Below are 72,089 nucleotides of genomic sequence, written 5' to 3'. Positions count from 1 at the left end.
TTGGATAGGTAGCTATAAAATGTTGACTGACTAATGTGTGCTTTTTCTTCTGGGTACCAACTGCGCTGTTTAAAATGTTTTTCCCTCTTAGGTAGATTTTTCCAAATTAATGATTTTTGGCTAAATTGTTTTTGCATGAAGACCCACATGCTGATGCTAATTTGAGATAGATAGGCTGACAAGGGTGACTTAATGGTGATGGTAGACTGACTGACTTGCATTGCTGAATTAGTCAATGTTAAAGGATTGCTGACTTAAATTGTTGCCTGATTTTCGCTTATCAATAACTGAATGGTAAATTGTTGCTCACGATGCTAATAAAGTTTGATTAAACATTAATATTCAAAATAGGTTTTCTAAAATGTCAATGGTAGCAAAGAGGATGTCCCCTTTAACCCAGAAATGACTTTCCCAGATCCTGGATCCCGGTGGTAAGATTGAGTATGTTCTCGGCGTGTTTTGAAATAGTATGAGAGTAGTAGATTGCGCTTGCACAGGCTTAAGCAAATCGCAGGTAAATTGTGATGTATGTGAGGTAAAGTAGGGAGTCTGCGTACTCCAGTTCAGGGTTAGTAGGAGTGTGCATACTCCAAAGTGTGAGAGTAGGGAAGACATCGAACTTCAAATGTGTGTGGCGCTTTGTGCTCAAAAATTGTCCACGTGGTTGTTGGAGATGTACGGACCCCGCGTGGTCTAAGACTCCGGAGTATATTGACAAGTGTAGGAGACACTTGGTTATATGTTGTAATCTGTCTGGTTTAGTAGGTTGATAGGGTGTGGTCATCAAGTTGGAGTGAATGTTAGACGAATAAAAGAAGCTTTAACTGAGATTTGGTGAGTCCTATGTGCACCTGGACAGACCCATTGATCAGTTAAGAGTAAAGTTTGCGGGTCAAATTTTACTTGCGAATGTGGGGGACTGAGAAAGAGGAATAGCTAAAGAGCCAAAAAGAGCCAATATTGAAAATCCGTAAGGTCCCTGAAGCGATTGTGTCCCTTCCTGTAGTAAACCAGCAGGTTTGTTTTACTTATTATTTGGTGAAGACGCTCGCAATAAATTGCATTAGTTAAGTGAAATTGAGTTGACGAGGACAAGCCGCAAGAGTTTGTCAGCCGCTGTGAGTCAGTGTGACTTCAGTGTGTGCCGCACTGGGATAGGTCGGTTAGTGAGAAGAGCTGCGACCAGATTGGCAGCTGTCCGTGAGAGACAATTGGTTGAGTAGACGAGTGAAGGGAATCTTGGGAGTAAAAGTCATTTTATTTATTGAGTTTGTAGTACACAAAACAGGCAAAATGAGGGTTTTTCAAGGCATTTAAGAGTGCAATGACGGGTGATTCATACATCAAGGCATCAGTGGGGGAACGAACCCCCCCGGAGGATACTCTGGGGCATCTCGTGATGACAGAAAAAGGTATAGCTTTGTGTCTTTGGTTAAAGCAATGGAGTAAATTGACTAAGAATCATAAGGGACATTAGCTTTTCCGGAGCATGGAAAGTTCAGTTTGAGAATTTTGGACCAGTTGCGATTATCATTGTATGACATGAGGCTGTTACCGAGAGTGGCACAGTTTAAGGCTCTAGCAGTTTGGGAGTTAGTGGCCAGACAGTAGCAAGAGCTAAAGTTCAACAGAAGGGTGAAGAAGATAGAAAAATCACTAGCAGAAGCTAGGGATTGGGAGCAAAAAATATGGAGGATGGCAACTATGAAAGAGATTAAGATGTTCCCAGCAATCACAGAAGGTGATGATTCAGACAAAGGGGATAATGCCAAGGAAGAGGAGAGTGAGGAGAAAAAGAAAAGAAAGAAGTCTTATGTGGATGATGATGATTCTGATGTTGAGGATCTCATTACACAGTTGCTGAGAGATAGACCTCCGCCCATGATGACCTATACAGGGGGTCCAGGGACTAATGCTACAGCCCCTCCTGCTACTCCTGGAACATCCCAGGGAGCTGTGGGAGCTGTACAAGCAGAAGGAGGACAGTTACCAGGGGCAGTACAGAGTACACCAGTCGCAGGTACATACACCTTCGGTAACAAGAGTTTATCCAGATGTGCCGGTTTTTGAGACTGTTTCAAATATCGTAGTTCCGAGGGAGCAAGTGCGTCCGAAGCCAATGTTGGTCCAGACTGACCCGACCCCAGCGTTAGTGCTTCCACCACAGACGCAGGGTATGACGAGGTTTGCCCTGTTGACAGGGACTTCGGTGGATCTCACACCAGTTATGAATCAGGCAATGGGAGTGCCACTCACACTGGATGCAGGTGCTAGGGCAGCCCTGGATGCAATATCACTACCGATCACTGTTGGTCCAGCGGTACCTTTATATGCACCGAAGAAAACAGAAGCAGGGGAACAGACTGAGATGTCACAAAGTTTGGTGAGAAAGGGAGTGGGAGATTCAATACACTCAACATCATCTTCAGGACCCTGTCCTAGTGAGCTCACATCTCCTACGGGTTTTAGTCCACTTGTAACACTGGCAGATGCGGTTAACGTCTTCAATGCAAATCAGAGCTTGAGACTCTTGACACCGCAAGCCTTGGGTACAGTGGCACAGCAGCTGCCAGTGACTAATGTGAGTAATATCTCATTACAAGGGTTAACAGCTCAGCATTTAACTAGTTGACTGGATAGTTAAAATCCTTGCAAGGTGCACCAAGGTGGGAAGATCAATTGAACCGAGTGGGGCTAAATATTGAAGCAAATGAATTAGTCGAAGGAACAATGGGTTTGAATGGGTTAGAATCCTACACTGAAGAAGAGCTGAGGTATTTGTGCCCAAGGATTACAAAAGAAGTAGGGAAAATACACCAGAAATTAGCGGAAGTAGCAGAGAAGCCTGAGATTGATCTTGAAATGACAAAACATTTGAGACGAAGTTACAGATTAGATTTTGAGGCAAAAGATTTTGAACACATGAGATCAGCAGGAATGAAAGCACATTTGAGGGACTTGCTGCAGAGTGCGCAAATTTGGGGAGCATTAGAAAAGTGGGACGGCAGATGGGCAAGGAAGAAAGAGAAACGAAAACGAGATTCTCAAGAAGAAACAGAAGGATCAAAGAAAGGGGAATCAGTTAAAATGCTTCCAATGAGAGAGATTCCAGGGGGTCAGTTTGTTCATGCCCCATGGCACAGAAGTGACATATTGTCTTTTACTAACGATTATCCCAGATTGAGAGAGAAGCCAGTTGAATGGTATCAACAGACTGAGAGGCTCGTGAAACTCTCTAAGTGTTTGTGGGAAGACTTGAATCCCTTTTTCGAGATAGTTGTGCCATCCGACTTATGGGTCGAATGTAAGAGGGCAGTAGACTGGCCAACGAGTGAACCTGAAAGGAACAAGATTACAGGCGCACCATCACCTGAGGTCATGAAAAATTATTATAAGGTGATTGAGTTTCTGAAAACTAGGATTTCTCCTAAAAACATTGATTGGCAGAGGATTGATACAACAGTCCAGGAAACTAAGGAGTCAATACATACTTATTATGAAAGGTTGTTAAGGAGTACAGTGGCCAGGAAGTGGTCGAACCAAAAGACATGTTGCATTTTGTGTTTAGATTTGTTGAAGGATTGAGACCTGAAGTAGATTTGATTTGCTGGCAGGCAAAGCCGATTGATGGGGTGCAGCAGTATGCTAAATATTGTAGTGATGAGATTAAATTGAAACAAAAGAAGTTGAAAGAAAAGGCAATGGTGATGCAGATTTAGGCAGCACAATCAGGAGTACAAGGAGCTTTAGTGCCGCCGATTCCGCCGCAACAGAAAGTTGTCATGTTTCAACCTCAAGTGAGAGGTAGAGGACATGGGATGGATACGATGCGTGGGCCAGATCTAAGCACTGTGGTTGTTCAGAATGACATGCAGGGTATTAAAAGGATGTTGCCAAGTCATTTGTGCAGAAACGTGGGACACTAGAAGCGGGAGTGCCCATTGATGGTGCAGGAAGGAATGGTTCAGCAAAGCGATGTCAGTGCAGCTCAAACTGTAAGGGTCCCAAGAATGAGGGGCATAGTTCCGAATGCTCAAAATCGAGGTCAGAATTTCTTGCCTGTACAACAGTTGAAGGTGCCTTGAACACAATTTACTTCCTTAACACCAGTACAGCAGCAGATTTCTATGGTACCTAGACAGCAAATGCACATACCCCAAGCACCGATGGAGCAGCAACAAGTTATGCTTACTCAACAGGTCACAGGTCAGAGACCAGACAATAGTAACAATACAGTACACCAGTTCCAATTTCACAGTGAGGATGAAATAAACGTTGAATGGATGAGTGACAGTTCAGATGAAGGAGCTTGTATTCTTGCTGTGTCCCAGGAAGTAGGTAAGAGAGGGCCTTTTGTGAAGGGAAAAGTAATGGGACATAAGGTCTCGTTCCTGGTGGACACTGGAGCTATGCGCTCCACAGTGAGGAGTGTGGAAGTACCAGATTTACCCCTTTCCGGCAGGACAGTTCAGGTTGTGGGAGTGGAGAATAGGCAGTTAACGAACCCTATCACAGAACTGGTGCAAGTTGAAATCGGAAATTATTTGGGATTGCACAGATTTGTGGTGTGTGATTCAAGTCCTGTGTCTTTGTTAGGCAGAGACTTATTGTGCAAGACTAAATGTTCCATAAATTGCGCAGATGCAGGAATAGAGGTCCAGACAAATAGAGATGACGAGGAGGAACAGGCGTCAGCCATGGTAATTAATAATGCTCACTAAGAATACCCATTGATTGAAATCTTTCCGATGTTCACACTGAAGGAGTTGCATGCAGACCTGCAGGGAACAGTAAAGGAGAAGGTTTGTGATTTGACAGGGAAAGAAGTGGGATTGATCAAAGGAGTGGAACCTATTAAAAACACTTTGAAGCCGAATGTTGAGTTCCCGAAACTTCCACAGTATAACATGGCACAGGATGTGATGATGAAAGTGGCGCAGATAATTGGAGACTTCCTGAAGCAGGGAGTTCTAAGGGAAGTGTTGAGTAGCCCATGTAATTCACCGATAATGGGATTGAAAAATCCTTGTGGGAAGGTACGGGTTGTGCAGGACTTGCGAAAAGTGAATGACATGGTGGTTAAGTGTTGTCCGATTGTGCCCAATCCAGCAGTGATACTGTTTCAGACACCTTGTGAGGCAGAGTTGTTCACGGTGGTTGATTTGTCACAAGCTTTCTTTTCAATGCCGCTTCATGAGGATAGTCAATTATTTTCAGTTTCAAATTCCTAGATAAAGTCTATAGCTGGTGCAGGCTTCCACAAGGGTATACGGAGTCACCATCCTTGTTCAATCAGAATTTGAAGAAGAATTTGGAGTCATTGGAATTACCCTGCCAATTGACTCTTGTGCAGTACATTAATGACTTATTGATTGCCTCCAGTACAAGGGACGAGTGTAAGCATGACTCGATTGCCCTGTTGAATCATTTGGGAGACTTTGGACACAAGGTCTCACCTGCGAAGTTGCAGTATTGCCAGAAGTCTGTCAAATACTTGGGTCATCAAATTGAGAAAGGGCTTAGAAGAATTTCCTGAGAAAGGATTACAATGATTTTGCAGAGAAATCCCCTGACTTCCCAGAAAGACGTGCGCATGTTTTTGGGAATGGTAGGGTACTGTAGACAATGGATTCTGAATTTTGCTGAGATAGCAAAACCCCTACAGCAGCTGACACACAAAGGAGTTACAGATCCATTAGCCTAGATAAGGATCAAATGAGGGCTTTCACTGAATTGAGAGAGAGTTTGTGCAAAGCTCCAGCATTGTGAATGCCTGATTACACAAAGCCTTTCACATTGTTTTGTCATGAACGTGATGCTTGTCCTTTGTCTGTTTTGACACAGGTCCATGGAGGTACTTATCGCCCAGTAGCCTATTTTCAGCTACCTTGGACCCGGTTGCAGCAGCTTTACCAGGTTGTCTGCGAGCAGTAGCCGCAGTTGGTCAAAGTCTTTCCCAATGTGAAGGGGTGGTCATGGGATACCCAGTGACGGTAATGGTACCACATTCTGTTGAACTTTTACTGACAAGGACGAAAACACAACATTTGACGGGGGCAGACTGACAAGGTATGAGACGAGCATATTGGGAGCTTCAAATGTAACTTTGAAAAGATGTACAGTGTTGAATCCAGCAACGTTACTGCCAAGTGATACTGTTGAAGTTGAAAAAGAGGAGGATATAGAACATGATTGACTCGAAGTGACTGAGTTATGTACAAAGCCTAGACCTGATATCAGAGATACTCGATTAGAAGAAAATTGCCAAATTGTCTTTGTTGATGGTTCATGCCTTAGAGATGGAACAGGCACCTTGAGAGTAGGATGTTCTGTATGCACTATTACAGGAACCCTAGAAGCCTCTTGGCTTCCTGGGGTATATTCAGCACAAGTGGCAGAACTGGTGGCTCTTACTAACACTACTTGTTTTGTTTCTACCAGGCTACGAGTGACAATATACACTGATAGTCAGTATGGATTTGGAATTGTTCATGATTTTGGTCAATTGTGGTCGCAAAGAGGTTTCATGACCTCAAGTGGAACCCCAGTACGAAATGGTGACAGGATAAAAGAATTACTGTATGCAGTTCATTTACCTGAAGAGATTGCTGTGGTAAAATGCAGTGCGCATCAAAAAACGCCAGATTACATTTCCTTGGGAAATGGGTATGCAGATCAGGTTGCAAGGTTTTGCGCCCTGAACTGTATATTGTTCAAGGACAAGTGGGAATTGATGCCAGAAGAAGAGACCAGTTGTACACGTTTTGCATTGAAAATAATCGATACTCTAGAAGAATTAAAAACATTGCAAGAAAATGCAGACAAGGAAGAGAAAAAACTGTGGACAAAGCTGAAATGTGTACAAAGACCAGATGAGATCTGGGTATCTGAGGAGGGTCAGATGGTATTGCTGAATTGTCTGTTGACTCAGATGGCTCGGTATTACCACGGTCAGGCACACATCGGAAGGGATGCCATGATTAGGCTGTTCAAGGTTGATTGGTTCAATCCGAAATTTAGACAAGCAACTGAAGCAGTATGTCACAAATGTGTGATCTGTCAGCAACTAAACGTGGGAAAAGGGACAGTGGTAAATCTGAGCCACATTGGAAGAGCAGGAGGACCATTAAGCAGAATGCAATTGGATTCATTGAGATGCCTGCATGTGGTGGACTGAAGTACATCTTGGTGATTGTGTGTGTGTTTAGTCATTGTATTGAAGCATACCCCACCCGCAAAAATGATAGTCTCACAGTTGCAAAGTTACTCCTTAGAGAACTAATACCAAAGTTCGGATTTCCGATCTCTTTAGAATCAGATAGGGGAACGCACTTCAATAATGAACTGATTAAGTTCCTATGTGCAGCACTAACCATTGAACAGAAGCTCCACTGCAGCTATCGTCCAGAGGCGTCAGGACTTGCAGAGCAAATGAATGGTACCCTGAAATCAAGAATTGCCAAAATGTGCGCTGCCACAAATCTGAAATGGCCAGATTAATTGCCTTTAGAGTTGCTGTCAATGTGAAATATACCTGACAGGAAGACAGGATTGTCCCCGCATGAGATTCTTATAGAAAGAGCAATGAGATTGCCAGCAATACCAGCCAATGCTCTTGTCAATATTACAGATGATATGGTGTTGGACTACTGCAAGAGTATAGCTGATGTGGTTCGATCTTTTTCTCAGCAGGTACAAGCCGTTACCCTGCCACCTATCCATGACCCAGGCCACAAGAGCGGGAGATTGGGTCATGATCAAAAAGCATGTGCAAAAAGACTTGCCTAGAGCCACGATGGAGAGGTCCATATGAAGTGGTGCTGACAACTACAACAGCTGTGAAGTGTGCAGGATTGTCTAACTGGATACATGCAAGCCACACAAAGAAAGTGGTGAGCCCTCAGGATCATGAAGAAGTGTTGCTGAGAACGCCAGCTGCTGCAAAACAAATAGTTCTACATGAACCAGAACCGGAGCAGGTTGAGCCAGAAGTAGAACCAGAATTGGCAGAAGAAGGATCGATCACCCCAGTAAGAGAAGAGGGTGTGGGAATTCAAGAGGAAGAACAAGAAATCAATCCATCAGAAGTGACAAGCGATCCATACTTAGGAGGGGTCCTCACAAGAACAAAGAGTGCTGAAACGCAAGGAGACCAAGTGCCAGAGCCTAAGGGGGAAAGAGTTGAGACACCTCAAAGCCAAAGGGATCTGACTCCTCCTGAACCCGTTGCAGGTCCATCAGGAGAAGGCACTTCAGATAAGGTGAAGGAGCAAAGTCCGATCTTGAAGGGATTGTTGAGAGAAAGGGCGAGAAAAGGAGATCACTGGCCTGAGTCTCAAATAGGCAAGAAAAAGGACTTGGTTACAAATGAGACAATAGAGGACCAGAGTGGACATGTGCCGCAACAAGTGATTGGCAAAACGAGTTTATGTCTTTTTGTTTCGATAGAGAAGTCCCGAATCAGTATTTTGATGCAACCTGAACGAGAAAATCAGTAGACTGAGTCATTGAGCAAAAGGAGAAGAAACTGAGTTAAAAGATTTTACCAGAAAAGACACTGATATCCTGATATGACACCCAGAATCCTGGAGATGACCAGCTGCTAACCGATTTTGACAAAGGAAGTAAAGGGGTCTTGTTGTGTGAAGTTGCAGAAAAAAAAAAAAAAAAAGGATATATTTGATTTTTGATTTTTCGTGTTGCATATTAATCAGGAGTTTAAATTCTACTTTCTGATTCTTTACAGATCATGGCTAGATTAGATAACAACACTAGGCACATTAGGTATTGTAGATATTTGAGTGTAGGAATGGTGATTGTGTGTGGAATATTGTTTATAATAATGATTGTGGGAATGTCAATCCATGAGGTGAGAGAAGCTAAGGTTACATCTGTTCTAGAGACTACTACACTAACAGCTATAGAGAAGTTTAAATTGGATGAGCAATATTTGCATGATTATACTAACGCAAAGGGAGAGCTGTCTTCCAACGTCTTTTATTGTTTATTGAGTGAGTATGTGGGAACGATGAATGCAAGGGATTGTCTTGTGTGTACACAAATACCTTCATCTGTGGAAGAAGGGGTCACGTACCATAGTCTACCTCTGACTTACGGTATAACTTGTAGTTTGCTACTAACTTGATTCTATAATCAGGAGTATATTCAATATTTTTATTCGAATTATGATATGGTATTTTCTTTTGTTCCTATAATTAGATATTTGAGTAAGATAGCTAAAGATCATGATATAGTATTAGTTAGAGGATTCTTTGAGCCTACACTGACCTTTGGCACGGCTTATGCGAATTGTAACAATTTGACTTGCTTATTAACACCTATGGAGAAGAACTTTATTGGGCATACTGATGACAGGAGAAAAGCACTAAAAGAAAAACTAGAGAAAGGGTTGGAGAAGAGAATTTACAAGAATGATTATGCTTACACTGCTATTAAAACACAAGGGAAACTAGCTTTAGATGCATTACATGTAGGGAAGCTTTGTATATATAGGCCAAAATCACGCACTGACACTTTATTTGTGGGAACGAGTGAATGTAGGCATGTGTTTCTGTTTCTGAGTAAGTGGACATTTATGCTGAATGGTGCAGACCCTGTGATTCCAGGAATCTATTATATTTGTGGACTTAATGCTTATTACCGTCTTCCTAAGCAATGGTATGGGACATGTTACTTGGGAATAGTGTTTCCTAAGATTTATCAAATAGATGATTTGAAAAAGATACAGAAAATGACTGAGTTACACCAAATGAGACAAAGGAGAGAGACAGCCTCTGCAATAGTAGGGGATATTTTTGGAGCAGTAATTCCTTCTGTAGGAGTTTATATTGAATGCAAATAAGGTACGAACGTTGTCAACTATAGTAGATAATATGTTAACAAATTTTACAGGAGCTATATTTTTACTAAACACTGAATTAGCTGCGGATAGAGCTATGACGGTTCAAAATAGGCTTGCTTTAGACATAATGGGGGTTATTCTAACTTTGGAGGAGTGTTAATCCGTCCCAAAAGTGACGGTAAAGTGACGGATATACCACCAGTCGTATTACGAGTTCCATAGGATATAATGGACTCGTAATACGGCTGGTGGTAAATCCGTCACTTTTCCGTCACTTTTGGGACGGATTAACACCTCCTCCAAAGTTAGAATAACCCCCTCTATTAGGAAAAGACGGAGGAGTCTGTAAAATGATTAATGCAATGCACTGTTGTTCATATATACCTGAAAATGAGAAAGAGATAAAGGATTTGATTACTAATCTAACTAACTTGCAAGTAAGGATTTGAAAGAGCTGAAGGAACCAGGAGTTTGGGAAAAGGTCGGAAATGGATTTGTTACTATAGGCAATTGGTTTAGTCAAATTTGGGGTGGGATACTGTGGAAAATCGTCCATGGAATATTAATTGTGATCATTGCTATACTAGGATTATGGGGGGCATGTAAATTATGGCAGAAAAGTAAACTAAATAGGGCTAAAAATAATCAGAGGAGGGAAGAACAACCCAGAAGAAGAATCTATAGGGAAAATATAGGCAGAAGAGATCAAAATGTAGCTGAAAGTAATTTGTAAATATTTGACAAGGGAAGGGTGTGATGACATATTTAGTCATCAGAGGAGGGACTGTTGGAGCAGATATGCTAATATGAGAATATTCTAATGATTTGCGTATACATACTAATGAGAAATAATGACAAACAAAACTAATAATTGAAAATAATGTGTAATGAGTAAAATGTGCCCACGGGGAGTGGTCACCATGTATGTTAACACGTACTAAAATAATGTAAAATATAAAAATTATGTATTATCATGCCATAATTGATGATATAATCTATGTTTTATGATGCTTCGTATCCTTAACTTAGCCGAACTAGAGGCCTGGTCGGCGCTGGGCCTTGCTTGCTTAACTGTGGAGACGCGATGAGCTGCTGAGGACTGGAACTGGAGAAAAGGACCTTGAACTGTACAGAGTTCAAATGAGCTCTGCTAGAATTTTCTGCAATGTACCAGCGTACAAGAGACGATCAGAACAAATTGATACAATTATGTGTAGAGAAGGCTAAATGTGCTTTCCCAGGACTTGAACAATGGAAGCACTGACTAGAAGACTGTGGGCAACAATTTCTCTACCTGAAGCGCCGCATGATGTTCTCATCGACAGAAGGACCAATCATATTAATGGAACTTGATGCTTGAACCAACGTAAACAAGTGGTAAACAAAACTATAGGTTAGAATCATAACCCCTGATGAGGTTGACCAATTAGCAATTTGTGGGACGGACTGAGAGACCCTGATAAAAAGTCATTACGCGAGAAGAGCGCGGAGAGCGGAGAGGCGAAAGTTGATGACGTCAGGAGACGCTGTCTGAAGTGCTGAAAATTGGGCTTGCTCTCTGTGAGCCTGATTCTTGCTGATGACTGATGACCTGGAGACAAAGACTGACTCGTTGCTGATCTATCTTGAATAGGTAGCTATAAAATGTTGACTGACTAATGTGTGCTTTTTCTTCTTGGTACCAACTGCACTGTTTAAAATGTTTTTCTCTCTTAAGTAGATTTTTCCAAATTAATGATTTTTGGCTAAATTGTTTTTGCATGAAGACCCACATGCTGATGCTAATTTGAGATAGGTAGGCTGACAAGGGTGACTTAATGGTGACAGTAGACTGACTGATTTGCATTGCTGAAATATTCAATGTTAAAGGATTGCTGACTTATATTGTTGCCCGTTTTTCACTTATCAATAACTGAATGGTGAATTGTTGCTAATGATGCTAATAAAGTTTGATTAACCATTAATATTCGAAATAATGGTTTTTGACTAGAATTGTAACTAATAGGGAATAAAAACGCTTAACCTGGTTGAGAGTGATGGTATTTTCTTATCAGAAAAGGTTTTATATGGTGTTACATGTTGATTATGTTTATTGATGTTCCATTGGTTACCGCTTAACTAGGATACTCTATGCGATCTAAAAGATTCATCGACCTATACGCGTCCCCTTGTAAGTTTACTTACTAAGGACAAGGCGCGCTAGCATTAGTATATGTCCTACCTTAACCATACACTGCACCTTGCCCATTGGGCTACCTAGGGCCTACCTAAGGGATGTCTGACATGTAGGAAAAGGGAAGGGTTAGGCCTGGCAAGTGTGTACACTTGCCAAGTCGAATTTACAGTTTAAAACCGCAAACACAGACACTGCAGTGGCAGGTCTGAGACATGATTACAGGGCTACTTATGTGGGTGGCACAACCAGTGCTGCAGGCCCTCTAGTGGCATTTGATTTACAGGCCCTGGCCACCTGTAATGCAATTTACTAGGGACATACCAGTAAATCAAATATGCCAATCATGGATAAACCAATCAACAGTACAATTTACACAGAGCATATGCACTTTAGCACTGGTTAGCAGTGGTAAAGTGCCCAGAGTCCTAAAGCCAACAAACCAGGTCAGGAAAAATAGGAGGAAGGAGGCAAAAAGTTTGGGGACCTGCAAAAAGAGCGTGGTCTAGCAACCACCATGAGGGACGTTGGCACCGGCAGCAGAACCTAAGAAGACATGCCAGTGGCAGTTCTGGCATGCTTGCCACCGTACAGTAAGGTCCCCAGAAAAGTTGAGGTAGGACAAGCAGAAGAAATGCGGGGCAGGGAAGCTTCTGGGTGCTGTAACTGGAGCTTGGAGCACAGGGCACTGCAGAGTGTGTCTTTACACCTGAGGAGTTGGAAACTTTGGTGGTGGGTCATGAACCTGGGTGGGCATTGGGGCAGGGCATCTGGGGAGCCAGTGAAGGCAGGAGGAGGAGAGACAGGGGCAGGCACATGTGAGAGGTGTCAGGCTGTGGGGACTCGCAGGGGGACAACAGTAACAGGAGAAGGAAAGGCACAGAGAGAGCAAAGCTTGGGTTGGAGATGCTGCTGTGGCAATGGCTGGGGCGAGGAGATCAGGGGATTTTGCTGGTGAGGAGCAGTAGAGGAGTTGCAGATTGGATGATAAACAAGAAGGCAAGGCCTCAGCAATAATGAAGGCCATGGTAGAATGGAGTGAGGATGAAGAGGAGTGCCAAGCGTCAGGGAGGGTACTGGAGGTGGAAGGCAATGAGGGAGAGGATGTTTAGAGCACTACAGCAGCGGTGGCAAAACAAATGAAGGTGTATGCCAGGAACAGAGGTGGGAGAGGCACCACCTGCTGTGACAAGAGGAGCACACACAGAAGTGGCAGTGATAGGCATTGCAAGGTCAGAATGGGCAGGGGTTTCCGTAGGAGCTGAAGAAGGAACATCTGTTTTAGGAGGGGGATCATAGGGTTGAAGGGAGCAGGCAGGGCTTAGGAGGAGTCGTGAGTAGTAAGTATGTGTGTTGAGGGGTTACTGAACCAAGACACACCAGGCTTTATTACTTGTGATTGGGTTGCAGGATTCAGCGACGTGAAGAGAGGTTTTGATCCTGGGTGCCCTGGCACCTGACAGCATCGATGGACAGTGACAGGGAGGACTGGGAAGGTCTAAGGCGGTCTCCTCAGGAAAGGGATGGGAAACGTCTATTGTGACCCTCAAGAAGAATCAAATAACAGTCATGGTGGGATGAGAATCCTTTTGATGGTGAGGTGGAAGGTCCCAGTAGACTGCAGAGAGTGGATGATGGGCGTAACAAGTTATTGCTGCTAGATTACAAGAAAGATGAGGCTGAAGAAGGGGAGTTGAGTGAGCAGGACACAGATGAAGTGGTGATGGTAGGTCAATGGTGGATGCAGGTATGGCATGAGGCAGATGGGGGTGCTCAACAACCTACAGTTGGTGTGTTACTGGACTAATTTCAGAGGAAGCAAGTGGAGAAGAGGTGTGGTGGAGTGGTGGAAGGTGGAACACTGGCTGGGCAGCAAGCTTTGTTGAGGGTGACAACTTTGAGGTCAGGAAAGCAGTTGAAGGTCGAGTGGGAGACCTGTTATAGTGGCAAAAGGGAGTTGTGAAAGGCAGTGAGGAGACACAGTGCCAGGGTGGGAGAAATGGTGACTGACCTGTTATGGTCTCTGAAGGAGTGGATGCAGGGAGAGATGGCGCAGGACATAGAAACAAGTTTTGGCCCCCCTAAGGGGGGAATGCCTCCTTTGCATACATTATGCCTGTTGCAGGCATAATGTAGCGCAAAGAGTTACAAAGTGGCGCAATGCATACTTTGCGCTACTTTATAAATTTGGTGCAGCGATTATGGCCTTGTTGGGCCACATTGGCATTCCAAAAAAAAAAGACACTAATATCATGCAAGGAGGCGAACCTCCCACCTGTTGCTGGTGTGCCCATCAGGTTTTCAGTTGCTAGGAATACAGTGGTATTCCTAGGACAGCAGTGAGTGGACAGAGCCTTGCCAGTAGGTTGCTCTAAATCATGCACTCTATTTGAGATGTTTCGCTGTTTTTTGCAGTGGCTTTTCACATTTGCGTCAGGGCACACAACAGTGACACAGGCCCTCATTACAACTTTGGCGGGCGGCAACCACCGCTCGCCAAGTAGTAACCGCTGTGCAGCCGCCAATGCGGCCGCACTCCCGCGGTGGCCATTACGAGATCCCCGCTGGACCGGCGGGCGGAAACCTAGTTTCCGCCTGCCGGCCCAGCGGGGATGTCGGCCACAACACGGGAGCCGGCTTCAAATGGAGCCGGCGGTGTTGCAGCGGTGCGACGGGTGCAGTTGCACCCATCGCGATTTTCACTGTCTGCTAAGCAGACAGTGAAAAGCACCATGGGCACCCAGGGGCCCCGCGACTCCCCTTTCCGCCAGCCTTTTAATGGTGGTTCATACCGCCATGAAAAGGATGGCGGGAGGAGGATTACAACCACTGGGACCAACGTGGCTGTAATTAGCAGGATTGCACTGCCAGCCTGTTGGCGGTGCAATCGTCAGACCGCCAGGGTTGTAATGAGGGCCACAATGCCTAGACAATTTCTCTTTTTTGTTGGAACCCGCCTTCACATACTGCCAGCAGATGTCTGACCGTTATAAGGAGCTCATGGAAGACACAGGAGTGACCTTGGCAGCTGAAAAGACAGTTGGGTCAGGCAGAGTGCTGAACGTCTTGGGTATTGAAATAGAAACGGTGAAAATTGAGGCACGGGAGCGAGAAGTTAAACAAGCATTTGAAAAGCCAATAGGTTTCGCCAATGTGAGATCTGTTGACTTTATCAATGATTTTTTTAGCCATGTTGTAACAGTGATTAGTAGTAAAAGTTGCTAAACTCTAATACCTTTTCACACTACTGAGTAACTGATTAAATATGAGGCGTGTATATCTTTGCAGTGTGCCTTCAGTTCCCACACAGCTCCTATAAAGACTTTATTTGATTCGTTGGCACTTACTGAAACTCTATGCTTTGTGTCTAATTCTCATTCTAAACAGATGCAGTCAGCAAAATAAAGAAGTCATCCGCCTCTGTTGCTGGCAGTTCCACTGCTGAAGAGGAACTTATATAAGTAAACTGGACATGGGTCAGCAAGAGGTGACCCAAAAGCAACTGCCCTTTACACTCCTTCCCTATGCATTTTTTTGGTTTCTCTTTTCCTCTTTGTAAAGACTCTAATTTATTGCTTGAGTGGTGTGCTGAAGCCCAGGGAGGTCCTTGTAACCAAAAGATGCACATAATATAACCCACATAGACCCGAAAAAAATCAATAGGACATGATGCATGCTGGTTAATGGCAAGCAAATCGCTCGTCACCATTTAGTACCTATATTTTATAATTAAGTTAAAGTCATTATTTATTAGGCCGGCCCACTAGGAGAGCCATTATTGAAAAAATGCAGAAGGAATGCGCAGCCATTCCACGCATAAACAAAGAAATAGCTGCCTTCCAGGCACCCAGAGGAGGATGTGGTGTTACGGCCAGAACTGCCGGCTTTTAAACTGGAAAACCAGGTTTGAGTCCCGGTGTGGTCTCGACATCCCGTGATTCTGACACATCACCTTATATCCCCATGGCTAAAAAGTACAAAATGAATCTGATCTTGTGTAATGTAGTGGGTGCTCAAGTCAAGCGCTTCAATCCCTTTGGGCCGAGTTCACCTTATATAAACTGCAAAAATCAAATAAGTATGTCATTACAGCAATAACTATTCATCTTTATTTGGCATTTGGCGTTGGAAGGACGAGAGGCGAGTCAGCTTTGACTGTGTTGGTAAAGTAGACGTACTGTCGATGGAGCCATAGTCCTTCAGTGGATCTGCTCAGGGTCGGATTGGGATCACAATTAAGCCCGGGCCCTCCCAAGAAAAGTGGCCCACATTAACAGATTGGCCTTTTATTGATCGTCATTTGCTTAGTCTTAGTAGACTAATTTTTTAAGAAATGTTAAATAAAGCATTTGAAAGCTTACAGAGCTTGTAAAGCTGCTAAATACTAGAAGCACTGCAGGTTGGCTAGACTGACAATCTTATTTTAATGTCCTAGGTGGTATGAAAATGAAAATCACCCAAAGCAGGTGTTATTTAGCTCCGGTCATTACATACTTTAAAAGGAAACGTGATACACAAGTACATTTAAATGTTTTCTTAAAGGTGAGTTAAACCTAGACAAAGACAGAAAAGCCATTTTAAAAAGGAATATGGATGTATTTATGTAAAGAGCCCTCATTATTTATCATGGCTTACTGCTTTTAAGAATCTGGCCGTTTTAGTTTTTTTGTGTAGTTGTATATAGAGTGAGCGCAAAGGCACTGGAGTGATTTACATGAGTTCCATGGCTCAAGTTCAAACTCATTTTTATTGAGGCTTTGGGAAATTCATTGATTTGCCCAAAATCACAGGATGCTGGGACTCGATGCTGGGAAATGTGTCACAATTAGGCCTGCGCAAACGCACACCCAGCCCCTCCTCCAGGGCCTGAAAGACACTGGGACCGAGGTGACAACACTTTGCCCCTAGTGAGGCCTCTGCATACTCCCTCCACCCCTGCCCACCATGGACAGAGTGTGATGACCAAGCAGGGATTCATCAGGAGAAAAACTGCTGCAGGGCCTGGTCAGACACATGGGGCCGTAGAGGGGATGCTTCAAGGTGACAATAACCCAAGGGCCATGCTTCTCAACTGGCCGCGAGCCTGGCTTGGGTGGGGGGATGCCATGGCCAAGATAAATATACAATAACAGTAGCCGGGCAGGCGCCTTCAAGACCGCAATGCTCTGTGGGCCGGTTAAGTGAAGCCCTAATAAAACCGGCCCATTTGTGACCCTGAGGCACCGGCCCATTGCCCAGTTCCCGAATGCCCACCTTTCCAATCCGACCCTGGATCTGCTCTTCTGTGAAACCCGGGGGTCTTCAAGTTCTTTTTAAGGGTGGGCTGCTCTCACGGTTTGTGTTGACAGGAAGAGAGTATTCCAGTATCTTGGGTTGGGATGGAAGGGGGAGGGTGGAATGGTCCAAGCAAGAACGGGTTGAGTTGGGGGTTGGTTGAGATGGGGAACGATTCGTATTTGGCCCTGGTGGTTACGCATGTCATAGAGTCCACAAGTGGAATGTAGTGTGGGGGGTAGGGCACCGCTACTGATTGTGACCATGGGTTTTTCCATGGATTGCTGTCTGCCTGGGAGCAGCTGCAACTGGTTCAGGCATTATTTGAGCACCTCTAATGGCAATGTGTGCTAGCCAGAGTGCCATAGGCCCAAGAGTAAGGAAGGAATGGACTTCCTAGCTGCTGTCTGAATTGTAAAAGATAGCGATATTCAGGGTAGAATGCCCCCCGCCTCCGGGCCCCTTTTACCAATGCACCTGCTGCACCAATGGAAGCTACATCCCTGGTTTTGGATTAAACCCATCCCTTTTCAGGCATGTCTGGAGACAAACATTTAATGTCTGCAGCATAAGGCATCATACCCTTCTCTGCAGTGTGACATATTTGCACTTTTAAGAATATTGTGTGCCACTCGTTCTCCTGGAGTCATACAAGGACCCAGGGTTTCGTCTGTTATTGTTCCCTGCATCCCAAATGCACCAAAAAGAGAGCTGAGTTACAGCCCAGTATCTGTTTTTTGCAACTTTCTGCTCTCTGTGGCTGTTTTATTTTTTTTATTTTTTATTTAGTCTGTTGACCAGTCTAATTGTTTTGTGACACATGTCATTGTGTGTTAAGACCGCAATGTTACTGTTCTAATGTCTCTATAATTGGATCCTTGCCGACAGGCTCTGGAAAAGTTTTGCTCTGGAACAGGAGGCATTAGCAAGAAACTACAGGGCTTTGCATTACAAAAACGAAAAGCCCGTTGTTTTTCTTGCCCACTTCAGGAGCACAGAAGTCGCGCAGCTCAAGCTTTTAAAATCAGGCCCAATAGAGAGATACAATTAAATGCTCCAAAGTTGAAACTTACTTCTCATGAATGTCTCTGACACATTTAGAATACTTGTCCTGAGCTGCACATATTTCACCAGGGTAACAGTGGGGAATAATTTGAGCATGTCTGTTGACAATTCGTGCTATTGATGCTGTGCTGCTTATGCAGGTGGCAGGACTTTAAAAAACTGAGATGGCCATGGTAGAGGGGGCTTCAAGGGACAGGGAGGAGGAAAAGACTGACACAATGGGGGCTGAAAGATGACAGGGCCAGAGCAGAGAGGGGAGACAGGCTACAGACATATGCACTTATGTGGAGTGCTTCAAGGAAGTAAAAAAAAAAAAGCACCTTGGGAAGCGCTCAGCCACTGGAAGGACATTGGCTGTGCAGACAAGAAACTGTAGCTGGTCCAAACTTCATGGAATGGACAAACACACAAAGCAGGAGAGGAAGCGAACAGGAAGCGGGACGATCTGTCAAATCAGAAGCAGGGAAACAAGAGCAGCATGGAAGTGAACTAATGGTGAAGTAATGGGCAGGCTCTAAGCTCTTTTTATTCTTTTTATAACAGGTTTCACAAATACAGCACAAGTGCTTTGCAGGTGAAACCTAAAAGGGACGATGATGACGTTGATTCACATCATTCTGGCAATGAAAAAAGTTCCAGTCCAAGAGATCTAGGTCTTGTTGGAGCACCTGAACTTTAGACGTGGAGTGGTTAGGGCTGATAGGATTTTTTTTGTTTGCAGGAGGCTGGGGTTGGCGCTTTCAGGCTTTTCTCTTCCTCCTTACAGGACACAACTAGTGGCAGGGGTCAAAGAGGGCCTGAGGATGCGCTTCTCCTTCTTAGAGCAATTTAATAGTATTTCACTGAGGAGCCTTGGAGAGGAGGCAGAGTGGGGGATCGAGATATTCTAGGATGCTGCCTGAGGCGCAGCCTATGGTTTATGGTGGCAAGGCATTGGAGTTCAGAGCAGTGGGAAAATGGGGGGAGAAGTATTACCTTTTTGGGCCTGTTTCTGTTGGTGATTGTATTGGACTGTGGGGAGAGGATTTCACTAACTAGAAAGTGCTATTTAATGTGGACAACATGGCAGTGGTCCGGTGGTTAATAGGCAGTCAGCAAGGGGCCCACAGGTATTGAAGCTGTTGAGGGGTTTTGGTTTGGGCTGTTTATGACACAACATCATTTTCAGGGCAAGGCATGTTCCGTGAATTCACAATGACATTACAGACGCTTTGTCTTGTTGCCAGTGGCAGAGATTCTGTGGGCTTGCTTTGGAAGCAGACAGGTGAAAGACTCCAAGGTGGCCGTGCTGTGGCACATTGGCACAAGTGGAGTTTATAGCTGGTTTTAGGCTTCTTAATAGAGTCTAGAAAGAGATCTTGCGGGCAGGCATGAGGGAGTTCTTGGAATCTGGGGTGCAGAGGAGGGATACCAACGATCAGTGGACATGATTAACAAAGGTTGGTCAAGAGTGGGTAAATTGGTTGACATTGCTTTCGTTGGTAAGTTACTATAGGGATATGCCCTGTCTACTGGGTGACAGTTGTTGAAAGGTTGGGCAAGGGAGAGAGGAATAATATTTGTCACAATGAAGGGGAGGCAGCTTTGTTTCATTGCTTATGAACTGTTTGTTCTTCAGGGCCTTTAAAGTGTCAGAATTGCTGGGGAGTAGAAGGGGTGGGGGCTTGGTATGGACTGACATGGAATTGCATGCCAACAAGATGATGATTAGCTTTAGGTAGTCAAAAACGGATCAAAAGTCTAAGTGAACAAGAGTGAAGATGATAACTTACCTGGTGTGGAGTTTATGCTGGTGTATTGGTATCATAGATTTCAGGAACAGGACAGCACTGAGTCGAGTGAGGTTTTCTGACACCTGGGCAGCTCAAGGGTGACAGCATTTCAGTTGCTGACCATATTGAAGATGGTTTTAGCATATATGGTGCTGGCAGCAACAGATTACAGGATATACTCATTTTGAATGGGGGCAGTGATGGAGGCCAGTCTGGGATATTGGTCCAAAGGAAAGATAATGCATATGGGGACATGATCATCAGATTGCTACAAGAAATATGTGCAGCTGGAGGGAGGAGAACTTTGATGTGGTTTGTCTAATTCTTTCTTGTTGCTGTTTGTTGTAGGTTCTGTTTCAGGCCCAGTACCGGACTATATGACCATATGGATTATAGGATATTACTTTGTGAAGGGGGAGCTGAGAAGCAAGCAAGCAACAGGCAATAGACTGGATTAATAGACCATAATAGATTGGATTAAATTGTTCCTGAAAAATGTTCCCAATCAGTATGGCTTACTTATTATAGGCAACAGAAGCCCATTTTGATTGTGGAGTACCCCAGGGTTCCTCCCTCTCACCTCATCTTTTTAACATGTACATCCGCCCTTCCATTCACACAATCCAAAACATGAACTGCATAATTTAAAATTATGCATATTTATAATTATGCAGATGACTTGCACCTACTTTTTAGGTTAGACAAATCTCCAATCTGGAAGGAAAACAAAACACTACTCATTGTGTCCATGATTGGATAAACAGTAACCATCTAAAACTCAACATGGATAAAACTGAGATTGTCATAGAAAAGTAAAAAAATTGGATTACTGGAATGCCTCATTTTGGCCCACTGATATGGGTGATCCTCCACCCCCAAAGAAATCTGTTGAAAGCCTCAGAATAATCGTCAGCAATGAGTTATCAGTGAAACCCCAGCTAGGTGCAGTCATTTGATCCTGCTTCTTGTTGCTTCGCAGGATAAAAATAAATTCTAAGTTCCTTAACTCCGAAGCTTTAATCCAGGTAAATATCACCCAGATCAGATCTCAGCTCCACTATGCCAACTCTATTTATATTGGCCACCCCAAGACCCCTTTTTTCAGGCTTGAAATGGTTCAGAACCAGGCAGCTCGCCTGTTATTTCAACAACCTAAACATGTTACCACGTCACATTAGTTCTTTCCTGAAGGACATCCATTGGCTCCCCATGGAGCAAAGGATTGTCTTCAAAATCAGATGCGTTATCTTTAAAGCTCTGGCTGGGAAGAGCCCAGGCTTCATAACCTTGAGACTTTCGAAATGCATCCCAAACAGGGCATTGTGATCCTCCCCTATGAATTTTCTTGTGCCTAACTTTAAAAAGAAAAGTCTGGGTGGGTCCAGATACTCTGTTTTGGCCCCCACATCTGGAACTCCTTTGCTCGTAATACATGGGTAGCTCCAAATTACATGAACTTTAGACAGTCTCTAAAGAACTGAGGGCCATATTTATACTTTTTGACGCACAACTGCGCCAACACAGTTGTGATTCAAAAATTTTACCGCCGGCTAACACCATTCCAACGCACCATGCGGGCGCCTTATTTATGGAATGACGTTAGCCATATGGGAAAATGGAGGTTGTGCGTCCAAAAATGGTGCAGGTCAGGTCTGAGGCAAAAATCAGGCCTCAAACCGGACTTGCGCTATTTTGTTTTACGCACAACCCCCCTAAGACAGGAGTTATGCCCCCTTGCCCAAAGGCCATGCCCAGGGGACTTCTGTCCCCTGGGCATGGTCATTGGGCATAGTGGCATATAGGGGGGCCCAAATCAGGCCCCCCATTCCACAGAAAAAAAACAGAAAAAAATGCTTACCCCAACTTACCTCAACTTCCCTGGGATGGGTCCCTCCATCCTTGGGTGTCCTCCTGGGGTGGGCGAGGGTGACAGGGGGTGTCCCTGGGGGCAGGGGAGGGCACCTCTGGACTCCTTCCGAGCCCACATGTCCCTTAACGCCTGCCCTGACCCAGGCCCACCCCCTCCTGTGTGTCAAAATGACGCCGGAGTACAAATAAGGTACACAGGCCTTAAAGTCATTTTTTGGAAGGGAACACCTACCTTGCAAATCATTAACGCAAGGCAGGTTCCCGCTTCCAAAAAATGTTATGTTATGTTATGTTATAACTACTTATATAGCGCATAAAACTGCCCGGAGGCCTCATAGCGCTTTAGCTGCAAAATGGACAATGTCACCATCTAGATTCGTATAGAGATTAAGCTTTGAAGAGCCAGGTTTTCAAGGCCTTCCTGAACAGAATCTCTTGAGATGTCGATCTAATATTAAAAGGAAGGCTATTCCAGAGAATGGCCCCTTGATAGGATAAGGATCTTCCTCCCCATCTCGCTTTCTTTACTGTAGGAACTGTAGCCAGCATAGCTGAGGAGGATCTCAGTGGTCTGGTCGGGCTGTAGACAGATGCCAGGGTTTTGAGCATTTCAGGGCCATGGTTAAATATGGCTCTATGAAAGTGACATAAAGCCTTAAACTGAATTCTTTTATCCACTGGAAGCCAACGTAGGGATGAAATTGCGGCCCGTATAGAATGATGTTTAGGGGTATTTAGAAGTAAACGTGCGGCTGCATTTTGCACCCTCTTCAACCTCTGGATAACATATCTTGATGCTCCTACAAACAATGCATTGCCATAATCAAGACGGGAGCCTATCAGTGCCTGGATAACCAGTCTCCTAACAAGTGGTGGAAGTATTATTATAACCTTCCTCAAAGTTCTAAGCAGAGCAAAGGAGGTTCCAGCTATTCTATTGGCATGTTGTGACATTGAAAGTTGAGGATCTAACCACACCCCAAGACTCTTAATGATACATTTAGGGGGGGGGAGAGTAAGAGCTCCTATTAATGGGCTTGGATTGGTGGAGGATGCTTTTGGTAGTCCAAAAAACATGACTTCTGTCTTATCATCATTGAGTTTCAATTTACTTCCTGACATCCATGTGGCAACTGCTTTCAGACAGGGACCCAGTGCTGTCCCCATGTCCGGGTAAGTATTAGAAAAGGAGACAATCAGTTGAGTGTCATCTGCGTAGGACACCAACTTCAGTCCAAATGATTCAATGATTTCTGCTAGAGGTCGCATGTAGACATTAAAAAGTAGTGGGCTCAAAGCAGACCCCTTTGGAACTCCACAGTTGCTGAGGGTACGTCTAGAAGTACACGATCTATCTAGGACCTGGAAGGATCTTCCATGAATAAACGAGAGAATCCACTCCAGTGTGACTCCTGAGATGCCACATCCTTGTAATCTATCTTTAAGAATATTCAGATCAACAGTGTCGAACGCCGCACTCAGATCTAATAAGATTATGGCGGTTTCCATTCCTTTATCCATCCTCTTTTTAGCTTCTTCTGTAATCGCAACCAAGGCCGTTTCCATCCCATGCCGTGGTCTAAAACCCATCTGAATGGGATGTAGAAGCTTTTTTTCTTCCAGAAGAGTGGATAACTGAGTATGTATATACTCTTCTGTTATTTTGGCCATTATAGGTAGCAAAGAAATCGGTCTGTAATTGGACAGTATTTTAGAGTCCAGATTAGTTTTTTTCAAGAGAGACTTGACAATAGCCCATTTCCAAGAATCGGGTACAGTGCCAGAGGCTAGCGAGGTATTAATGAGATTTGTAATTACCGGACCTAACACTGAAATTCCCAAACAGAGAATCTGTGGGGGAGCAGGATCGAGTGGGGAGCCCGATTTAGTTGAACCCAGTAATCTAGTCACCATGTCCAAGCTAATAGGGATGAAATCTGTTAAAACGATTTCGATTTCCCTCCTGACCTCCAGGTTGACCACTACCTGATCTCTGATCTGGGTGTCAGGAAAAGAAACATAAATGTCCTGAATTTTACTTAGAAAAAAGCTTGCGAGATCCTCCACATGTTGCTGCGGGGATTCTATAATTTATGGCTCCTCCTTAGGATGAATAAGGTCTTTTAAGGCATTAAAAATTTCCTTAGGAGAGTTAGCTGTAGCTTCAATTCTGCTAGAGTAGTAGGTCGCCTGAACCTTTTTAATTTCTAAATGATATGATCGAATCATATTCTTATATTCTTTTTTCAATTAGTTATCTAGGGAATGCCTCCATTTTCTTTCTTGCTTCCTACATTCTCTTTTCATCTCAAGTAAACTTGTGGTAAACCAAGGAGCTGATTTCTTTTGGGGCAATTTTTTCATGGTAGAGAGAGGTATGATTTCCTCCAAGCTATCCTCTATCCATTTGTTTAGAGAGCGGGTGAGATCAATTATATTATTTGAATCTAAGTTTCCTGGTTTCTTCTTCTCCAATGAATTAATGAACTCTGTGGCCTTCAGTTTATGCCATTTCCTTCTATAAAGTGGGGGATTGATAATAAAGGATTCATGTCGAGAGATAGTTAGTTCTAGTTCTATCAAAAAATGATCAGACCAGGCTAGCGGACGTGATGATAAGAATTCTAAATCTAGCATATTGGAGAATACCAGGTCAAGTGTGTGACCTCTGTTATGCATATGGCCCTGCACTAATTGCACTAGATCGCAGGCCTTCAGGTCTGCTATTATCATCTTGGTCGAGGCTTTATCTTCCATTTCTGCATGTAAATTAAAATCTCCCAACAGTAAGAAGTTGGATTTAGTGCATACCAATTGTGAGATAATCTCTGCCAGTGAGGTCATAAAGAGTCAATAGGACCCAGTGGACGGTAGACCAAGACACCAGAAATTGTATAGTGAGGATTGACACAGATAGAAAAAGACATGCTCTCACCTCCTTTAATTAGTGTAGGGGCTGTTGTCATCCTACATGTGTCTTTATAGACAACTGCGATGCCACCGCATCGATTCGGTCTATCAATTCTGCTAAGTTTATATCCAGTAGGAAGAGTCATAACAATATCTGGGCCAGAACTTTCATCCAGCCAGGTTTTGGTGAGAAACAAAGCCAGGGTTTATTTTTGTTCCACCAAAAGGTGGATATCCGTTATATGGGCCCCTAGCGAACGACAATTAACTAGCAAAATCGAAAATGTATCAAATTCCCTATCTTTTTGGAGGTCCGCACCTAGTTGAGGGGACCAGGCACAAGCGGGGCATCTGCAACTTTTAACACAAGGATCTAACTTTTGCATACAACTATTATAAAATGTATTGTTCAACGAAAGAAATGTATCCTTAGCGTAGGTAATCATTACCTTCTCTGTGGCATTTGAATCATAATCTCTTGGCTCTTGGCACGGTCTGGCGCAGACAGGCGCAGACGGGCTTGCCTTTGGCACGCCTTCGGCGCGCCAGCGGCGCGCCGCGGTCATATAGGCTAAAAATAGCCCAGCAGCAGTAAAAAGCTAGAGCGCTTACTCCCAAAATGGCGCACAGTGACCTAAAATGGCGGCGGTATATCCGTTTTCCTACGACTTAAATAGGTTCAAAGACTGACAAAGTATCTGTAAAGAACCCTTTACGTTTCAGTTTTACAATTTTACAATTTTAATGTGCAGCTCAGTCAATGTGCAAAAAGTGCTTCCGTGCAATAAAAGAACATCAGATTCAATACATTAACTCCAGTTAAAAAGAATTGATAAATTGATAAAAAAGGTGAACTTGCCGCTTGCAGCGAGCGTAGGTAGTCAGACAACACCTAGGACTACCTTCCGCTGCGCGCCGCGGTCATGTGGGCTAAAAATAGCCCAGCAGCAGTAAAAAGCTAGAGTGCTTACTCCCAAAATGGCGCACACTGACCTAAAATGGCGGCGGTATTTCCGTTTTCCTACGACTTAAATAGGTTCAAAGACTGACAAAGTATCTGTAAAGAACCCTTTACGTTTCAGTTTTACAATTTTACAATTTTAACGTGCAGCTCAGTCAATGTGCAAAAAGTGCTTCCGTGCAATAAAAGAACATCAGATTAAATACATTAACTCCAGTTAATCGCACACTGACCTAAAATGGCGGCAGTATTTCCGTTTTCCTACGACTTAAATAGGTTCAAAGACTGACAAAGTATCTGTAAAGAACACTTTACGTTTCAGTTTTACAATTTTAACGTGCAGCTCAATAAATATGCAAAAAGTGCTCCCGTGCAATAAAAGAACATCAGATTCAATACATTAACTCCAGTTAAAAAGAATTGATAAATTGATTAAAAAGGTGAACTTGCCGCTTGCAGCGAGCGTAGGTAGTCAGCCAACACCTAGGACTACCTTGACGCTCATGGTGGAATTTTGACGTCCGCGGGGTCGGACGTCAAAGTTTAAATATGGGGCAAGGTTTGCGCCGGATGTGCGTCAAGTTTTTTGACGCACATTCGGCGCAAACAGAGTATAAATATGCCCCTGACTTTTTCAACAAATATATTACTAGGGCATCTCTTTTCACAGTAATCCGGTTATTGTTATTTTTCCTCAAGCTATTAGCACAATAAAACCATATGGTGTACGTGCGCTTTATACATTTCTCTAACATAACATAACATAACCATACGTGATTCAGTTGGGTTTCAAAGAAGTGGTTTGGGAAAGGTAGCATGTTATGAAGGGAATAGGGGAGCGTGGTTTAATGCTGATGGAGTAGGTTGGTTGTTTTGTCGCTCCCAGCTGAATTCCACCATCTAGGGCCATCCACTGCTCATATAGTCTGATTCCTGTCTGAAATCACTGACGTATCAGAGGGACATGACTGCCTGCTGCAAAGCTGGCCCGGACCGCTTTTCCAACAGTCAAGTCCAGAGCGGCACTGCGGGTGCATAGAGGCCGCAAGCTCTGCTGCAAAATGGGCGCGGGACCCAAAAGCAGCAGCAGAGCTAGCACAGCTGCGGAGCGGCGCTGACCTCGATATGGTGCTCCCTGTTCGGTCGGAAGAGGTCGCCCCATCAGACCCTGCCCGCTGACCTGAACGTGAGTCAGAGAGGGTGCAGAGCTCGAGTCCTGAGCCGATGGGAGCGCAGTGAATTTAAGGATCCAAGGTGAGACACGCAGCGGGACAATGAACCAGTGGCACGGCTCAAGAAGCATCGGTGCAGTAACTGAGGCCCGCTATCAATCATTTCAGTGAGAATGTGGTGCCAAGACTGTGACCTGTGAGAACAGCCCCCTCTTTACATCGACCACCACAGCCTCTGAGCAGAGCCTGGAGAAAACATAACTGGACTGTTGAGGAGGCCTGGCAAGAACACATGGTCCGGGCTGTGGCTGGGCCTGCTTAGACTGGGTGGCACAGCTGGGGCCTGCAGGAAGTAGGAACAAGAGGGGCACTTGGATTCCCTGCCTTGGATCCTGTATCGCGTGGGGGAGTTCTTGCCCAAACCGCCACAGGTGGATGTGCTGGTGGAGACGCTTGTGGCGCTACACCTTTCCTTCTCACAACCCCTACATTACAGTTGATCTAGGTAAATAATGGCTGGTGCAGTTCAGAAAGCAGCACATGGGAGAAGAAGGTCGGGTGCATGCAGACCTTAGCCTACTATTTTCCCGTCTGGACCTTGGGGCACCGCAGGGGTGACACACTAATTTCATCATTAACCTCTGCTTCCGAGTCAACTGGTGCAGTACCCTATGGCCTACCGAAGAACAATTGCAGATTTGGGGAACTTGCACTGCACTGCCGACATGCAGAACATCCACGGAGATAAGATTCATAGCTGTTGCTATCAGAAGGGCCCATTTGTTCAGGATTGGGTGTCCTGATTGTGTTTGCCAGAGAGTTTGACCGGCACAGAGACTGCAATAGCCCAAGTACTTACTGTGACACAGTCGCCCAAACTCATCAGATTTAGTAGCTCCATGGCCCATGAGCCGACACTAGAGAGGTGGAATGGGTAAATACTCGAGAAAGAAAGATGTACCTGACCCGACCTCGTCCCAAGAAGAGATCACTTCTATAATGGTGAAATCTAATTCAAATGAGGGGCTATCACAGCGAGCCTCATTGGACACCAGCCTACAGGTCCTATAGGTCATCACTGCCTCCCGAGAGGCCCTTGAGCTCAAAATAGACACTGTAGCTGCGGATATTGAGCTTAAATGAGATAACAATCGATGCCTTGCCTAGAGCGCCACGGCCGCAGAACGCACTCTGGAGGAAGCCTCACCTGTCATAACATCCATGAAAGAACGAATAACTCAAGTGGAACAAGAGCTCAAAGTACTTGAAACTAAAGCTGAGGATGCTGAAAATAGGGCCGAAGAAGGAACATCCATATAATAGGCCTGCCGGAGTGCATTGAGAGACCACCGGGAACATGATTAACTTTCTAGAAACATGGATCCGTGACACTGGTGCCCCGACTGATTGTCCCCATTCTATGCCTTTGAGTGTGCCCATCAACTTCTGGCTCGGCCATCGCCGCTGGCGGAGCCTCCCAGACCAATTGTGGTCAAGCTGCTGCATTATAGAGATCATGACCACACCCTAGGCCAGGTAAGAGTAAAAGGCGATATCTTGGTAGACAACCACAAAGTGATGCTATTCCCGGACTTCACCAGAGAGGTTAAAAATCAACTGTCATCGTTCCACGATGCCAAGAAGTGTCTTTGTGACCTGGGTATAACATATGTGATCCAGCCCGATTACGGGTAACACATGAACAAGTGGTGCACTTTTTCACCACCCCGAACACTTTGGGACTGGATTGATCATCTTGATATTGAGAAGGGGGAGATATCAGCTGACAAATGAGGAATGCCCTGCAAACCTGCAAGGAAGAAGAAAAGATTTGGAGCAGGTGTTGCTCTATCCAGATCCGAAGCCCTGCACTAACAACATAAAGCAGTGGAAACGGCCGCAGCCATGAATGGAGCCGGCCCGGCTCCATTATCACTATTGGAGGAGGTGGACTCTGACTCTGATGGAGTGACGGGCACTTCCTGCAGCTCCACTCTCTCGCTGCCACTGATTACTCCTGGCACCTCTGATGAAATTATGTGACATTGTCCTTAAGGTTTGTACACTAGAAATTGGTCACCTTTTGCACAACTCCCCCCCCCCACCCCACATGCTCTATAACTGAGCATCTACTGGGCGTAATGCAGCTGTAATTGCCTTGTTTGTTAACCAGGTGGTGTGATGTGGTTGCACACCCCCTTTCCCCAGTTTTGAAGTGTGCAGGCAATGTTTGCACAGACGTTGAATGCTTGTCTTGATGTTTAGATAAGGAGGTGTTTTCTTCTGGTGCTCAGGGTGGGGGATTGTGTTTGTTTGTTGGTACTGTTGCAGTTTATTGGTTGTTATGTCTTTGCCTCTCCGCTCTGTGGCTCCCCGGCCTGGCTTGAATCCCTAGTTGCCTGTGGTGGGTCCTTACTTGCCCCTGATAGTGTGGCGTATGGACAGAATGTATCCTTATGGCACCTGCCCTAATGTACAATTTCCTCATCTGGAATGTTAGAGGTCTCAATAGTATGACTAAGAGACATAAGGTGCACATATACTTAAAGAGACAAAGGATACATATCGCTCTATTGGAGGAGACTCACTTCACCGCCACTGAAAGGGTCGCACTGCATAGAAGGTGGCAAGGCCAGTTGTATGCAACTTCCTATTCTGCATTTGCCCGGGGGGGGGTTTACTGTAGGTTAGACCTGGGGTCCTGCTTCAATCATCAACTGAACTAATCGACCCTAAAGGAAGGTATGTGATAGTAACTGGCCACTTAGCGGGACGAGACTTAACAATAGTGGGAATCTATGCACCCAACACTGAGAAGGGGGGTTTCTTACTACACTTTCAGGTATACTAGATCGATATGCTATCCATAACCCACTGGTGAGGGAGACTTCAATTGTGTGGCAGACCCAACCTGGAGGTATATCCCCAGACCCAGACAACCATTCCCACTGACTTGCTTCCAGCTGCTCACCTAATAGCCACACACGGTGCCTCTGGAGTTGATCCATCACATAAGGGATGCTGCTATTCCGCAGGATGTAGGCGTCATGCACTGAGCCAGGGAACTTGCCCTTCACATGGGAGATGTACTGGTCTGCCAAACATACCATCTGTACATTCATTGAATGCAGTGGCGTAGCGTGGGGGGTGCCGGCCGCACCGGGCGCAACATCTTGGAAGAGACTAAATCCACGGGTTAGGGGGCACAAATTACTTGCCTTGCCCCGGGTTAGGGGGTGCAAATTACTTGCCTTGCCCCGGGTGCTGACAACCCACGCTACGCCACTGATCGAATGATAACTCTTCCGGTTTCTGTACACCTGTTCAATCCTGTGGGGGGAGACCAAAGCCACATGTGTCCCATCAATGGCACCTATGATGTTGGGGATGTGACCCAGGGCATAAAAATCACCTTTCACTGTAGGCAAATCCTCCACCTGAGGGAAAACAATGTAGCTCCGCATGTGTTTCAGCAGGGCAGACAACACTCTGGACAATACGTTGGAAAACATAGGCTGGGACATCCCTGATGCCATGGCCACTGTTGTCTGAAAGGAACCACTTGCAAGGAAATGGAGCACTGATAGCACCTGCACTTGAGGGGGGATTCCTGTGGGATGGCGGATTGCTGACATCAGGTCTGGCTCCAACTGGGTACACAGTTCCTGGATTGTGGCACGATCAAGCATGTAGGTGATAATCAAATGTCGCTCCTCCATTGTTGCCAGGTCCACCAACAATCGGTACACCGGAGGATGCCGCCATCTCCTCACATGTCCCAGCGGACGGTGCCTATGAAGGACAACAGCGATCACAGAGTCAAACAACTCAGAGGTACGTACCCACAGTTTACACAGAACACATATCATACACAAAAGGTGGCCTGTATGTGTGTTGAGTGTAGGCCTAGGTATGAGTGACGCAGTTGGAAATGAAGCCATGTGGGCCCCTGAAACGGCGGCTGCCTGACCTGTAAAGTGAGACAATGGGATGTGAGGTAACTGCACTGGCGTTGTACACCGTCGCGGTAGGCGGTCGAAGACCGCGGCGCAATGCTGCATTGGTTAACATTGGATCTTATGGGTCCCAGGAGCCAATGGCGATGTATGCCGGCGTTAACGGTACGCACCGCCGCGGACGTGACCGCCATTTTCTATCACTTCAATCACTCGATACCTGATCTTCGACAGGAGAGGACCTACACTGCAAGTGCTGCTGTGACTTCGGTCTGGAAGAGACAATGGGGGTCATTCTGACCCTGGCAGTCTTGGACCGCCAGGGTCACGAATGACGGAAGCACCGCCAACAGGTTTTCCGCTGTTTTTGCCCCAGCTGGGAGAATCCGCCAGGGCAGCGCTGCCCTGGGGATTCTGACCCCCTTACCGCCAGCCTGTTTCTGGCGGTTTTCACCGCCAGGAAGAGGCTGGCGGTAAGGGGTGTCCTGGGGCCCCTGGGGGCCCCTGCACTGCCCATGCCACTGGCATGGGCAGTGCAAGGGTCCCCTAACAGGGCCCCGGCCAGCTTTTCACTGTCTGCCCAGTAGACAGTGAAAAGCGCGACTGGTGCAACTGCACCCGTCGCACGGCCGCAACACCGCCGGCTCCATTCGGAGCCGGCTCCTGTGTTGCAGGCCTCATTCCCGCTGGGCCGGCGGGCGCTAACTTGGTTAGCGCCCGTCGGCCCAGCGGGAATGTTGGAATGGGGGCAGCGGTATTTTGGCCGCATGGCGGCCAAATGGCGGTTCCCGCCTGGCGGACGGCTACCGCCGCTCGCCAGGGTTGGAATCACCCCCAATGGCTCGAGTGTCTGGGGAAAGGGCCCCTGCCTTCACATCGGAGGAGTTGGAGAAACTCGTGGATGGGGTCCTCCCTCAGTACACGCTACTCTGGAGCACTGGATAGATCGCATCTGCCACTGAGTGATTTCCCTGTCTACCGGCCGGCCCTCACATTCTCCACATGACAATAAAGTTGGGGATTGATCAACTCCTGGAGGGCCTAAATCCAGACACCAGAGATTACTCATTCTATTTGGGTCTACGTGACTTATATGTATGCCTAGATACCTTTTTATGTTTCCTTGGGGTCCATAGAGCATCCCGGTACGTGGAGTTCTTGTGCCGCATGATTTCAGATCACAACCCAATAATGTTGGCTCTGAGTTGGCCTAGGGAGCGACCCCCGATACCTGACTGGAGGTTGCAGGTAGAGACACTTGAGGACCTGGTGTTTCGGCATTCCATAGGGAAGGAGACACGCTCCTATTTTGTTGCTAATGAGGCCACAGCTCCATCCACCCTAGTGAAATAAGATGCCTTCAAGACAGTCCTTAGGGGACAATGAATAGCGAAGATGGTAGGGGTCAGGGGTCAGGGGTACACGTGTGACTGAACTCGAAACTCAAGAAAGGGCACTACGGAAACTAGAACTAGCACAACTTGGGAACCTAGCCTTAAAGCACCAGCTTTTGGAAGCTAAATAACAACTGTCTGTTCTCGTGCAAAAGCTTAGATGCTTTGATCACCAGAAGTACATTGCCCGGGCTCATGCTAAATAAGACAAAGCTGGTACCCTGCTGGCTTGGCTAGCAAAATCCTAACTCTAGCGACTCCCTTATTCTCAAAATTGAAATGGAATCAGGTGACCGTGTTTTTTTCTCAGGAAAGGATCAATAATAGGTTTGCTGGTTACTACACCACATTATATGCTCTCCCCACAGTGCTGCCACCTTCACAGGGGGACGACTTTCTGGATTTGGCGGGGCTCCTGTGGTTAACACAGGAAGAGGTGGAGGCATTAGGAGGAGGGATTGCAATCCAAGAGGTGCAAGCAGACATTAAGGCATTGGTGTGTGGAAAGGTTCCAGATCTACCGATTGAGTTCTATGCTGCATATGCAGAGGAACTGGTGCCTTGATTGGTTACCCTGTATACTGTTGCAAAGGAACTGAGCCACCTCCCTTCATCCTCCCGAGAGGCACTAATCATTCCTTTATTGAAGCCAGGGCACCTACCCTATGATGTGCGGGCGTACCGCCCCTATCCATGTTAAACATGGATTATAAAATTCTTACTCACATTTTAACACATCATTTGCTCGCTCATATGACTGTTCTGATACTTGGAGACCAGGCAGGGTTTATTCCAGGACGTAATACTGCTATGAACATCCACAGACTGATATCGGTGCTTGATGCTGACTTCCCAGAAAAACAGGGAGCTATGATTGTGGCAATTGACATTGAAACGCCATCTGATAGCCTCCCATGGGGTTTTCTTTACCAGGCAATGCTACAAATGGGCCTTAGGCCTGACTTTGTACAGTGGACCAGGCTACTCTACTCTGCACCAACTGCCTGAGTCCGGACTGGTTAATCCACCTCCGACTCTTATGATGTGAGAAGGGGCACCAGACATGGGTGCCCACTCTCCCCATTATTATTTGCCATAGTGGTAGAACCACTGGCAAGTCAGGCGCAATCTGGCCTCGGGTTTCGGGGCCTAGAGCTTGATGGAAAATCACACTACTCTGCCCTCTGTGCTGATGGCATGCTACTGTTTCTGAGGCGGGTGAATGAGGACCTACCAAGGGTAGTGGTCCTTCAGGAACACTTTGGTAGCTCCTCTGGACTTAGCATAAACTGGTAAAAATCCCACCTCTCCCCTCTACGCCTAGACAAGCCCAGACCCCTTGATCTCCACAGTCTCAGTTGGGAGGGCTCCTGTTTAAAATACCTGAGAGTTAAAATTTACAATGACCCCCTCAATCTCTTTCGAGGGCAATATTAGAGTGGCCTTGAGAGGATTTCGCGCCTTGGTGGAATCCTGGAAATCTCTACCTCGTGTGTTACTGGAAAATAGAAGTGGCGAAGATGGTGGCACTCCATAGGGTGCTGTATTTCTTTGTTGCCTTGCCCCTCATTGTACTCCTTCGGATCTTTTGAGAACTGAATTCCTTACTGATCAAACTTAAATGGGGAACTGGCAGGTGCAGGTTGACATTTGCTAAACTGCAGCACCCTACAACAGACAAAGGCTAAGGGGGTTATTCTAACTTTGGAGGAGGTGTTAATCCGTCCCAAAAGTGACGGAAAAGTGACGGATTTACCACCAGCCGTATTACAAGTCCATTATATCCTATGGAACTTATAATACGGCTGGTGGTATATCCGTCACTTTACCGTCACTTTTGGGACGGATTAACACTCCTCCAAAGTTAGAATAACCCCCTAAGTGTCTCCAGATTACTAAGGGGGCAACTCTAACTGTATAACCAATGGCTTGCCATCATGCTCCAACCAGAAGGACGGGTTGAAGGGACCATTCCAAGTTTGGCCACATTATTATACATCCTAATAACTCCAGCGTGCACATTACGCACCGGAGACGAGGCCCTACAGATTGTCCGACATTATTGGAAACGCTCTCCTCAAAGCACTCAGACTATGAAGCCCTATTCACCAGACATTCCTTTGCGGGGACTGGCACATTTGGCTCCAGGCATAGACCTGCGGGGATTGATGGAATGATCTCAATACAGGGTCACTTGTGTTGGTGAGCTCTATTGAGATGAGGAGCTCATGACATTTGCAAATTAATCCTCTCTGTTTGAGGTACCGGGGGGCAAATTCCTCCTTCATCGTGCTTTGACAGCGACCATACGTGCCCACTGAAACACTGGAATGGTAGAGCCCCTGCCTCACCGTGGATGCCATATACTATAAACCAGTGGGGGCCGGATCAAAGCAGTGACCAACTTGTAACAAGCATTGCGGCATGATATTATACCTCCATTAAATGACCTTTGGGCCTCATGGGAAGAGGACTTGGAGCTTCCGATTTCAGATGTGGGCTGGACCAAAATACTTTCTAACACCTACACGATTTCGAGGAACGCTCATTTTAAGCTGATTAATTTTTACTTCTTACATATGGCGTATCTCACTCCGGGTAAGATCGTTCGCCTTTTCCGAGGTGCAATGGTGGCCTGCCCTAGATGTGGGCCACAAAACAACAAAATGATCCATATGGTGTGGCCTTGCTGTAGGAAAGTACCATCTTGCCTGGCATGTTACCCCCATTTTTACTTGCATGTATGTTTGTTTTTGCCTGTGTCACTGGGATCCTGCTAGCCAGGACCCCAGTGCTCATAAAGTGTGCCCTGTATGTGTTCCCTGTGTGATGCCTATCTGTATCACTGAGGCTCTGCTAACCAGAACCTCAGTGTTTATGCTCTCTCTGCTTTTAAAATTGTCACTGCAGGCTAGTGACTAATTTTACCAATTCTGATTGGCACACTGGAACACCCTTATTTGGTACCTTTGTACCCAGGGTATTGGGGTTCCAGGAGATCCCTATGAGCTGCAGCATTTCTTTTGCCACCCATAGGGAGCTCAGACAATTCTTACACAGGACTGCCACTGCAGCCTGAGTGAAATAACGTCCACGTTATTTCACAGCCATTTTACACTGCACTTAAGTAACTCATAAGTCACCTATATGTCTAACCCTCACTTAGAGAAGGTTAGGTGCAAAGTTACTTAGTGTGAGGGCACCCTGGCACTAGCCAAGGTGCCCCCACATTGTTCAGGGCAATTTCCCCGGACTTTGTGAGTGCGGGGACACCATTACACGCGTGAACTACATATAGGTCAATACCTATATATAGCGTCACAATGGTAACTCCAAACATGGCCATGTAACATGTCTAGGATGCATGGAATTGTCACCCCAATACCATTCTGGTATTGGGGTGACAATTCCATGCATCCCGGGGGCTCCAGCACAGACCCCGGGTACTGCCAAACTAACTCTCTGGGGTTTTCTCTGCAGCTACCGCTGCTGCCAACCCTCAGACATGTTTCTGCCCCCTTGGGGCCTGGGCAGCCCAGTCCCAGGAAGGCAGAACAAAGGATTTCCTCTGAGAGAGGGTGTTACACCCTCTCCATCCTTTGGAAATAGGTGTTAAGGGCCTGAGAGGAGTAGCCTCTCCTGGCCTCTGGAAATGCTTAGAAGGGCACAGATGGTGCCCTCCTTCCATAAGCCAGTCTACACTGGTTCAGGGATCCCCCAGCCCTGCTCTGGTGCGAAACTGGACAAAGGAAAGAGAAGTGACCACTCCCCTGACCAGCACCTCCCAAGGGGAGGTACCCAGAGCTCCTCCAGTGTGTCCCAGACCTCTGCCATTTTGGATGCAGAGGTGTGAGTGCACAATGGAGACCTCTGCGTGGCCAGTGCCAGCAGGTGAAGTCAGAGACCCCTCCTGATAGGTGCTTAACTCTCTCTGTAGCCAATCCTCCTCTGAGGGCTATTTAGGGTCTCTCCTGTGGGTTTCTCATCAGATAACGAATGCAAGAGCTCACCAGAGTTCCTCTGCACTTCTGTCTTCAACGTCTGCCAAGGATTGACCGCTGACTGCTCCAGGACGCCTGCAAAACCGCAACAAAGTTGCAAGAAGACTACCAGCAACATTGTAGCGCCTCATCCTGCCGGCTTTCTCGACTGTTTCCTGGTGGTGCATGCTCTGAGGGCTGTCTGCCTTCACCCTGCACTAGAAGCCAAGAAGAAATCTCCCATGGGTCGACAGAATCTTCCCCCTGCTAACGCAGGCACCACATTTCCTGCAGGAGCATCACCGGTCCTCTGGGTCCCCTCTCATCTCGATGAGCCTGGTCCCTGGAACACAGGAGCTAGATCCAAGTGTCCCCGACAGTCCAGTGGCCCTTCTGTCCAAATTTGGTGGAGATAAGTCCTTGCCTCCCCACGCCAGACAGTAATCCTGTGTACTGTGTGAACTGCAGCTGCTAGGGCTTCTGTGCACTTTTGCAAGACTTCCTTTGTGCACAGCATAGCCAAGGTCCCCAGCACTCCGTCCTGCATTACCCAACTCGCTGAGTTGGACTCCGACTTCGTGGGACCCTCTTTTGTTGTGCTCAGACAACCGTCATGCTCAGATCTTCTGAACCCTTGTTCAGGTGCTTCTACAGGTGCTGACTGCTTCTGCATGGGCTCTCTGTATTGCTGAGCGCCCCTTCTGTCTCCTCCTCCAAGGGGCGATATCCTGGTCCTTCCTGGGCCCTGGCAGCACCCAAAACTTTCAACCGCGACTCTTGCAGCTAGCAAGGCTTGTTTGCAGTCTTTCTGCGTGGAAACAACTCTGCATCCTCCAGCACGCCGTGCGACATCTTCTGACCAAAGGAGAAGTTCCTGGCACCTTCCATTGTTGCATAATCTTCAGCTTCTTCCACCCAGAGGCAGCCCTTTTGCACCTTTATCTGGGGTTTAGTGGGCTCCTCCCCCCCCCTGGACACTTGCGTGACTCTTGGACTTGGTCCCCTTCCTTTACAGGTCCTCAGGTCCAGGAATCCGTCTTCAGTGCTTTGCAGTCAGTTGTTGTCGTTGCAGAATCCCCTAGCTCGACTTTACTGTCTTTCTGGGGTAGTAGGGTAACTTTACTCCTACTTTTCAGGGTCTTGGTGTGGGGTATCTTGGACACCCTTAGTGTTTTCTTACACTCCCGGCAACCCTCTACACACTACACTAGGCCTGGGGTCCATTTGTGGTTCACATTCCACTTTTGGAGTATATAGTTTGTGTTGCCCCTAGGCCTATTGTTTCCTATTGCATTCTATTGTGTTCTACAGTGTTTGCACTACCTTTCTAACTGTTTACTTACCTGATTTTGGTTTGTGTGTATATTTTGTGTATTTTACTTACCTCCTAAGGGAGTATATCCTCTGAGATATTTTTGGCATATTGTCACTAAAATAAAGTACCTTTATTTTTAGTAACTCTGAGTATTGTGTTTCTTATGATATAGTGCTAAGTGATATAAGTGGTATAGTAGGAGCTTTGCATGTCTCCTAGTTCAGCCTAAGCTGCTCTGCTACAGCTACCTCTATCAGCCTTAGCTGCTAGAACACTACTAATCTACTAATAAGGGATAACTGGACCTGGCACAAGGTGTAAGTACCACAAGGTACCCACTATAAGCCAGGCCAGCCTCCTACACTTGCCCTGAACTAACGAACTATTAGGAAGAAGTGGTTAGTTGCATTAACCACCAAGGAAAAGAGGGGCTAAAAAGACATGGGAGATTTGGAAACAAAGTCCTGGTCCTGTGTATAGTACTCCCATCTAACATATAAATCAAAAAAGTATACACAGTTCCACTAGAAAAAACGAATTCCTATAATTCAAGGGTTCCTGAAATAACCTTGGTTATCCAAACCGCATTGGACCACACAAGCTTGGTGCCTTACCCGATGGGGCCCATCCACTAACATGAGGGGGTTCCTGTCTAATGCGACATTCCTGATTATGGGTTATATAGAACTTTAGGATTAGGTAGGTTTATTGGTCCTGAAGAATCGCACTAGAACTTATTGACTAAAAAGCGAGAAACATGTCAACCTTGATTCAATAGTAGTACAGGGGATCCTGTACCTACATTCACTACACTCTAAGTTGAGAGGTTTAGTGATAGCTACCAAAACTTTTTCTTTTTCTGTTTTGGGGAGATTAGACCTTATCTTACTCCCTCCCCACATTTCTGTTTTTAATCATGACAGAGGTTAGATATCTTAATAAAATACATTTTACGTCTAGTCATTTTAACAGCACTTTTTTTTCTTTCTGCATACCAATCCTACATCAGTTCACACACGGACCGGCTATTATCTATCATCAAAAGATCTCCGGCAAAGAGCCCCCGTGTGGGGCCCTGCAGGCATTGCAGTGCCGGCCTGACAAGGAGCATAGCCCAATGATGAAGCATGTCACCAAATGGTGAGTGAGGGCTCTTGTTCCAAAAATTTTGATTTTCAGGAACCCTTGAATTATAGTTGCATTAACGACATAACCCAGAGGTCTATACCATGCACACCAATGGCATGTTTATTAAGAGGGTTCCTTCGCCTGCATAACCACAAAACGACCACTAGATTTGTGGACCAAGCACTGGTCTTTGCGAAACACAAGATCATCATGCATTGAAAGTCCCCATGGGGTCCAAGTGGGAGTAGATGTAGAGAGGTCCTTCTTAAGTGGGTTGGATATGAAAGCATAGTACTCTTCAGGGAAGCAAATAAAAGGGAGGGAGACACTAGACGGGGCCAAAGCATGGACTATCTAGTAGATTGTTTCAGAAATCTGGACCTCAACATCCCTGCACATTCCCTAGATCAGTAGTTGAAGTGACAGGAGATAGCATTTAAATAGCTATAGTTACAATACACTGGAAAGGCAATGAAACATACAGTGCTGTGTAACCCTGCTCACTGCTCAAGGATGGGAAACCACATTACATAGAATCCACTACATAGGCAGGGGTGGAAGGTGACCAAAGTGCAGAACTAGAATGTCTGGATGGGTCTGAGGTTGAATTGGCATTCTATGTATTCTATTGATATTTTGTATACTGCTCAATAGCATCGATGACTAGTTGAAATGTAATGATTATGACATTCTTTGCTCAGCGGCGGCCGCCACAAATCTCAGTGGTGGGGGGGCAAAGGGGACGGGAGAAAGAACAAACATTTTTATAAATAAAACAAGATACCTTCCGCTGCTGCCGTCTCCTGCCACCTCGCTCGTTGCACCTCTTCTTGTGGTGTCCCAGCATTCATTGGGACACCAGCACAGGCTCCCCAGCAATCATGGCGCTGCTTTCATGCTAAAACTAGCATGAAAGCAACGCCAGGACTGGTCTGAGCGGCATAGGCCACTAACAGGACTCCCCAGCCATCTCTGTCCTGGGCTTTTCTTTCAATCTGACTCTCGGTGTAACCCATCTCCTTGTAGGTTGCCTCAAGGCCCCCGCGCCAGGTGTTTCTTGACCTTCCTCTTTTCCTTTGCCCTTGAGGGTTCCAGGTCAGGGTTTGCTTGGTGTTGTTTGATGCAGGCTTGCAGAGGGTGTGACCTATCGAACGCCATTGTCTTTTCATGATTTCTTCATGAGCAGGGAAAGTTGAAAATAATGGGTGCGACTTCAAGATGAATTCCTTTGGTATCTGGTCAACTGTATGTTCCAGGAAAGATTACCTAAAATTTCCATAAACAATGTGAAAAGTATACAACATTTTTGTGAAATGTGAACAGCTACATAAACATCCAACAAAACGTTTAAAACATTGTCAATGAGAAAGATTCCATTTTGAAAACATATGTAAATTGGTTACTAAGCCTTGGTTGTCACCCTTCTCCACACGTAAATTACTCAAAGTTTAATTTAATTGGTGCTGTAAGTGGTTTGGAGGCAGTGAAAGTAGTAACATGACTTCTCAGTTATGAGACAAGGCGCTCTTGACATGTTACATGGTGCTGTCCAAAGGCGAGGAAGCGTGCCCTTGAACACAAGGTCCCCAGTATGTGTATTTGCATGGAAAGACACTTCACCTCATGGAGCTCTATTCTGGCCAGGGATGCACTTGCAATGCCGCATGTAAAACCACTGGAAAAAAATGAACACAATGTAAGTGTTTAACTGTTTGAACTCATTCTAAAGGAAAATAAACAATTCCCTGCACCATGGACACAGGAGCTTTAACTGAAATAAAATAAGGGAAAACCTGTGACATGAATTTCCTGAGTAATGTCAGTGGAGACTTGAGAGCACATGACAGCATGACAAATGGTTCAAACAGTGCCCGTGCTCCGAAGCTATCATGACAATAATCTAGTGGAACACTTGTCAATATCTTCATACAGCTCTTTTACATACATAAACGATCAGGTATACTGGTTTAGGATATAATCTAACCCCACCCAGGGCATTTTATTGGGGAAAACAGAACTATATAGTTTAAAAAACTGTTAGGTCCACTCAAAAGCTATTAAGAAGAAACAGAGTTACATAGGCGAAATTTACAAAAAAATGGTTGCAAAATATTAGTAGCAAATTGGGACCAGTAAAAATGTTTACACACTGACCTATGTACTAATAGATTACTGCATAAAATTCCGATTTGGAGTGGTTCATAATGTAACCTACCTCATGAATATTAATGAGGCAGGTCAAAAATTGAGACCATCTGAATGTAGGCCATAACATGGATGATAGCCTGCTGTGGCAAATAACACTATGATGGTGATCTCCTATTAATTAGGTAACTTTTTTTAATTAAGCCTATTTCCTTACAAGAAATGGCTCTGCGTTTAAAATGAAAAGTTCACTTTTGTTTCAAAAAATTGTTTGAGAGTTTTTAATTTTCCCCTGGATGTGTTGCCACCCCTACTCGGGAGTCCGTAATTTTTCAACGTTTTACAGGTGGATCTCAAGTCTTAAAAAAAAAGCTGTATCACTACCAATTCGCAATCTGGAAAGGACTCCTTAAATGCTCCTTCCAAATTGCAAATCTGTAGGTGTCCATTCACAAAACAATTTTAGGAATCATTAAAAGTTTAGAGACTCCTAAAATGGATTTAGGTAATTCAAAAAAGTATTGTAACAGTTCCAGTTTGTGACCATTAAAAAGTTTAGTAGGTCTAGCCTTTCGTTCATGGGAAAGGAAATGCTTGCATAATTCACTGAAATCGATGAATCAGTCCAGTAAAGTGCTACCTTGTGTCGGGCTGGCTCTTTGAGGTCTGTGTGGCTCAAGACGGTGCTGGTGACGACTATTGCCGCTGTACCTGGAGACACAGGAAGCACGTGCTACTGCAAGTTACTGAGTTGCCAAATACCCCCTCTTTAGGTTTTAATGCTCATGGGGTAACACAGTCAAAGCCTACTCATACTGTGTGATATGGGGCACCATGCCTAGTTCACCTACCACATTATAAATTGGAATTAATATAAAATACACACATTACTATGCTTTTAAGTAATAGATACGACTATTAATTTCAAGGTAATTTGTTGAATAACTTTAAAATGCGCTTTTGAGATAAACAATGCTGGTTATTCTGTAACTTCTCTGTGGCTTCCATGAACTGCACTTCAACCAGAGGCTACAGTTGGAAGCTGACGGACGTTTACAACTAAGTGTAATCTAGGAGTGTTGCTAAGGTCAGTTGCACAGTTCCACACCCGATTCAGCCTTTCTGATGTTTGGATTCAATCGGCCACAGAACTGGCCAGTCTGGTGCCTGTTGCAGTCTCTCGGCTGAAAGTGATGCGAGAAAGAAGGGTCGGTTGGAGTTCAAGGTGGGGATTTTGAACACATGCAGCAGTGGAGGGAGCCCATGGGCCCTTATGAGCTGTTATCCACTAAACATGGAAAGGTTGGCAGACAGAATACAGGTGGTATCGTGCATGGTGACGCTGTCATCAGCATTACTTGAAGAACGATTGTCTGGCAATGTAGGGTTTAAATAAACATCAGCTACTAAAAGGGTGCATAGCTACGCAGGGTGCGGGCTTATGGGTCTTGCAGTGACATCACTGTCACTTGAAGAAGGCAAATGGTAATGAATGGCCGACACATGGGCCTTAAATGGACATCCCATCATTTGAGTCAGGTCTCCCAAGGCTACGGAAGGATAAATCACCCAGGCTTCGGAGAGGTTCACAAGGAAAATTGCTGGCCAGGTTGGCCAGCAATTTCAAGTTCAGACAGCTCTGGAAGCTATCTCTTCCTCTGATCGCTGACGTGGTGGATTGTGGTTGGTCATTGTAAGTGCAGGGGTTCCTTTGCAAGGCCCTTTCAGGCAATAAGAGGCCCAAACAGAGGACTTGCCACCGTTACCCGCACTGTCCCTTGGGCACCCTTAACCAGCGCACACTCTCTTAATGGGAGGCCCGGCAGATTTGTAATTTTGGATATGCCCCAGGCCACCTGACATTTAGTCAAAACAGCATAGACAAACTTGTGTACAGTCAGATGGAATAATGGAGGGTTCAAGTAGCGCTTACTCCAATGATTCAGGTATAGGTGGAGGGGGAGGAAGAGGTAGGACAGGAGTTGCCTTCAATGAACCACAGCAAAGCAGACAAAGAGATGTGAAGGAGGGAACAAGAGAAAATAGTGGAAATACTGACTGGCTCCAAGATAATGCAAAAGGAAGCTCCCCTTCAACATTTCCTTGCAAGCCTATATATGAGAAACAAGGGGACTCCCACAAGGGAGGAATGTAAAGTATGCACAGGCCATCTGTCAGTAGCCATGGGTTGGATGTGAGAGTGAGAAAGGAAGGGGGAGCTGTGCCAAGACTCAAATTGGGTTTCTCATTTGGGGAAGAGGATGAAAGAATGGGGAAGTGGTGAAGGACAACTAAGGTTATCTGAGGATAGGCCTACGTTAAAATCAGGTATACCCATAGCGAAACTCAATGTGGTAACAATAAGAGGAAGACAAGAATGAGAACACATGGCATAATGAATAAGTGCAGATAGAGCCGAACCCAGTGAGGCGCACACGTGTGGAGGAGAAGGTGGGGAAAAGAAGGGAATTTGGCAGGGTTATAGACAATGCAAAGGAATGCTTTCCTTTGTAGCCCTATGGATGGGAAAGAGAAGTAGAAAGATTAAGGAGAATCCCCAAGTATTCAGTGGCAATGCAGGCTTACCTAAACCAAAACCAAGATGCAGGAAGAGTAGGATGGGCAACACCAATAAGGTTGGCACAGAGAAATAAAACACTGTACAAATGGAGAAGTGAAAATCACATGCATCAGTTGTTAATACATGGATATGGAACTTTTCCTAAAAAATATGGAAGGGGTTTATTAGTCAGTTTGGAAACATGTAATGGAAGGATAGGAACTGGGAGTTTTCTTAATGGCTATTAAGAAGTATATACTGTGTCCATTGAGTAATTTGAGGACTTGGTAAATGTATACATTGTAATTATTAATTGATTAAGTTAGCTTTTTCTCTAAAAAATGTTATATTATTATCATGGTAATTCAACATGTCTGTCATGTTGACTAGCACCATACAGACTAAGATTCTTATCAGAAAGGTGCCACAGGTGAGCCGCCTTGCTGTCTAACAGGAAGGATAATTACAAAGTTGGGAGAAATTCGATTCATGTTGTTCATTATGCCTATTTCTTATCATGTCTTATAAATTGTAAATATTCGGTGTGTGTAGGCTCTCTAAAGTAGATCTGCAAGTCTAGCACATGAGTTTCAGTTTGAGAATGTAGCCCTCTTGCCCTGTGTGGTGATGGGTAGCTATGGATTGTGAGCAGTGCTAAAACTGGGAAAAAATACTCCAGGAACCCATAGATTGGGGGCCAAGATGTCACAGAGGAAGGGGGGTGGAAACCCAAGGGGCAGAGCTTGAAAAGCAGAATTTGACAGTCACATTTTTTTCTTCAAAAAGTTTACCGCATATATTACATTGATATTTGTGGGGTAATTAGCAGTGCATGGTGAGGGCATGAGTTATAATTACCTTAGGGCATTAGTTATAGTTACTTGAGATAACTATAACAGGTGAATTTCTATGGTTTTGTATGTTTAAAATATGAGCCTAACTATAACATCCATTTAACCTTTGTTTCGTTAAGTGAATTTCTATGTTTTTTCAATTCTATTTCCTAACTACAACACCCCTTTAACCTTTGTTTTTTCAGTGAATTTTTATTTTATTTTCAACCTATAGTAATTTTCATTTTCTTACGTTAATCCAACCACCACAGGGCCTACCCTGTGACCAAGCCCTGTGTCCAGGCCCTGTGGCCAACCTCCTTATAATCACCAAACTTTGTCTCGCAGATGGCCGAAGGCTGTGTGCGGTGGGGTTGGCCACAGGGCCTGGTCTGTGGCCAGGCCCTGCAGCCAACCCGCCTAACCAACGAACCCTGGGAGAGAGAGGGAGAAAGTGAGAGATTGAGAGACAGAGAATTAGGCTCTGATGAATGATGTACTTAGAAGGACATATTTCTGGACAAATTGAAAATAAAAATGTTTTTTCAATTGAAAAGAGTAGGATCACCTTTCAGTATGTAACTTAAAAAGTTATAGCTGAAAAGAAAAGCAGGAAATGGCCACAGACACACCTAGACTAGAACCCTTAACCTTTAGTGTGCATATCTGAGACCTTAACCACTAGGCCAGAGGTGCCTCCTTACTGTGCAATCTCCAGACTTAGCTGTGACATTCAACCCACAGATTTTGAAGGGAAAAAGACTTCAATGATCCATCATTAGGAATGTTTGACAGTGAAAACACTAGAAAATAAACAGATACACTGCCAAGCGATACTAGGATTTGAACCTTCAGCCTGGGTGATAGCATCAAGAACCTGACCATTAGGCCAGAAGTGACTCTGTTCTACTCTGCATCCAAACGTAACTATAACATTCTTACCAAACATCTTGCTAGTCTGACTCTTTTAAGTCATTAATGGAGAGGCCATTGCAGTAACAATCTGCTGTAGCAGCTCCCTGCTTGAGGGAGCAATGTTTTCATCTGATTCCCTGCACACATATTTGCGTGCAGGGAAACATAATGAAAATGTCACTTTCTGCAAGTGAGATCTGTTTGACTGCTCGCGCTTGCAGAAAGTGAAGTGTTTGCTCTGACTAGAGGTGTGTCAAGTAACTATAACTCGTGTCCTAAGGTAACTATAACTCGTGCCACGCATGCACTGTTACTTATCCCACATATTACATCAGCAATAACATTTTCTATAACATAATTTATTTATAATGTAACTGCAATATTTGCAAAAAATGTATTTATAAGTAAACTGTGCATGGCAGGGGCACAAGTTAGAGTTACCTTAGGGCACGAGTTATAGTTTCCTGGTATAACTCTAACTATAACAGCTGTATTTCTATGGTTTTGTGCGAGTATGTTCAGACCTTAACTATAATGTCCCTGTAACCTTTGTTTTTTTTAGTGAATTTCTATGTTTTTTAATACTAATTCCTAACTATAACATCCTGTAACCCTTGTTTTGCTTAGTGAATTTCTTTGGTCTTATTAATGCAGCAGGGGCTTGGACGCAGGCCCTGGCATGTGGTCAGGCCCTGCATCCAACCCACCACATACTGCCAACCTCTATGTACGGCCAGCACCTGCCAGGACCTGCTTCCAACTCACCACATGCTGCCAACCCCACACAGGATTGGTTGAGTGAGTGTGTGTATTTTTGTTTTTTTCCCCATCGGGGTCTGGATTCACAGTTCTGCTCTGGATTCCCCGTTCTGTGGCGGATTTACACTGGGAGTCGTGCTGAGAGCGTGGCGGGTTCCTCAGGCCCTGACACTTTTCATTGTTATTTTTCCCCTCGTGCACAGAGTTGATGAACAAAATGGTTGCTGCAACTTTTCTCTCAGATTGCGACCAGCCAATCAGGACCCTTCTTTGGCACACAGATTTGTGAATCTGCTGGGGTGGATCCGCAGAGGATCCGGGTCCCTAGATATCTCTATTTCTTTTTCCTTTACTATCTCTAAAAGTACTGAGTGAATTTACACCAAATCCCAAACAGTACGCTTTCTGGACCAAGCACTAGCTTTCTGACAAATATGGTGTAATTCTGTCCAGAGGGTCGGGCTGTAGTTGTGATCAAAAACCCTACAGGAAAATGCAAGGGGAAAACAGATTTTGCCCCCCTCAATTTTTCTCAGCGTCCGTTAGGCAGGTCCTTCCAAAACTTTTAAGAGAGCAGCTGAACCGATTGCCATATTAGTTTTTGAAAATGTTGTGGTGGTTCATCAAATGGCACCAAAGTTATTGGCAAAACAAAAAATGCTTTTCCTATGGAAACTAGGTCCTAACTATATCTACTGGCGACCGTCAGTCGGATATATATATATATGTGTATATATATATATATATATATATATATATATATATATATATTTATATATATCAAAACAAGGCCCTTTCATGGTTAGAGTGACGCATAAATTATGCAAAAAACAAAGGAGAACTCCTTTGTTTTTTGCATATATATATATATTTATATATATATATATATATAAATATATATATATATATATATATATATATATACACACACATATATATATATATATATATATATAGAGAGAGAGAGAGAGAGAGAGAATCAGGCAATAAATAGCGTACCTTGGTCCTCTTAATGCCACTGAGAGGTGTACTAATGACATGATAAACCATTGGCAGACTGAGCGGTTTCCTAAGGCTAGCAGAATTTTGTGATATATTACCGGTTGTGTATTTTTTAATACACATGGGCCCTCATTACAAGCCTGGCGGTCAGTGATAAAGCGGCGGTAATACCGCTAACAGGCCAGCGGTAACAAAAATGGAATTATGACCACGGCAGAAATCACTCAGACAGACAGCCACTTTAACACACTGACCACCACGGCGGTAGCAACAAGTACAGCGGCGGTAACCGCCAACAGCCAGGCAGAAGACAATGTACCGCCCACTGTATTACAACAGGCCTATCCGCCACCTTTTCCAGGGTGGTACCAATGACATCAAAAGCACGACGGAAACAGTACACAGAAGGCAAAGGACTCACCCCTGGAGACACAAGGAAGAACCACGCCGCCATGGAGCCCGAGTTCCAGGTGTTCCCCATGCTCGTTTATCTCCTTCTTTACTATGAACAGCAACGCCGGTGAAGACGATCACGATGAGTGCTGCCACCTTGCACACAGGGGAGGGGGGAGGAAAAAGAGAGTGACACACACAAGCAACACCCAACACCCCCACCCCCAACACTATACACATAACCAGATGCAGTAACATTACATATTCACCCCATACCTCTCAGGAATAATGCAAGGACAAAAGGAATTGATTAAAGTGAGTGTAATAAGATAAAAGTGTAGAAAATCATGCTTCAAAATCAAAACAGTATATACATATATACAAATGGAGGAACACTGCCCAATCCACAATGTCCGTGGGCCACAACACATAGGCCAAGGCCCCACTAGACTCCTGCAACAACACAGAGAGAACACCGCAGGGGCATCAGGTCGAAGATACACAGGCACCTCAGGGGGACGGGGAACTGGGTGGCACCTCAGCCAGAAGATGGTACAACACCACTGGTCCTGGAGGGGGCTACATGCCCTGGGCGATGTCCTGGGGAGTGCAAGGCCCCAGTCTCTCAAGTGGGTGGTTTGCCCACTGCTTGGTCCTGGGGAGTGCAAAGCCACAGTCTCTCAAGTGGGTAGTTTGCCCACTGCTGGGTCCTGGGGAGTGCAAGGCCACAGTCTCTCAAGTGGGTGGTTTGCCCACTGCTTGGTCCTGGGGAGTGCAAAGCCACAGTCTTGCAAGTGGATGGCTTCTCCACTTGTTCCGGAGGGGGCCTTGTGCCCAGTGTGCTACATCCTGGAAAGGATGGGGTGAGTGGATGGTTTCTCCCACTGGTTCTGGAGGGGGGCTGGTGCCCAGTGTGCTTCATCCTGGCAAGGATGGGGTGAGTGGATGGCTTCTTCCACTGGTTCTGGAGGGGGCCTGGTGCCCTGTGATGCAGCACTTGGGGAGTGCAAGGTCACAGTCTCTCACCTGGGTGTCACACCCACAGGATTTGCAGGGTCCAGGACGCACTACAGTGCATGGAGGCAGGACTACACACTGCTCGCCGGCTGTGACGGCTGCTCAGTGGTGGCAGTGGCGGTGCTGGTGTCGGTGCTGGCAGTGGTGGTGGGAGGCTCCAGCCCTTCCCCTGCAGCTGTGGACGGCAGCCCACCGAGGCTGCTGGTGCTGGCAGTGGTGCTGGTGGCGGTGCTAGCAGTGGTGGTGGGATGCTCCAGCCCATCCCTGCAGCCTGGGGCTGCTGCTGCTGGCAGTGGTGTTGGTGGCGGTGCTGGTGGCGGGAATGGCAGTGGTGGGAGGAGGCTCCAGCCCATCCCCTGCAGCCTCGGACGGCTGCCCACTCGGGCTGCTGCTGGCAGTGGTGCTGGCAGTGATGTTGGTGGAGGTGCTGGTGGCGGTGCTGGTGTCAGGCATGCCAGTGGTGAGGGGAGGCTCCAGCCCTTCCCCTGCAGCCTCGGACGGCTGAACCGCCATGGTTGGTGTTGGGGGCTCAGAATCAGTCCCAGCACCAGGCCTCCTGTCCTTCCAGCCTGCAGGGGCAGGCCCCTAGCCCTTGGCAGCTGGTGGTGCCTCCTTGCCTTTCCCGCTGGCAGCTGGTGGTGCCTCCTTGGCTTTTCCCTTGGCAGCTGGTGGTGCCTCCTTGCCTTTCCCCTTGGCAGCTGCTGCAGGCACACTGTCAGTGCTGATGGCTGGTTCCTTGGAGCCTCTCACACCTGCAGTAGCTGCCAACAATACTGCGGCTGTGGACTGGGTAGCTGAGGTGCTCAGCTGGGTTCTGACCATCCTGGCCCGATGTGAAGGACGGGGGTAGGGGAGGCGTAGGAAAGAGGTCAACGGCGGAGAGGAAAAGCTTCTTAGGGACACTGGGGCAGGAAGAGGGTGAAGGGTTGGGAGTGGAGGAAGAGGGCATGGATGTAGGAGGGGTCTGTCTGCTGTGTTTGGGTGCAGGTGCATGGGCTGGATGCTGTTGTGAAGTGGATGGCTGTTGGGTGTCTGAGTGCTTGCGTTTGTGTACTTTGGGAGGAGGGGGCACAGACACAGTGGGAGAGGACACAGGGGACGTGTGCATGGATGTGGGGGTGGTGACTGTCAGTGAAGTGTGTGTAGTGATAGGCGTGATGGGGTAGTGGATAAGGATGTAGTGCATGCAGGTGTGAGTGGAGACGCTACAGGGAGGGTGGTGGATGACGAGGAGGAGGAGGGGGACACAGTGGAGGTAGTGGATGTTGGTGTGTCTGCATCTGGATGGTGTTTGTGTGAGTGCCCATGGGATGATGTGTGGTGCTTGTGTTTGCCTGAGCCACTCCTGTGTGTTGTCTTGGGTGCATGCTGGTCTGAATGTGTGCTTGGGATAGGTTGGGGTTGAGGGGAATGGGACGGGGTAGAAAAGTTGGAGGGGGAGGCTAGAAACAGGGACAATGGCTGCCATCAGGGAGGAGGTCAGAGCCTGGATTGATCTCTGTTGGGCCGCCATGCCAGAGTGAATGCCCTCCAGGAATGCATTTGTTTGTTGCAAATGGCCTGCCAGTCCCTGGATGGCACTCACTATGGTTGACTGCCCAACAGAGATGGATCGCAGGAGGTCAATAGCCTCCTCACTCAGGGCAGCAGGGCTGACTGGGGTAGTGCCTGAGGTGCCTGGGGCGAAGGAGATGCCCACCCTCCTGGGTGAGCAGGAAGGGGCAACTCGCTGATGAGCTGCTGGGAGGGCGGTGCTGGTACAGAGGTGGCGGCTGTACCTGTAGTTGAGGTAGGCACAGAGGTGTCCGCCACCAGCAGGGAGCTTCCATTGGAGGAGGTATCACTGTCAGAACTGTCCCCTCCTGTCTCCGCTGTGGTGCTCCCCTAGCCCTCCGACCCACTGGTGCCCTCATCATTGGTGGATTCCACCTCATGAGCCATGTGGGATGTAGTTCCCTCCATCGCAGGTGCCACTGCTCCTCTGCCAGATGATACTAATGTCCATAAGGACAGGGTGGCAAAACAAAAAGGGGCACCCAGAGGCCCACATCCCCAACCCATAGACCACCCCACCAGGTGCAAGTGGTAGATTTGGAAACTGTACTCACCCCCTTGTGGCTGCTGTGATGCCCTCAAGCGCCCATCCAGCTCCGGATAGGCCACCGCCAGTATGCGGAACATCAGGGGGGGTCAGGGTTCGATGGGTACCCCTTCCTCGTTGGGCGGCCATCCCCAGCTGGGCCTCCACCATCTTCTGTGCCCAGCGTCTCAGGTCCTCCCACCGTTTGCGACAGTGGGTGCTCCGCCTGCCGTAGACCCCCAGGGTCCGCACGTCCTTGGCGATGGCAGCCATACCGTCCAGCCTGTTACATTCATGTCCCACCATAGCTCTACCATTCCCTTACGCACAGACATTGCCCACCATACATGCAGCACGCTGCCCAGGACCCTTCCACCACCCCCCCTACACGCAGCACTACATTCATTCATGCCCCATGCATCATGCTCACAGTGTACTCATCTGTTGGTGTGGAGGCCCATATAGCATTTGTAACTGGGGTAGGACCCCATCCACCAGTTTCTCCAACTCTGCAGCAGTGAAGGCAGGAGCCCTTTCCCCAGTGACTCGAGCCACAGTCGGTTCCAGACACAGGTCACAGCAGCACTTCCAGTGTAGGTCCTCTCCTATTGAATGTCAGGTAGCAAGTGAGAGAACAGATAGAAAATGGCGGTCACGTCCGCGGCGGTGCGTACTGTCACCGCCGGCGTACTTCACCATTGGCCACGGTAACCCATAGGGCCCAATGACAACCAATGAGGAGTTGCACGGCGGTACTCGACCGCCTCCCGCAACTGTGCACAACGTCAGCGGCATTACCTCATTTCCACATGTCCATCTACACAGGACAGACGGGTGCCATTTCAGGGGGGGCAGTTAATGGCACCTAACTGCATCACAGTACACATAGGCACCATTTGGGCCTATCCAAAAACATACTGTTACTGTCACAATATGCAATATGCAATACAGTGTACAGTTTGGAAATGTGGAATACTGACCAGCTGCTCACTCTTTTTGCCCCATAGAGTACAACCGCTGCACATGAATAGGAAATGGACTTGGCAACAATGGAGGACAGGCACATTATCCTCACCTATAGGCTGGACAGGGCCACAATCACAGAGCTGTGTACCCAATTGGAACAAGACCTGATATCTGCTATCCGTCACCCCACTGGGATCCCTTCTCTTGTGCAAGTCCTATCTGTGCTCCATTTCTTGGCAACTGGTTCTTTCCAAGTGACAGTGGGCTTGGCAGCAGGAATGTCTCAGCCAATGTTCTCAATAGTGCTGACTAGAGTGTTGTCTGCCCTGATTAAACACATGCACAGCTACATTATTTCCCCCCAGGTGGAGGATTTGGCCACAGTGAAAGCTGATTTCTATGCAATGGGACATATCCACAACATTATTGGGGTGATTGATGGTACACATATTGCATTTGTCCTCGAAGAGAAATTAACAGGTTTTCAGAAATCGAAAGGGCTTTCACTCCATGAATGTGCAGATAGTGTGCCTGGCAGACCAGTACATCTTCCATGTCAATGCAAAGTATCCTGGGTCTGTGCATGATGCCTTTATCCTGAGGAATAGCACCATCCCATATGTGATGGCTCAACTCCAGAGGCACCGGGTGTGACTCATAGGTGAGCCCATGGTTCCAAACCAGTATATGTTGGTGTATGGGTATGGTGTTGGCCCTAAGAGTTAGTGTTTGGCTAACAGGTATCCAACGATATTTGCAGGTGACTCTGGTTACCCCAGTCTCTCATGGCTACTGACCCCAGTGAGGAATCCCAGGACAAGGGCAGAGGAACATTACAATGAGGCACATGGGCGAACAAGAATAATATTCAAGAGGACATTCGGCCTCCTGAAGGCCAGGTTTCGTTGCCTCCATCTAACAGGTGGTTCCCTGTGCTACTCACCCAAGAAGGTGTGCCACATCATCGTGGCATGCTCTATGTTGCATAACCTTGCCTTGAGACGCCAGATGCCTTTTCTGCAGGAGGATGAGGCTAGAGATGGGCGTCTGGCAGCAGTGGATCCTATGGACAGTGACGAAGAGGAGGCAGAGGATGAGGATGAGGACAACAGAACATCAATCATACAACAGTACTTCCGTGACACACAGGTAAGACACTGTAACTTCTCCTTCCATTGACAGTTTGTGTTGGACATTGTACATGGCAGGCTGATTTTCCCACTACTATGGCCACTTACTGTACCCTTTGGCATCTCTATTTTCAGATATCTGTGCCCCACTCTGGCTCCTGGTGTGTTGACTGCTGCCAACTACAGGTCACACCTATGTATACATTACTGTACAGTTGAATTGCAATGTTTACAGCTTGTTAAATGAATACATATTTCATTCATTTGACAGACTCCATACTTGTATTTGTTCCAAGGGTGTTTATTTAGGTGCTAATAAGTGGAAGGGGTATTGCAATGGGCTGGGTTGCTGATGGAGGAAAGTCAAGGGTAGAGTCCAGTCTATTGGTATCACAGGTGCATTGTCCAAAGAGGCATAGGAAGTGGAGCAATGGCAGTTCAATGTGGACAGGGTGACTGAGTGGGACACAAGGGTGACATTCAGGAGAGTCTTATTTCCTGGCGGGGTCTTGGCAATGTCCTCTGGCTTCTGCCTGAATCGCAGGGACCGTTTGCGGAGTGGTTCTTCTTCTGCAGGGGGAGGGGTGCTGGTGGCCTGTTGTTTCAGTGGCCGGGTCTCCTGTCCACTAGTGGCAGCGGAGGTGGAAGGCTGTTCATCATTTTGGCTAGTGTGAGGGGCCTGTTGGTGTGCCACTGCCTCTCTCATGGTGTTGGCCATGTCTGCCAGCACCCCTGCAATGGTGACCAGGGTGGTGTGGATGTCCTTCAAGTCCTTTCTGATCCCCAGGTACTGTCCCACCTGCAGCCGCTGGGTCTCCTGCAACTTGTCCAGTATCTGGCCCATCGTCTCCTGGGAATGGTGGTATGCTCCGAGGATGTTGGTGAGTGTCTCCTGGAGAGTCGGTTCCCTGGGCCTGTCCTCCCCCTGTCGCACAGCAGTCCTCCCAGCTTCCCTGTTGTCCTGTGCCTCTGTCCCCTGAACCGTGTGCCCACTGCCACTGACCCCAGGTCCCAGATCGTCCTGTGTTTGTGGTGTGGCCTGGGGTCCCTGTAGTGGTGGACACACTGCTGATTGATGTGTCCTGGGGACAGTGGTATGGGCCCGCTGGGTGGGTGCTGTGGTGGTGTTTCCTGAGGGGGGAGGCTCTGTGGTGGTATGGGACTGTGCCTGGGTTACCGACTGTCGGGAGGTCCCTGATGGGCCAGGTTGATCATCCAGATCCAGGCATCCAGAGCTGCTGTCATCACTGTGGTGGGACTGGATGTTGCTGGCACATCCTCTCCGGTGACGTTGGAATGGGGACCTGTGGGGTGTAAATGCAGTGTTATTGTTTCTGTGTGTGCCATCTTGTGCATGGGTGTGTTGCCCTCTATGATTGTTATTGCCCTGGCAGCTTAGCTTTGTGTGGGTAGTGATTTGGTGGGCTAGGTGATTGTCTCTAGTGTGCATGCTTTAGTTATGTGTGTCCATGCAGGTGTGTGATGGGGGTCCGTGCATTGGTGTTACGTGCAGGGCTTGGCATTGGGATGAGTGGGTTGTGGTGGTGGGGTGTATGTGAGGTGGTGGGGTGATGGGGGTGAGGGCAGGGGTGGGGGTATGTTCTGGCATGCAGGTAGGGGGGTGATAGTATTAGAGAGTGGATTTACCAGAGTCCAGTCCTCCTGCTACTCCTGCCAGGCCCTCAGGATGCATGATTGCCAAGATTTGCTCCTCCCATGTTGTTAGTTGTGGGGGAGGAGGTGGAGGTCGACCGCCAGTCCTCTGTACTGCTATCTGGTGTCTTGCTGCCACGGAACGCACCTTCCCCCGTAGATCGTTCCACCTCTTCCTGATGTCATCCCTTGTTCTTGAGTGCTGTCCCACGGTGTTGACCCTGTCTACGATCCTCTGCCATAGCTCCATCTTCCTTGCAATGGATGTCTGCTGCACCTGTGATCCATATAGATGTGGCTCTACCCGGATGATTTCCTCCACCATGACCCTTAGCTCATCCTCTGAGAACCTGGGGTGTCTTTGTGGTGCCATGGGTGTAGTGTGTGTGTGGTATGTGTGGGGACATGTGTTGGGGTGTGTGCTGTAAGGTGCGTGGATGGTGTATGGGTGATGGTGTTTTGTGGCTCTGGTTTTGTGGGTGCTCTTGGTCTGTCTCAGTTGGCAATATTTTTCGTCGTAAGGGGTTGTGGGTATTGTGGGTGTGTGCTTTATAGTGTTGTGGGTGTGTGGGTGTGGTGTTTGTATGTGTGTCAGGTGTGTGTAGTTTGAATTGTCCAAAGTGGTGTTGCTTTGTTAGGTTGTGTGTATTTTGAGCGCAGCGGTATGTACTGCCAATGATTTACCATGGTTGAATGTCTGCCGCGGTGATTCGTGGGTCATAATGCTGTGGGTGTAGTTCTGTTGGCGTAATGGTGTGGGTTTTGGCACCGCCAATTTATCACTGAGCTTTGGGCTGGCAGACCTGTGTGTGTGTCTGTATAGTGATGGATTGGTATGTATGTGTCATAATATGGGTAGCGGTAATCCGCCGCAGCACCGGTATGTTGGTGCAGTCGGCATGGCGGTAAGCGGGACTTACCGCCAATGTCATAATGAGGGCCATGGTTTTGAACAAAAAACTGTGTTCTGAAAATAGTGCTCCATGGCATTGATGTAGGTTGTAGTATATTAAATTGCTTTTTTAGTTTTCTTATTGTTTGAAATTCGTAAATCATGGGGATACTGTAATTATGGAAAATAAATAATTCCGTTGAAATATGAACATTGAAACAACTGCAGAAAACACTTTATAGAAGGGAGTAAAAACTAAAAAACGTTAATTTTCACCATTTCATAAATGGGCTTTTGACACAAGGCAGATTATAGCGGTTTTTTTTAATACAGCAGATGTGGTTTCCCCATTGGTGAGGGTGTAAGCCCCAATTATGGCTATTGTTTGCTACCCAAATGGTGGGCTGGGGGCCCCACTGTATTCTTGCATTAGGGCCCAATGCACTATTGCTACAACACTTCCCATGCCCTATGCTCAGTACCCTGCCTGTAGCGCCCACTGGGTACTAGGCACATGGCACTGCCAGAATCCATATAATTTGCCTTGTGCAAAACTTATTAGAAGCCAACCTGGCCAAAGTGAAAACACAGCATTCATTATAACGGTAGCTGACAATTTTCAGTTTTTACAGATTTTAGGCACAAATGGAGCCCGGAAACAATGGGCCATATTTATACTTTTTGACGCAAAACTGCGCTAACGTAGTTTTGCGTCAAAAAATTTAACGCGGGCTAACCCCATTCCAACGTGCCAGCCAGGCGTCATATTTATGGGATGACGCTTGCCGGTGCCGCTGCCTGGTGAGCGTAAAAAAAAATTACGCGAACCGGGCATCGCTGGCGTAGGGAATAATGGGGGTTGTGCGTCAAAAAATGGTGCAAGTCAGGTTAGAGTCAAAAATATTGACGCTAACCTGACTCGCTTCATTTTATGACCCACAACCACCATGGAAATGACTCCTGTCTTAGCAAAGACAAGAGTCATGCCCCACTGCCCAATGGCCATGCCCAGGGGACTTCTGTCCCCTGGGCATGGCCATTGGGCACAGTGGTATGTAGGGGGGCCCAAGTTAGGCCCACCTATGCCACTTAAAAATATATAAAAAAATACTTACCTCTACTTACCTGTACTTACCTGAGATGGGTCCCCTCATCCATGGGTGTCCTCCAGGGGTGGGCGAGGGTGGCAGGGGGTGTCCCTGGGGGCATGGGAGGGTCCCTCTGGGCTCCTTCCGAGCCACAGATCCCTTAGCGCCTGCCCTGACCAGGCGTTAAAAAATGACGCGCGGCTGCGCGTCATCTTTTAAGGCCAGCCCCCTCCCGTGCGTCATTTTTGCACAGGAGTTTAAATAAGGCGCAAATGCCTTAGAGTCATTTTTAGCGTGGAAACGCCTACCCTGCATCTCATTAACGCAAGGTAGGTGTCCACGCTAAAAAATGACGCAAATTCCAAGAATTTTGACGCTAGACGGGTCTAGAGTCAAAGTATAAATATGGAGTTAGCTTTGCATCGGATTTGCGTAAAAAAAAACGACGCAAATCCGACGCAAACAGAGTATAAATATGCCCCAATGTGTTTGCCTATTTATACTTATTTTTAAAGTTAAAAAAACAGAAATGTGGTTTTCTTTAGAATGGCTCACCGTGCTGCCAGTCATAAATGCCAGTCCAATAACTGCAATATGAAAGCACGTGGTGTTCACAAAAGAGATAAAGATGCCTAATTAATCTGACATTGCTGTAGGTGTGTACACGTTTGTAGTAGAATGCTAAATGTTTCAAATGAGTGTATGGTTGTGTTGCATATGACTAATTATAATAATAGCATTACAGTCCTTGAGGCATCCAAGTGTCAATGTATATTTACAGTAGTGTAACGAAACCTGAGGGGCCCTCCCTGCAAAGAACACAGAGGATCCTCACTCAGGAGCTCTCAGGCCATGGTGCTGAGGAGGTCCCTGGAAGTAGGGGGGGGGAGGGGGGAGTGGTCTGCCGCACTGCTGCGGGGCCCTTTGTTACGTTACTGTAGATTTGCTTGTCAGCTGTAGCCTTGATCACGATACATATATATATATATATATATATATATATATATATATATATATATAAATACCTTGTTTTCTTAGACCATGTCTCTACTTTGCCCTCCCAGCGTGTGCCTAGTTATGGCTCACGCATGATTCTCGTTGAATCACCAGATACAGAATCATAGAGCCTGGCCTGCCTGCTAGTCGTCCCTCATCGCCTCCTTCCGGGGCAGGCGGCATCAACTGATGTTGCTGTGCTGACACTGCCGAAAGAGCTGTCAATTATATTGGCGGATTTTTACATGCAGCGCGCCAGCCCACGGAGCACTGCGCTGCGTCCACAAATGTTAACATGCATGACTGCACAGCGATCGGAAAAGTAATGATTTTCAGTCACTTCTGCTCTGAGCCGGCATTCAACTAGTGCCCTCGAGGCAAAGGCTCTGTCCCTCTGTAAGTTCACTGAGCAGCAGCTAAATGCCTCTTCAACTAGTTACTGAAAAGACAGTCAGAGCACAGAGAGGGCGCGAGCTTCTGGGCAGTGACGTCACCCAGTCCGTCAGGGGTTCGTAATGAGATCCATGATAATCCCAATTTGACTGACCATTATGACAACTGCCGAAACTTCACACCTCAGGAGCATTTCACCCGGATAGTTTACTAGCTAAAAGACAGAGGCTCCGCATGAAATTCAAGGGGGAAATGAGGAACACGTTTGGAAATTCGTTTTGGAATTACAGATTTCCCATTTTTTTAATTCTCATTTCACAAGGGACTCTCAGGGCCCTACACCTAATAACTTCACCGCCCATCCAGAATAACCAATGCCCTGGTGTCGAAAACTGTTGAGAGGAGGCGCTATTGGCCATAGCTATGCAGTGGTTAATTTGTAAGTAAAGACCTGCCGGTGACCAAAGCTCTCCTCCGAAACACGTGGCTGCTGCAATTAAATGTGCGAGCACGGAATAACGAGGCAGCGTAATACTAATGCCATCTCGGGCCTCTCATCTATTCACAGCCATTCCCTACCCTTCACCTCACTATTGCATCTTTCTGCCTTCTCCTTTTGTGAGGTTTTTCGATCTTTCTCTTCCTCCGTCTTTCCCATCAGTGTCTTTTGTGCGCAGTAAATGCCTGAGGCAAAAAAGTATGTGCCTTTTCCCAAAAATAAGTGCCGGTGCCCCGCATCGGAAACCACCGGCTCAAATTAAGCACTGTAACTATAGGGACATCAGAATGAGGCCTGTAGACTGATTCAATTCCAAAAGAAGCAGCATTTAGTTACCATCAGATTTTATTTTACAACAGATGAACATCCTGAATCCATCTCCTTACACACCAACTGGCCAAATGTAAACATGTATTGTCTGATCACAAGTTAAGCGGGGTTAGGTGTGGAGATACTGGTTTGGTACACTTACAATTCCGACCTTAATTGGAGTGCCTAACTCCACCCATTCTGGGGACAACTCCCCTCCCAACCAACAGCAGATTGGAGGTGGTGGTAAAAGGAAGCAGTGGGCCAGTATGGGGCGGGCAGTGGAGGGTGGTGGATAAGGTGTAGGAGGTTACGGAGCTGGTGTCAGGCATGAAGGAGCCATCAATGATCCTTGTGCTCTTGGGGGGACCAGGTTGCACTTATTCCCGCAGCCCTTCCTGATCCTCATGCAATAAAGTGGAAGCATTTAAAATTGGACCTGGTGCTCCTGCACCTAGGATATCCGGGTGCAGGAACATTAGGCTTGAAGCGATCAAGTGTAGCAGTGTCACACCAGAGAATACCGCTCTGCCCAACTCATAATTCCTTCTTCCTATCCCTCCTAACATCATACTCCTCTGTTGTCCACACTCTCACGACCTAACAGGGCCTAAATCCCCCGCTCCCATTTTTCTTTCAAATCAGTCCTACCCTTTTTGCCCTGACTGCCATTGTCTTTTGAATCTCAAAATCTTAATCAAGAAACCCAGTTCTTCTTGGACAACAGCACTTGCAAAGGACTTTTCACTGTGCACGACCACACATGGCCATGTTTTTAGTAACTTTTGATCAATTTGGCTAAAAATAAAATGTGTTTGTTAAAATCTGCTGATTGTGAAGCAGATGATCAATCATGTGGCACTTGTGGTCAATCCATAATTATGTGAAAAAAGACAATGGGCCTGATTTGGATTTTGGTGTAGCAGTTACCCCGTCTCAATGGTGATGGATATCCTGTCTGCCAAAATCTAAATCCCATTGTTTCCTATGGGATTTAGATTTTGCCAGACGGGATATCCATCACCGTTGAGACAGAGTAACCCCTCACCTGAAAATCTAAATCAAGCTGACAGTCGCAGAATCACATAATTCCAGTGGCCCAGCCTATATCTACAAGGACAGAGTTCAAGGCACTTTGCATTGTCCACGGAACATCCCAAGGAAAAGGACCAGTATACCTAGAAGCTAAATTCAAACAATGTTAAACAAACAGCACACTGAGCTCCAGGCTTACACTGCTTATCATCATGCCACCTTACAATAACAAATATGTAGGAGGTACTGCTTTCTCAGTACAAGCTACCAAGCTCTGGAACTTACTAACAGCCAACATTAGAAGCACCCAGGAGCATATACAGTTCTTAAGACAGTTAGAAACATGGATATTTCCTAGATAACTGCACCACCCACATCGTGGCAATGGAGCTCAGAAAACACCTCAAGTGCATTCCTCAGTTTATAACCACCAAATTGCACCAGGAAACTGCTTTCGATCTAAAGGTGAGCTAAGAAGGACTGACTTATGGTTCGCCATAGCATTATAAGGGTATGTACTTGAATATATACAGTTATGGAGCACAATAATGCTAAAACCATAATACGCAGTGGTTAGCAACAAATTATAATTTATGTCTCTCAAATTCATATAAGCATATCTGCTTTTTGAGTTGTCCATCACCAACACTGTACGGCCAAAAATACAGACATCACCAATGAGCAGGCATTGAATAACTGAAGGGATTTGTCACACATTGCTGGACAGTTCAAAGGACTTTAATATAGTCCTCCACTGCAGGTCGTAAATATCTATACAATCTGACCACTTGGTTACATCTCACAAAGACACTCAGAAATGGGATGATAAAAAATGGCCCATTTCAACAGAATTTTCAATTTCTCTCTTCCTCCATCGATGCCAGCTCAGGACCATGCCTTTACACATAATCTCAGATTGGACGACCAAGTGCATTAACCAGCTAAGCAGACTATATTATAAGAAATATCCTACGTGGAGCAGCAGAGCTGCTCAAACCTACCAGCCTACTGAAAGCCATAAAAATGTATGCGTGTTTCTCACACTTTGTTATCCACCACATTGCAACATGCTGCGTCCCATAACAAGATAACCGCATCTTGGTGGTCATCATGTAGGACATGGAAACACTTTCCACATTGGATTAAAACAGAGACAACATACTTTCAACCACACACCCTATTCTGTGCTACCCATGGAGGCTAGTGCTTCAGCGTCCCACATAGGAGTTGTAAGTCCTATATAACTGCTGTAAAACAGTACAATACAATACAACAGGATCACCACACTTTAAGTCCAAGACAAGCTTTGGCCATAAAAAAATGAAAGCCCCAGCTACAAAAGCAGACATTCAGTTATTACTATCAGAACCTAAGGCAGGCCCTTGCATATCTTGACTGCTATCGCCAAAAAGCTAAAACACGGATAGATCACCTTGAAACCAACCTGGCAGAATAGGCCCCACAATAGAGATGAGCAGACACACAACCAGGCCTTGTTGGAAGACAAGATAGAAGACTGTAAAATAGAGCTTACAGAAATAATATTTGCATCACAGAGCTATTGTTTCCATAGAGTCTACTCGCCCTTTTCATAAGAAAGAAATCTGACTCTGGGTGTCTTGATGAATGTACATTTCCTTAAAGTAAAAGAAGCCATTATCGCAGCAACTCGCATCCATGACACATTCCAATTGAAAGGAGACACCATTTTGTTCTCGGGATGTCCCCGCTGCACCTTTAGCCAAACGACAAGAATTTAGAGACATTACAACCTTTCTGTGGCAGAACACCTGTTTTGTTTGTTTTTCATCAAGGACAATAAACACTATACTATTAAAACCCTAAAGAAGACAAGAGACATCCTGCATTTCAAGCAAATGGAACCACCCCAATATCGTTCTACTGCAGTGATGAGCAGAGAACTTCGGGGAGAATGACATACTCAGTGCCCTAACTCAGTGCCCTAACACATGGAAGAGACAGGCACACCAAATTCAGAGACAGAGAGACACCAGACGAGGAATCATCCACCACTGTCCCTGGACTTCTTAGGGTATGTTACAAGGCACAACTAGGTCCATTAGACAAAACCTCTGAAGTTTACCAGGATGAGCAGATGGCACAAAACATCTTGTAAGCAAGCGTTGGGTGGATATGGATAGGCTTTTTCACAATGTAATAAAGTCTTGGTTTTGAGAGAGAACACACAATACTAGCCTGTCCTACAACCTAATGCTGCTGAGCAGCAGAGAGAATGAATGGTCCTTCTCTTGTTCAATACGTAGAAGCCAGTCAACAGAGTAGATTGGTGGTTCATACAGAAAGTTCTTGCCAAAACTGGAGTCTGCCCTAATTATACCAAATACATAATGGCTAGCATTAAAAACCCGTTGTTGCAACTTAGGATCAATGGTGAATGTTCTCTGGTAATACCATTAACTAAAGGTATCGCAACAAGGGTGTTTTCTCTCTGTATTGCTATTTGCCTTGTAAATGGAACCCTAGTCAAAGACAGTAAAAATAATCCTAATAATAAAAGAATCACACTTGAACAGAGGAAATATAAAACCTCACTTTAGGAGGGTTACACTTTGGGCCCCATCATGAGTTTGGCAGACAGAAAACAATGTCTGCCAAACTCCTGTCAGGATGGCCGCCGCCTATGCGGCAACCTCCCCACTGGAGCTAGCATGGGTTTCCTGCTAGGTCGACAGCAGAAACCTTAGTTTCCGCCTGCTGTCCTAGCAGGAAACAGGCTACAGCATTGTCTCCAGCTCGTAATCAAGCCGGCGGCAATGCTGTAGCCTGCAGGGTGCATCAGCATCCACACAATGTTCACTGTCTGCAAAGCAGACAGTGAACATTGCAATGGTACTGGTCAGGTGGGCCCCTGCCAAGTGCAATTAAACCGCTGGCGGAGAAGGGGGTCGTAAACCCCAGGGCAGCGCTTCCCTGGAGGATTAGGACCACCACCATCCTCCAGACCGCTGGAATCCAAGATCCTGGCAGAGATGGCTGTTTCCTGGCAGTCCAACCGTCAGGGTTGTAATGTGCCAGTTGGACTGTTGCATTGGCGGCAGTCCAACCGCCACCGCAAGTGTGTGGGTCTACAGACCGCCACACTCGTAATAAGGCCCTTTATGTTTCCTTACAGAACCTAAAATGTTAATCCCAGCATTGCTGCGTAATTGGACAATTTTACAGAAGTCTTTGACTTCAAAATCAACTATTCTAACATGGCTGCGATGGGGATTTCAGACACAGGAAATGTAAGCAAAGGTGCAATATGGTCTATAGGGGTGAAATGGAACAAGAACTCCATCGATATATGGGGGGTCTACCTTATAAGGGTGGTGAGGGACCCTTACTAGAAGGGGAATTGTTGGCCCAAGTGGTTAGTATCAAAATGAAAGGTAATCTCTTTTAAGTGTTAGAAATGCTACTGCATAAGTTCTCTAAAACAACATTTACGCAGATTCAAAGTAGACTACCATTGTTTATCTGGGAAAATAAGGTTCCCAGAGTGCCGAAGCCAATGTTATATAGAAAGTCAGCAGAAGGTAGGGTGGGACTTTCTAATGTTGGAAGTTTTATATATACATATAGATGGATATATATAGATATATATAGCATATACACAAGTCCCGGAATGCAGGTGCTCAACACAATACGGTCCTGGACGGGCTCCGAGACGCCCCAAATAGCCTCCAACCCTCCCTTAATATATCAGGAGAACCAGGACACCTCCGATGTGAAAAACCAATTTATTTCAGCAAAAACATCCAACGCGTTTCGGCAACAGACTTTGTCACGGATAGATTGTTGCTATAGTGCTCCAAATAAATAGCCCAAATTCATCATAAACATAGAAGACGGACAAAGCCTCAATTCACCCACCATTGAGCATATACAGTGGCGCCCATCTTTAAGGTTTTCATTTTGACATAAATAAACAGTAATTTGTACCATAATCCTTTACCAAAAAGTTGTTCATCACGTTTATCATTGATATTTATCATAATATTAGTCATAATATTAGTATAACATCAGATAGAAGCTTATTCTAAAAATACAAAGATACTCATTATAACAATAAGTAATATATATATGTATATATGTTTTTAAGTTAAAAATAAAGATTTATTTTATAAACATATATTTCTTTCACCCATGTCTGAACTCATATCATTAGATTTTATAACGCCCAAGTGGGCATGCATATTCATTCAAATATATATATAGATAGAGATATATACATCAACTGGCATTTTGACCCAACCGTCACACCATGGGTTGCAGTTGTGCTCTCTTATTCGTCTTTCATGTTGACTTACTTGGTATGGTTGAACCACAAGCAAACCCCTCGTGAATATGAACCTCTTACCTCGATTGTGGTGTTGCTCAACTATTGGGTCATCCCTACAAGTAAACCTCTTACCTCCATTGCAGAGTTGCTCGACTATTGGGACATCCTTACAAGCAAGAAAAGTACATAAAAAAATGGCCTCCCCATGATATCGATCACTGACAGCCCTGATTTCTTCTGGTGCTCTCAGACGTTGAAGTTCACAGATGGAATGATGAGGCTCCTGTGAGATTGGGTGACATATATGTACACAGAGAACTACTAGACAGAGGATCGTGTGCAGCTCAACTCCACCTTTGACCAAACCATAGCTGTAGATTAGCCCAGTTACTACACTGGGCAGGAGATAGACAAGTTAAGGCACAACAAATAGAACACGATCTCGCCTTGAGTTCACACTCATTAGGAACCCTTAAAAGATGAAAACACTTACATTTATGACTAATTGGGAGGGGACCTGGAAAAACGTGTCTGACTGTACTTGGGTGAAGGTGTGAATGAGAGCAGGCATGTCTTCTATTTGTTTCTAGCAGAAAAATAATGCATAAAAAACTTTAACAAGTTGGTAGTTTACCCTGTCTGGCTGAATGCTATTTATGTTAGTTCAGATCTGTGTTGAAAGGCTGTGGAGAACGAGGCAGTATGATGCACATGCTATAGCCTTGCCCTCTGGTGCAGGGATTCTGTGGCGACATATTGGCAAATATGTGGTATTACAGGAGTGCAGCTCCTTCTACGATGTGCAATGTTATTCTTGGGCTACCAGATGAAGAATAATTTACCCCCATTTGACACCAAGAGGTGAACTACTCATACACTTACTTCTAGCTGCTCAACTGTTGATAGCACACTTTTGAAAACAAAAATCTCACTCTACCCCCGCACGTTTGGTGGTCCAGAATTTGGGCCACTTATGCCTCGGAAAAACTAACCGCTATCATGCAGAAGAACATGCACAAATTCAAAAAAGGTTTGCTTACCAATTACAGTGCATATGAAATGCGAAAAATAAATTCAGGGGAGGGCCAGCAACAATGTCTGACATTCGTGGATGATCGTGGATGGGTGACATTCGTCCACAGATCGTGGATGGGTGAGGTATCATTGGCTTCGACCTCAGAACTTCATGTCGAAACATGATCTGACATTGGAGCTTCAGGAATTGTCTGGGTACTGACATGCCATTTACACAAATGGATGCAAACATGTATTACTTAAATCTGTAGATGCTGTATGTGCACATTTAGGGGCATATTTATACTCTGTTTGCGCCGGATTTGCGTCGTTTTTTTTTACGCAAATCCGACGCAAAACTAACTCCATATTTATACTTTGGCGTTAGACCCGTCTAGCGCCAAAGATCTTGGAGTTTGCGTCATTTTTTAGCGTGGACACCTTCCTTGCGTTAATGATATGCAAGGTAGGCGTTCCCTTCTAAAAAATGACTCCGAGGCATGTGCGCCGTATTTATACTCCCGGGCAAAAATGATGCCCGGGAGTGGGCGGGTCAAAAAAAATGACGTCCAGCCGCTTTTGCGTCATTTCTTAACCCCTGGTCAGGGCAGGCGTTAAGGGACCTGTGGGCTCGGAAGGAGCCCAGAGGTGCCCTCCCATGCCCCCAGGGACACCCCCTGCCACCCTTGCCCACCCCAGGAGGAAGCCCAAGGATGGAGGGACCCATCCCAGGGAACTTAAGGTAAGTTCAGGTAAGTTTTTTTTTTTTTTTTTTGTGGCATAGGGGGGCCTGATTTGTGCCCCCCTACATGCCACTATGCCCAATGACCATGCCCAGGGGACAGAAGTCCCCTGAGCATGGCCATTGGGCAAGGGGGCATGACTCCTGTCTTTGCTAAGACAGGAGTCATTTCAATGGAGGGTGGGAGTAAAAAAAAATGGCGCTAATCGGGTTGAGGCAGATTTTTTGCCTCAGACCGACTTGCCCCATTCTTTGACGCCCAAGCTACATTTTCCCATACGCCGGCACTGCCTGGTGTGGGTCATTTTTTTTTACGCACACCAGTCAGCTCCGCCGGCTAACGTCATTCCATAAATAAGGCGCCCGCATGGTGCTTTGGACTGGCGTTAGCCGGCGTTAATTTTTTTGACGCACAACTGCGTTGGCGCAGTTGTGCGCCAAAAAGTATAAATACAGCCCTTGATTTGCTGTACATGTGTGGATTTATAAATACATTGTGTTGTCACTATATTTGTTCTCTGATGGCATCAGTAGATATATTTAGAAACGGAGCCAGGTAAGCGACCCATACAAAGATTTTAGTTTGCAGAATACCTCCAACACGAATGAGAAATCTTAATAATGGGTGACAGTATTTGCAGATGTTTTTTTCCTTATTAGATTACCTTGCACCCTAATACAGATAAGTACTGTGTAAGATTCCCAAATAACAGTAATTAGATATGATGGATACTCGTACACCTTCCATCGTCCAATAGCTGTTGTAATTTGTCTGTTCATACATTTCAGTGGAATTCATTTTAAGGCTATTCATCATAGAATATGATGCCAGCCAGACAGGCTGAAGACCTCTAGCAGATAGACTAAACATAGATGGATCATCGCATGGTAATATATTAAGTCCCTAGTAATGACAGATTTGTTGATAATTGATCAGTCAAGCATTTGTTCAAAGCTTTCTAAAAAGATAACACTAAACTGATAAGGCAAAGCAAGCAGCTTTGGCGAACAGAAGCAGAGCAACAGATTATGTTTGAGTTAACCTACTTATATCTGGAAGAGAGTAAATTCCAATAATTGGTACAAATGGCTGCTGTGAGGTAGACCATGGTTTTTAGATGATTCCATGTTCAGCAATGTGGACCATAAGAGTGCACAATTAGCTCTATCAAAGGTTTTGCCAAAATGAATAAAGGCGCAGTAAAAAATGTGTTGTCTCTAGTCAGGGATGGATTTGCTAATAGTGCTGGTGACGTCACTATTGTAGAGGGCAGAGAAACGTTCCCTAGAAGCACACTGGGACTCCAGTTACAGTATTGCCCCTGGCTCAGATGATGATGGCCTTTTCAAGGACCAGGATATTTCCCGGGGATTGATAATGGAAACAGGATTATTTGTAGGTCCTATGATATTATACTTTCATTTTCATTACCGCAAGGAATTGAACAGTTCGACCATTTGAAAGTTTTGCCCTGGTAACTCTGCTCATAGTCAAATGAAAAGAAGTAGTAAATAGTAAAATGAGCCTCTGGTGCAATGACGGCTCCTGGGGCGGATGCACGCAGAGTCTGCTCGTAGGGATCGTTTATTTACCTGCAGTAGATGTAGTCGACGTATCGATGGCTCTCAAGTACGTGGAAGGTTATTTTCCTCTGCCTTGACATGGCAACACGCTCAGCCACATGTAGGTGCCGATATGTAAGAGAAGGCGACATAAGGGGGACACAGATTACCAGAGGTAAGGGGGCAGACAGACGCAACGAAGGGTAAAGAAAATACTGGGAGGGAAAGCAAACGTGCGTGCGTGCTTGTCTGTCCGTCATTTACTGAAATGAGGGCGGTGGTGGGCGTAGAGAGTTGGACAATGGAAAGGAATAGATTGTTCTGGATAAATTAAATAATTACCAAAAAAGCGACAAGAAAGATGGAGGTAAGACAGAGTGATAATTATGGGAGCAGTAGCCCGTCTACATGCGGTTATAATACCATTTCAGACAACGAAAAGAAAATAAAGGCGAAAGCTAAAAGTGTGTAAAATAAAAAAGAGAGTTACAATCCCAAATTTGGGGGGCGGAGAAACAAAACTTCACACTGGAAGCAGGAGAAAGTAAAAATTGTAATTTTGTTTAGGAAAAATCGTCCGCTTTTTATCGGTGATATTGCATGTTTTTGCACTATGTGCCTCTCTGACTCTTCCACGCCTTTATAACACAACTCTGGTTTCCTAACTTATATTATCATTATCACATTATACGACTCTTGAGTTTTCCCACACACACTCTTTTCACACACTGTTTTTTAGTGCCACCTGTCTTTAACGAGCACACAAAAGTTAATAACTATTTGAATGTTCACATTCCTTTGCACAATGCCGGTGAAGCAGAAACAAGGCCCTGCCTGCGGAGCTGGCTTTCTTTCATCACAGGTTTCACGTTCCCGCTGACAGGATCACGCGGCACCAGCTGAAGCAAACTGCTGCCGGCGGCCACAGGCCACTTTAAGAGACTTCCGGGTCTCAAGTGAGGCTGCCCCTGCACTTTCAAATCCCATTTACATTCATTTGCTGTCACCAGGCATCCCACAAGTATCACAAAACAAACAAAAAAATCACAGCGAAAAAGCTGGACAGACACAATGGAAAACGAGCTCTAGTTTGGAGATACTCCAGGCCGGCCACATACCGACGTACGGCTGCCATTTACCATTTTTCCCTCTGGTCTGGTGAGGTTGTCGTGAGAATTTGCTTGCCTCTCTAAAAATACACAAGAGAATATGAGTGTTTATTGTGGGGACTTTGAGGTTCACTCAGGCAGCATTAATGCCCAGGGGTGTTCCTTCCATTGTAGGCAGTCGCCAGTTAGGCCGCAGAAAGCCCACTAGGTGTCCCATGATACAATGCAGGATGCAAGCTTGAGCTGTGTTTGCTTTCGGATGCTTGCCTGGGTGCTAGTGGGCTAATTCTCTGTTTTCCCACTTTATTTCGGAAAACATGCTATACACTCACTTGTTGCCACTGCATCCTTTCGGATCGGCATTATTAAAAAGAAAATATCTGGCCCCATGCTAGTGAGGGAGGTTGTGGTACTTGATTTGTAAGTCTTTATGTCATTTCAGGGTTGTTGTGGATATTGATAGTAAAGTATTTGAATATTTTTTTCTTTATGATCCGAACCCTTGCCGAAGGTGCACGGGCTTCCATGTTTGAGTATGCTGATATGTTACACATGCTGTAGGTACCAGTACAGTGCCCTACACCCGGAAAACGAGCTCTTGATATCAAACCTAACTGTAATAAGGATGGGGCCCTACTAAAGGGAGTTTAGCAACAAAGGAGGCTGCCATTAAGATGACCATCTCCACATACTGGTGGTTAGCTACAAGAGAAGAGACAAGTGTGCAGAAGTGACAAGGAGACGCACACCAGGCATGCAGTGCACAGGCTTCACCAAGCCTCACCTGACTAGTGTTAGGTTTGAGAAGGACACATTGAGATACATTCAAGTCAATGTCCTGCAACAGACATAATAGTGACACTCCAAGGTGGTAATGACCCCATGGATAACAGCATGGGGTCATTGCCACTGACTACTATGGTGATTATAAGTGGAGAACTAAGGACCTCATTACGAGTTTGGCGGAGGAACATTACTCTGTCACAAATGTGCCGGATATCCCAACCGCCGTGTTACAAGTTCCATTATACCCTATGGAACTTGTAATACAGCAGACGGGATATCCGTCATGTTTGTGATGGAGCAATCCCCTCCGCCAAACTCATAATGATGGTAAAAATCTTGTAGAATAGGATTCTCATGCAATATTCGCATGGGGCAAATCCACAAGAGTAAGTCCAGGAGGAAGCTAAGAGGAGTCGCATTCAAATGTTTAAATAGTATGGGCACGGACTCAGGACAGACAGTCTATCTAATTTACGCACCTCTTCCAACTGTGGACCTGATAGGGGAAATCTCTCCAGTGCAAGCATGGGTATGATTAGTCAGAAGAGAAACCACATTCTGATTGATCACAAGGTATTGTAAATAGAGTTTGTAAGAACATAAGGCTAGCATTGGGCCTTGCTGTAATGGGAACTACTACAACTTACAAGCTGATCCTCCGGAGCCGCATGGTCAGCTACTAGCCCAGGTGTAAGATGTGGTAACCAAGAAAACATGGGCTAACGCAGGAGATGATGACACAGTCATGGGGAGAACCTGGAAATGACGTCAGAAGATGTCAATTATCCTAGTGAATGTTCTGCTGTTAGGGAGTATATGGCTAGAGAGTGCCTGATTGACAGAGTATGGCTACCAGAAGTAGCCGTCTTCCTGGCATGCCTGATTGACTTAGGTAAATCAAACATGGTGGCTGTAAGACTGAGACGGTTTAAGTGCAGCCGCTGGAAGTAAAGGGTCCATGGAGTGCTTGACTTAAAGAGGCATGGCTATTGGAAGTGGACAGCCTCCTGGCATGCCTGATTGACTAAACGTAAATTAAACATGGTGGCTGTAAGACTGTGATGGTGGAAGCACGGCCACCAGATATTAGGGGTTCCCTCAATTCTAAGGTATGGCTACCAGAGGTGGCAACAGAAGTGGACAGCCACCTGGCATGTCTAATTAACTGATGGTAATGAAACATGGATTCTGTAAGATTGTGACCACTGAAGTATGGCCACTGGAAGTGAATGGTTCACTAAGCATGCCTGACTGACAGAGTCATCACTGCCAGATGCCTGGATAATGGAAGGTGATAAAGGAGAACGTTCCTCAGGTAGGGAAACAATATAAAAACTCACTGACTGAAGAGCACAAAGTGAAAATTTGACACATCACTTGCAAGAGAAAGAAGCCAATCAATTGAGGACTCTTCCCTTCCAAATTAACAAGTATGGTCTCTATTACTGGGTGACTAGGTACAGATAACACTGCTAAGTCGATTTCTTTAGGTGCTTACCCACTGAACTGCCGTATTCATGCAGCACACAGGATTTGAAGAGGGGGAGCTCTCAAGCCCCAGGCCCTCACTTGAATGCCATGGTGGATGAGGAGAAAAATTACATAATACAAACATATTGTACATATTTTTCATGTCACTGCTCTTAAGGCAGGCTTGTTATATACAATCTTAAAAAGCGTCCCGATGCTTTCTTTTTATAAAGCTGTGTAGAGAATGCAACTAATTTCCTTTATGTGTCCCAGTGCATCTCCACACACCTCCCCATTGCCTCGCAGAAACACATACTGTCGTTTGTCCATTCCTGAACGTATTTTTTGGTTTCTCATACTCTTAGTTCTGTTTTCATTATCACAAATGCACAATAAGCTCCCTATTTATGATACGTGACAGCATCATCTCTCTGACTGTCTCAGACTTTGGCTAGACAGAAGTGTTTTAAAATGGAATAAAAACAGAAGCCTGGTTTTAGATCTAGATTGCTTTAATTGTCCTGCTAGTTGGTGTTCAACACCTGGTCACACCATTTCAAGGACAATGGGAGAAAAGCAAAGGGCGAGGCATGTAGAGGGGAGAATCAAGGCGCTATACTGAGGAAGAGAGAAGTAGCTCAAACAGAGAGGAAGCAGAGATGGGAGAGGAGGAAACAAGTGGGAGGAGGAAAGAGCCAGAGAGAGGAGAGAAGAGGAGAAAATGAATCAGAGACCAAGAAATTGCACAGGGTGTCAAGAGAAAGGAAAGGAGGAGGAATGAAGAAGCCGCAGGGAGAGTAAGAGAGAAGGGGAGGAGAATAAGGAGCAGAAATATGGAAGAGTAGCTGGGAAGAGGAAGGGTATCATCCAAGAGGAAAAGATTGTCCTAGCATTCCAAAGGCGGACCACAGGATTTCTGGAGGTGATGGGGTGAAGCGTGATTCTGGGACCACTAACTGCAGTAACAAGCAGCCAGCCCATAACCACGTGCCCACACTTTATTCAGGAATGATGGTCACCACTGCCTTGCGCAGCGAATAAACCACTGGGTGCCAGGAGAGTTCTCACGCCCTATGTGACTGGCACAGAAGGCACCCAGAGCTCTCCAGGCGACGCCTGAGTGGCCGTCCGATCCAGCTTTTGCCTTGGCATCCTTCAATTTGCACTTTTAAATTTATAATGGATTAATGGACTTCAAGTTCCAGAATGCATAGCATAGACCCAGACTGGAAGAGCTAGTCATACAATTTCCTGCATAGTATAATTCTACCTTAACACCGCTCTATAGCTCCCACAATTGGGCAAAGAAAACTACTGCACCTGAGAACCTTCCAGGAAATCCCAGTTGAGCCTTCAAACCGGTTATTGGCATCTATTGTGTCTTATGGTATACTTTCTTTTCAGTTGTCTTTTTTATTTAACAACTTGATTTTTCAACTGACAAATATGACCAGTTTTCCAGAATGCATGTCTCATGTAGTTGTAGCTGGTCAACTGGGATTTCATGCGGGGCAAGTATCTTGAGTAGACTTCAGTGAATGATTGCGCCTAATTAAACTAAAAGCTATTTCTGGATTCTGCTTCTGTGGTCATGATCTAATTT

This window comes from Pleurodeles waltl, chromosome 8 (assembly GCF_031143425.1).
Source record: "Pleurodeles waltl isolate 20211129_DDA chromosome 8, aPleWal1.hap1.20221129, whole genome shotgun sequence".
Taxonomy (NCBI): Eukaryota; Metazoa; Chordata; class Amphibia; order Caudata; family Salamandridae; genus Pleurodeles; species Pleurodeles waltl.
Note: the sequence above shows the minus strand (reverse complement) of the source record.